This window comes from Salvia miltiorrhiza, chromosome 4 (assembly GCF_028751815.1).
Source record: "Salvia miltiorrhiza cultivar Shanhuang (shh) chromosome 4, IMPLAD_Smil_shh, whole genome shotgun sequence".
NCBI lineage: Eukaryota > Viridiplantae > Streptophyta > Magnoliopsida > Lamiales > Lamiaceae > Salvia > Salvia miltiorrhiza.
The window spans coordinates 24855412-24927500 of record NC_080390.1 but is presented as its reverse complement, the minus strand read 5'-3'; the positions used below and the strand labels follow the sequence as shown (position 1 = coordinate 24927500).

The following is a 72089-nucleotide window of genomic DNA, read 5'->3' as shown; positions in this document are numbered from 1 at the left end:
TATTATATGGATACAAATTACAATCTTCAAAATTGAATAAGTAAACAAACTAACACTAACTAAATAACTAATTCATTACAAGTTTACAATAAATTACGAAAGAGAGTTGTCTAACAGGGGGGGGGGGAAATAAAAAAATTAAGGGCTTGAGCTCAATTTTAATATAAATATTAAAATTGAGTGGCCTACGTATCTTCATTGAATAATGAAGAATCAAAGCCCACGTAGTTCTTTTACCTTAACTTACCTAATCGTAGTCCTCACCGGGCTCGGATCGTTCGGACTCGGTGAATTCATCGTTTGGGCTCTCGTCGGCTTGATCCCATTCATTCTCTTGTTGTCGCAACTCGGCTTTGGACCAATCATCAAGCAACATGGTGGCCTCCATGTTTCGAGGATCCATGGTGCTTCTTCTTTCGTCCAAGACAAGTCCACCAACGCTAAATGCTTGCTCGACGGAGACCGTGGAGGCCGGGACCGCGAATAACTCCTTGGCCATGGTGGCGAGTATGGGATATTCCCTCTCGTGCGTGGACCATTCTAGCATTTCATTGTTTCTTAATCTTGACTCATAGATCTCTCTAAAGGTACCATAATAAATTTCTAATAGACGATAAAACACCACCAATTTTCATTGAAGGATCTAAAATCTTAGCAATTAAAAAAACATCGGGAATTTCAAGAAAATATTTAAGCCACTTAATGATCATTTGATATGATACATCCTTCAAATCATTTTTTTTATAACAATCATTTAAAGCAATACCAATAAACATGCAATGTTCTAAAACTTTAATACTAGTACAATAATAAACACCGGATAAATCCATGGTAGCATTTTGAAAAACCTTTAAAAGTTGAAATAAACTACCACATTGTTTCCAATAAGAGGGCAATAAAAGCAAGTTAGCCTCGGTAGTTGCTCTATAAAAATCACATAAATGCTCAACATGTTCCATGGTAGATGCAAGCATGCCAAATGTTGAATTCCAACGTGTAGAAATATCTTTAACAAAATTTGTATATCGAATTTTTTTGTGACGACAATATTTTTGCCATTTTTTGCCAATAGCGGCTTTTCTATGCAACATATTAACGGCTTGTCTAATGGGATCAACAACATTATTAATAAGAGTATAAGCATCTTGTACACATCTATTTAAAATATGACAAATACAACGAGCATGAAAATACCTACCTTCAAAAGAGGGTGCGCACGCGGCAACTAACTCGGGAATGGAGGCGATGTTGGCGGATGCATTATCAAATCCAACCGAAAATATCTTGTTTAAAATGCGATACTCATTTAACACGGAAACAATCAATTGAGCAATATTAGTAGCATTATGTGTTTCATTGAAATCTCTAAATGCAATTAAACGTTTTTGAATTAACCAACATTCGTCAACCCAATGACAAGTAATACTCATGTAAGAATATCTTTGGAAAGAATCACTCCATATGTCGGAACATATAGAAAAATTTTGATTTAAATTCTTAAAATATTTTCGTAAATCACGTTTTCTTTCTTCGGCTTGTCGCCTAATATTTTTGCACATAGAAGTTCGACCAATTGAATAAGCAAGAGAATAGCTAAAGAATTATAGAGCAAGAGCAATTTAACAAGAGCAATAGCACATAAAGAATGGAGGAGAATTAGAAGTAGAAGAGAGGAGAGTGTAGAATTGTTAATACAATGGAGTGATTTTGAAGGTGGAAGAAGGGGGGTATTTGTAGATAAAATTGGGTGGGGAAAAATGTGAATTAGATAAAATTGTGTGGGGAAAAGTATAATTATAATGTTGAAAATTTGAAAAAATAAAATAAAAAATAAAACCAAACATTTGAATTTTGAATTAAAGAGTGAAATTGAATGGGATTGGGCCGGTCAAAGGCAAGGCTAGGCGCCTAGGCCTGCCTGCCGCTACCCCCCTTGCTGCCTTGCCCCCCTGCCGCATGCGGCCCCCCCCACAAGCCAGCACCAGCAGCTCGCCTCGGTCCCAGCGCCGGGCCTGACGGTTTCGGGCCAGACCGGCGGTTCAGGGTTGGCAACCCTATGAACCTTAACCGGCCCGGATAACTGGCGGTTCGGCCCTGCCGGAACCGTTGACCGGCGGGCCGGTTCAGGGTCGAACCGCCGATTCCGTTCGGCCCTTGGCAGCACTAGTCCACGGAGCACGCATTAAGTAATCAGTTCCGAACTGATTCTTCAACTGATACTTCAGTTGGTAACGTCAGTCTTCAGTCTTCAGTCCTTCATTCTTCAGTCTTCAGTCTTCAGAACCGCAAACTAAACTAGAAACGAACTCTAACACTTGAGTTCAAAACTGTTCTAGTCTATTACAAATTGAACCTAAGGATTTTGATATCATCAAAACAAAACATGATATTCCATGGGGTTCCCAACAACATGTTGCTAGAATTTATAAGATCATATAGTAAATTCTTAATGATCCCTATAGAAAAATGTGCATTTTCTAATTGAACTTTTAAAGATCCCACAACAATAAAAATATACTTTTTCGGCGGGAGATTCCCATTGGAATGGATAGAACTCTTACTAGGGTTCACGATTCCAACGAGCTATACATTTGTAATAAGAAAAACTATTGATTTTTTTTTTTTTGAAAAAAATAACATTCTGAAACCCTATTATAATGTAAAAGGTTGAAATTGAAATATTAACAAATATTGACTTTTAAATTGGGACAAGGGCAATACCACGGAGGATGGTTCTCGTTAGATATCCATCAAAAGAGTCAACAGAACTAAAGTCTAATTTTATAAAAGATTTTATTTTACATTAAAAATATGACTCTCTCCATCCACGAAAGGTGTGATATTTTTGTCATTTTCATTCGTCCACAATAAGTATGATTCTTTCATTTTAGGATATATACTCTTATATTTTACCCCAACTCACACATAATATTTACAAAAAAATCATCTCACAAGCCATTTTTTTATATAAATTACACAAGTAAATAAAGAAATTTAAAGACCGAACCTTATTGGACTCGAACCCAAGACCTGAGGTTTTGAGCATTAACCACAGACTGTCAGATCAGCACACGCGCTCACAAGCCATTTGTTAATTATACCTAACAAATCAACTCTGTGAGACCATTTCTCCACTTTATACATATCTCTCAAACACTATATTAATCTAACAATTGCAAGACGATATACGGCTTGTTGTTGGAAGAAGGAGATCAGTCTTTGGACTTCTAATTTAAACTAAAACTTTCGTAACGTAATACCTTTGCTGGATTTGGGGATGTCTTCCACACACGTCAACAACACTACTCTCGTTGCTACCAACCAAACCACCGCTATTGCTGCTAACACCTCTACCACGACGTATGCCACTATCGGGTCTACAACTTCTGCCACTACTGGATCCACGATGTTTGCCACTATTGGCTCAACCACCTAGACCTTCTTTAGGTCAACATTTGGTTCCACTTCGAGTGGTTCCATTGAGTCCATGCTTGGACCAATCGTTGGAGCCTTTGCGTCCAGCACGATGGGCTCCGACCACATATTGATCTCGATACTAACGCAGCCCTCGAGGGCGACTACCATTGTTGACAAGCCACCTATGTTTTGTGGCACCAACTTCAAAAGTTGGAGTCAAAAGATGTTCTTTTACCTCACTACGTTGGGGTATGCGACATATTTGATGGAGGATGAACCGCCTACGGCCCTACGTTGGCGAAAGCTGAAATGAACTTTCTAGTTCGTATTGCCTATGATGTTTGGCACAAATCTATTTTCACAATTACACGATAAAATAAACTATAACATTATCTTATTAGAAATCTTTTTAAGAAGGCACATGAAAATTTATGCAAGCAAACCACATTAGTGTGGATGTTTACACATACAAACTCCACTCTTCTAAAGATGAGATTTACAAGCAATAAAAGCTTACTTTCAGTATAAATCCTTCAATAATACGGTGATATGCAAATTCTTAAAATTAGGCCTTTTATTAATGGTTTAAAAGGGGGGGGGGGGGGAAATGAACCAAGAAGATGATTAATTAATTATGTGCGAGCGAAGACATTAAAGACAAAGAACTTTTCTTTTACGGTAAGAGAAGAACCTTTATACTCCCTCAATCTCGTATATGTTGGCTGATTGGAATTTACACAAATATAAAGAAAAACTATTGAAAATAAAAATAGATAAGTAAACTCCCTAATATGTCCATATTTTTATCTAACGATGAGTTAAAGTTGGAGTACATTAAACAATTAAATAGGGATATAATAGTGAATGAGTAAAAAAAAAATATTATGAAAATAAGTTCATATAAATGAAACATACAAAAAAGAAAAATAAGCCTATATATACGAAACAAATGGACTATATAAACAGAACCTTCGTACAAAGAAGAAGAAAAACGTTAATTACACATCCCCGAAAAAAGCATTAACAAAGAAAACATCATTTAATGAAGAGTTTAATAGAAAACAACAGCAACAACAAAAAAAATACTTGAGACCGCAAACTTGCAAAATGCAACCAGTGGAAATTGAACCCACCAAAAAACACTAGATCATTTAATTTCCATGATTAAATATCCTTATTATAATAATATTTTTCGTTTCATTCTTTTAATAAAAATATAAATTAAATAAAATTAATTTAAATAATAAAAATTATTAAAAATTTCGAGATATCTCAAAATTTCAATCTAATTTATTAAATAATGGACTCTCTTACTATTTTTTTTTTTTACTATGAAAGCTAAACATCTTTGACAGAATATGATCTTTACCAACTTCATTACTACAACTTATTACGCCATCCGTTCCAATTCAATGGGTCATGTTTTCTTATTTTGACGTTTCAATCAATAGCCCACTTCCAATAATGAAAAATCAAACACCCCCACACAATTCATTATTTACACAAAATATCATTATGGCCCTCACAAAATTATCTCTTCTTCAATCAAAAATAATATTTTCATTTCTCTCTCCTATTCTTTTCACAAATTTATCTTAATAATAAGCTACTTTATCTCTCCTATTTTATTATAAACTACTCCCTCCGTCCACCAATCAACTTCCCATTTGCCTCTAAAATTTTGTCCACCAATTAACTTCCCACTCTGCTTTTTGGACTTATATACCCTCCCTTACTTTTTAAAGTACTACACTTTATCAATTGGACCCACCACACTCTATCATTACTTGTCTAATTAATCCAATTTTGATTTTAATTAAATAGAGTAGGATATTTCAAAATTTTCAGTTTATTTTTTATTTTCTGAATTTTCAGTTTATTTATTTTCTGAAAATTTTATTTTCAGTTTATTTATTTATTTTCTGAATTTTTCGGTTTATTTATTTATTTATTTATTTTCAAATTTTCAGTTTATTTATTTATTTTCTGAATTTTCATTTTATTTATTTATTTATTTACAGAATTTCCAGTTTGTTTATTTATTTATTTTCGAATGTTCAGTTTATTTATTTATTTATTTTCTGAATTTCCAGATTATTCATTTATTTACTTTCTGAATTTCAAGTTTATTTATTTATTTATTTTCGAATTTTTAGTTTATTTATTTTCTAGTTTATTTATTTCCAGTTTATTTATTTATTTATTTTCCAAATTTTCAGTTTATTTATTTATTTACATTCGAATTTTCCAGTTTATTTATTTATTTACTTTCTGCATTTCCAGTTTATTTTATTTATTAATTTTTAAATTTTCAGTTTTTTTATTTCCAGTTTATTTATTTATTTTCTGAAAATTTTGTTTTCAGTTTATTTATTTATTTTCTGAATTTTTGGTTTATTTATTTATTTATTTATTTATTTTCGAATTTTTCAGTTTAATTATTTATTTTCTGTATTTCAGTTTATTTATTTATTTATTTTCTGAATTTCCAGTTTATTTATTTATTTATTTTCGAATTTTCAGTTTATTTATTTCCAGTTTATTTATTTATTTATTTTCTGAATTTCCAGTTTATTTATTTATTTATTTTCAAATTTTCAGTTTATTTATTTATTTATTTTCTGAATTTTCAGTTTATTTTTTATTTAATTACTTTCGAATTTTCCAGTTTATTTATTTATTTTCTGAATTTTCAGTTTATTTATTTATTTACTTTCTGAATTTCAAGTTTATTTATTTATTTATTTTCCGAATTTTCAGTTTATTTATTTATTTATTTTCGAATTTTCAGTTTATTTATTTTCTGAATTTTCAGTTTATTTAATTATCTATTTATATTCGAATTTTCAGTTTATTTATTTTCCAGTTTATTTATTTATTTTCTGAATTTTCAGATTATTTATTTATTTATTTTCTGAATTTCCAGTTTATTTATTTATTTATTTTTGAATTTTCAGTTTATTTATTTTCCAGTTTATTTATTTCCAGTTTATTTATTTATTTATTTTCTGAATTTCCAGTTTATTTATTTATTTATTTTCAAATTTTCAGTTTATTTATTTATTTATTTTCTGAATTTTCAGTTTATTTATTTTCCAGTTTATTTATTTATTTTCTGAATTTTTAGTTTATTTTTTATTTTGTTACTTTCGAATTTTCCAGTTTATTCATTTATTTTCTGAATTTTCAGTTTATTTATTTATTTATTTTCTGAATTTTCAGTTTATTTATTTATTTTCGAATTTTCAGTTTATTTATTTTCTGAATTCTCAGTTTATTTATTTACCTATTTATATTCGAATTTTCAGTTTATTTATTTTCCAGTTTATTTATTTATTTTCTGAATTTTCAGTTAATTTATTTATTTATTTTCTGAATTTTTAGTTTGTTTATTTATTTTCTGAATTTTTAGTTTATTTAATTAAAGTGTAAAAAAAAGAATAAATAAATAGCTTATAAAAAAAATACTTTAAGTCAAGGCATTAAAATAATGTGAAATAGTTAGTGAAAGATTAGTAAAAGTAATCACAATACATTAACACTACCCTTTTAGTCTTTTACACCACCTTTATACCACCTTTTTCAGCTTTCTTAGTTTCCGTGCCGACCACCAAATGGGAAGTTGATTGGTGGACGGAAGGAGTATTTGTTTCTTAATATTCGTGCAGGCCTTGTGGCCTATTGAATTGAGACGGAGGAGTATATATATAAAGATAACTAATATAAATATACAAATTACATAAATTATCCTTTTAGACTGAGTGCATGGGTGAGACAGGTCGGATCAGGGCTGAGGAACGGGTCTAGGTGCAGGTCGTTGGTCTGGATCGAATAATTCAAAATAATTATTGTTGTGATCAAATATAATAATAGACATGAAGAAAAATACTCCTTACATCCACGATAAGTGTGGTGTGGATGGGAGGGCACGATTTTTAAAAAAATAGTTGAAGGTGTGTATAAAGTAAATAAATGATCCCACCAATATTGAATTGTTAGTTAATTAATAAATAGTGTGTGACATGTGTTTTTTGTAAATATTTTGTATGAATGGGATAAAAGTATATGTCCTACAATAGGTACATTGTCGTCTCGTCCACGCCGCGTGCCCCCTTGCTCTACCCAAGCTCCACTCGCGCCCTCCACTGCCCAACGCCCACGCCCTAAACTTCACGTCGGTGCCTAGATCGGGTCGAGTCAGATCCGTATCACCTATACACTCGATTTCACGTGAGATCAAGTCTACAAATTATACCTGCGCCTAGATATTTTTGAGGATTGATCGAAAATTTTCGGGGACTATGTTTGATATGTGGTCGCCCGCTCCGCACATTCCCAAAACAGTCCCTCACATATATCATACAAGTGTCACTCAACGGTTCAAACTGCCATCCGATTCCTATACAAGATTGATTTTTATTTGATCATCCCCTCTAAATATACTTGTCTCGTGTGTGGCCAACCACTATTTCTCTTTTAATTTTAGCTAGATTAAATTCATTACTAAATTTTGTAACGAATTTATTTTTAGTTAAGATTAGTAAACTTAAATAATTAATACTCCCTCCGTTTCATTATAAATATCTCATTATTTTTGGACACGGAAATTTGAAAATATATAAAAAGTAGATATTGCCAAATTGAAATAAAATATTTATAATGGGATATTCCGTTATGAAAAGTGGGATATTTGTAATGAGACGTATTTTATAGTAATTACTTTCCACCGATTAGAGCCGTCCAACCTGATTTTTTTTTTTTTTTTTGTCTATATACATAAAGTATTCTCATTGGCACACCTCTCATGGCAATCAATTATTGGTTTTTGTTTGTAACTTTTAGCAATTTTCACCTTGTACATAGTAGTCAATTATTGATTTTCGCTTGTAACGTTTTGCAATTTAATTTCACCATGTACCTCCCATCTGGCCATCTCTTATCATTTAGGTTTTTTCACTTGTTCAATCACATCGTATCCTCTCGAGTATTGTTTTTTTTTTTTTCTCAGCCCCACAAATATCTTCATTCTCTGCAGCTTTTCCTCTAATTCACTGCTACCAACATCTTTGGATTGAATTAGATCAATATCATTATGAAACAAATTACCAATGTCATTTCATTCGTCGACTAAGGGTAGGTACAACAAAAACTTGATGGTGAACTTTTCTCAGTTTGCTCATCTTTTGCACATGATATAATCTATCAAGTGTTCAATCACTCGAATGGTATTCGGTTATGATACGTTTTACCATCTAAAATGTGTTTTATAAAACTTTTAGGATCAATGATTTTCCTATTAAAAGAAATGTTGAGTATTATGTGTAAAATGATTAACACAATATGAGAATCTATATATTCCATTCGTCCACAATAATTATGGTCTTTTTGTTATTTTCGTTCGTCCACAATAAATGTGGCCTTTTCATTTTAGGACGTATATCTTTATACTTTTACCTCATTCACACACTATATTTACAAAAAGCTATCTCACACACTATTTATTAATTAACTAATAATTTAATTTTGGCGGGACCATTTCTCTACTTTATACACATCTCCCATATTTTCTTAAAATCCGTGTCCTCGCATCCACATATATCACACTTATCGTGGACGGAAAGAATACAATATAAAAGATGAGTTTTTTACCTCCAAATTTACTCTCTCCAATCACTTTTTTCTTCTAAAATTTCTTTGTTCTTTTTGTTTTTTCCGTTTTAATTCTTTTTCAGAAAATCATTAACTTCAACTCATGAAAAAATATTTAATATGAATATAAAATTAAAAATTATGAAAAGATCTTTAACTATATGTAAAAACTATAAAAATAAATTTCAAATGAATAAGTTATTATTGTTTAAAGTGTCAAAATTAATTTTTGTTCGCTCTCATTTATCTCTAATGTTGAACATTATACTATTTTTCTATTTTATTTTCCTTTGTTAGTGAAAAAATAAGTAGGTGCTATTTTTTTTCTTTCAAAAAAGTTTACATGGATGTTTAATTATAATTATATTAAATTTAAATATTTTTAAATTATAGTAATTTTTAATGCAATTAAGGAGAAGGAAATTTGTATTAATTTTAATATGAATTTGAAAACAAAATTAGTTATATATCTTAAAATTAGAATTTAAAGTGTTATATAGATTTATTTAATTATGTACATGAATTATATATTTATTTATTATTTATTTATATATGCATATTTGTTGTTCTATTTTCCTTTCTAGATTTTAGTTAGTTTTGGATTGTTTTAATATGAACTTTTAATAATAATACAATTTGAATTTTTAAGAACTCAAAATCGTTACATTAAATCACGGCTATTAATTTTTTATATTGATGGTTAGTGTTATTTGCTCAAAATGTGATAGACTTAAATTATTTGCTTTAATTACAATCTATAAAATTTATTTATTACTTTATTTATTTATTTATTTATTTATTATTATTATTATTATTATTATTATTATTATTATTATTATTATTATTATTAAACTGAATATTATACTAATTAAGTTGATAGTATTGTTATTATACACTATTTTAAATTAAATACTATTTAAAATTAACATAATTTTTTTTGTTACCAATTAATATAACTCTTTTTTTTTTTACTTGGGGGAGTTGGGGAGGGGGAGCAGTGGGGTTTGAACCCGGGACCTCACTGTTCACACACAGGAGGTCGCACCGCTTGGTGTCCCCTTGGGGACAATTAATATAACTCATAAATAATGATATTTTCACAAAATTTAAAAATTTTAAAATAAATAAATATATCGTGGCCCGTGTATCTCACGGGAGGGCGTATTCATTGCAATAAAATGATAAATACCATCAAAGAGTTTTTTTTTTTTTTTTTTTTTTTTTGAGGAATGGAAGAGTGTTTTTTTGGGGAAAATATGCACTCATATAGCCATATTGAGCAATTTAACGGGGCTTGGCCCTTAGTTTGCTTTTATGTGCTCCAAAAGGTTTTATTATTTTTTCTTCTTTCCTTCTTTTTATAAAATTCCAATTTAATAATAGTTATATTGAGCAATGAAACTATTTTCGGCCACCCATATGAAAAACACAAATTATGGTCATTTTTTACAATTTTGGTCCAAAATACTCTTGCTCGCGCCCCTCCTCTCCCTCACTCACTGCCCCGCCTTCTCTCCCTCGCCCACTCTTGCTCACGCCGCGTTGCAATGTGGCCTCGAGAAAGTCAGCGGACACGCCCTTTCTCTTGGCACAAATGGACATAATTGTGCCAAGTGTACCTAATGAATGACACAATTGATACGAATTTTATCATTTGTAATAACTTTACCATCATTCAATCTTCAATCACATTTGACACGAATTTACCCATTTGTACCAATTGTACCATTATAACCCTCGCTCACATCCCCGCTGCGATGTCTCCCCGACAGTAGCCGCGCCTTCTCTCCCTCGCTCGCTCGTGCCCACGCCGCGTTGCCCCGTGGCCACGGGAGTGCCATCGGTCGCGCCTCTCTGCACGGTCGTGCCCTTCTCTCGCGTCCTTTCTCTTGGCACAAATGGACATAATTGTGTCAATTGTATCTAATGAATGACACAATTGGCACAAATTTTCCCATTTGTACCAACTATACGTTTATACCATCATTCAATCTTCAGTCACATTTGGCACAAATGGCCATAAGTGTCAAGTGTACCTAATGAACGGCACAATTGATACGAATTCATTCATTTGTACCAACTGTACAATCATAACCCGCGTGCCCCAACCCGAACCCGAAGTCCAATCCGCGCGCAAACTCGAATCCGGTCCGTCCTAATTAAGGGCAAAACGGTCCTAAAATGTAAAAAATGACCAAAATTCATGTTTTTTAGATAGGAAGCCAAATATTGAGTTTCATTGCTTAATATGGCTATCTCACAAGTTGACTCTTTTTTGGAAACATCCAAATGATAATAACTTTATCTATAAATAGAGATGTCTCGAGTTCAAATTAATGTCACCGCACACTCTTGAAAAAAAGAAAAGAAAAAAAGAGATGACAAGTTTGAGCGCATATAAGAAAATCAATTCAAGTCGAACCTAAATGTAGTTGCACTGCACACCTCGAAGAGCAGCTGCAGATGAATGTCGTCACACAAAAAATTATGATTACCTAACTATATATGTTACCGTTAATTCAATTGGTACAAGGTGGAGACAACGAAAGTCACTTTAGAATCGGTTGCAAATACGATCACTTCATAAACATGTCTAATTATATTCATAGATTTGACAAGTTCGAATCTTGAGGTGTAAAGAAAAAAGTGAACATCAGTTAAAACAGAAATAAGACCCTTATTTCGGTTAAAAGAAAAGCATATCAAGAATTTGAAATTGGTTGGAAACTCTGAAATGCATGCTATTTTTCTCTAAGTGATGGTTGTTGTAAATTGACAGAAGAAAATACTCTTAGTAAGCAAAATCTTAGAAATGTATTTTTATCATGTTTAACTTCCACTTTCTTATCCCCGCAATTAAATTTCCCTTGTTATATTGACATTGTTCATTAATGTTATGTATTTTATTCGGAAATCAAATCATATTTTTAAATTATACTATACTACATAATAATTTAAGGATCAAAATGAGCATATTGATTGAATTATTAACTTTGTACATTATTATTTTATATCTTTTGTTCGAAGATTAAAATCATGTTTCAAAAATATATATAACAATTTAAGAATTTAAATGAACTAAATAATCAATTTATAATGAAGCATTGATTTAAATATAATCATTAATATATTAAAAAAATAAACAATGCTACATAACACAAAACCATAATTATTAATTTAATGTCTTCATAATTAACGCATATAAGTGACATGAATTGAGCAAATAAAAAAACTACCGTCAAAATAAATAAAAGAAGATTCAATGATATCAATTTGATTAAAAAAAAGATATCAATTTGATAACAACCTAAAATAAAGAGATACGGTTACAAAATAAATAGAAATTTACATAATTATTCTTAAACATGATTAATTGTATAATTAAAAAAAATGAACACATAAAAGGCGGATGTGATATGAACCGCTAGATCAAAGCAAATAAAAGGTTAGGATTAATTCTTTATTCTCAAAATATTTGTGATTCTCTATGGATCTTCTCCCTATATATATATATATATATATATATATATATATATATATATATATATAATTAGTGCACTTATTAGAGCATCTCCAATGCATTGGGTCTTAGAGGGGGTCTTAGATAGTGGTCCCCACCTAAGACCCACCCCTCTCCAATGCATTGAGTCTTAGAGGTTTACTTACGAGTACTTACCGTATTATTGTTCCAAATGTAAGATTACGGGGCATTCTCCCGATAAGTGTCGTAAAACTAATCCGCCAGTGGAGGCTACTATGAAGCAGGCTGGAAAACAACAAGCAATGGCGAAACAATGGCAGGAGGTTTCTGAGCCAGGGATTTCTTGGGGTGAATCGATTCCGGTGGGGCTACAATCTGAACAGGTGCGGGCTTCACCAGCACATGGAAATAACTTGATACGACAAGAGGTTGTCGAGGAACAGCATGCGGTGCAGCAGAAGGTCTCATCATGCGCTGCAACCCTTATTGAGAATAGGTTTGCTGCTTTACAGTCGAATGTTATGGAGCAGGTTGTGACGTCCCATGAGGAGGTGAACGAGAGGGATGACCGTTTTTTGTCAGGGCCTGATTCGTTGGAAGTTGTGCTTGTCCCGGTAACTTCGGAGCATCAACTGGATGGCAACGATGAGGATGTGGATGAGGAAATAGAGATGGAGACGCCGAATGGAGTCGTGAATCTTGCGAAGAATGTGGCAGCTGCTGCAGAGGAGGGCAATAGCTTGCGAAATGAAACTTTGCCGCTTAAGGATGCAGTGGCGGAGCAGCAGTCGGAGGTTGGGACAGATGGTTTTGTGAGTGAGCAGGTTCATTATTCGATTCAAAAGGAGGTTGTTGGAGATAAGCAGTCCAATCCTACTCCGGAGGATATTGCTAGTCGTATAAATCGGTTAGAGGACCAGGTTAATCAAGAGATGTTATTGCCCTCGGAGCCGAAGCGCGGACGTGGCCGTCCAAAAGGCTCGGGAAAAGGAAGGGAGCTTGTACATGCAGTTCCGACTAATAGCGTTAAAAACCGCCTAAGAAATGCGGAGGGTATTGGATTTCAGCAGAACAACTTCGTGGTTGATCATAGTAGCAGCAACGCGATGCGTACTATGAACAATATTCCGAACATCCGTTGGTCGGATGTAATAGACATGGAAAATGATCGCAACAAGGATGATTATCATTCCAATATTCCGAACATCCGTTGGTCGGATGTAATAGACATGGAAAATGATCGCAACAAGGATGATTATCATTCCAATATGGATTTTACTTTTTGATTGTTGGTTTTTGCGGTAACGTTTAGACTTTTCTGCGCGTTGTTGTTTTTGTTTTTCGGACTCTTTTAGAGTCTTCGTTCCTTGCTTGCGTCTTGTGCATTCAAGGGTTTTTATTTCTTCTTTTTATATTAAACTTCCAATTCAGCAGCTTAGAGTAGGTCTTAAATCCTCATTTCCACAAAATTCACATTTTTGCACTTTTATTTTTAAATTCCAAATTTCATTAAAATTAAAATTCAACATTACAATAATTAAAATAAAATTACAGACATAATTAAAATACAATAAAAAAAAATAAAAATTATGATAAAAAAATTAGAATGTTAAAATTTTAAAAAATAAAAAATCAAATCAAACTCAAAAAACAATAATAAAAAAAATTCTACCTGATTCTAGTTGGTAGCAATCGTGGAGAAGGGGAGAAGGATTACTCTCGCTGGGCAATCGCGGAAGCAGGTGGCGGCGGAAACAAAATCCCCACCGCCTCTCTTTGTCTTCTTCTTCTTCTTCTCTTTTGCAACTCTCTCTCTTTTTTTCATTTTTTTTTTAAATTTCAGAGCTTGATATACACGCTCCGCACAAAATTGTTGTTCTCCTCTTCGCACCGGTTTCGACCCGTGCCGCGTCTCTAGCGCCGCCGGTGCGTCGGCATGCCGTCTCGATCCAGTGCGAACGAGACGCGCTGGAGATACTCTTAAGATATAAAATAAGAATCATTTTCACCAATTAGATCATCAAGAACTATGGTTAATTCATCATCCTGCTGGATGAATTCATGGTCCTGAGTTTGAATCCAAAAGGTAGCAAAAATTTATTTTTCGCAATTCATACCTTTATACGGTGAATTCATACGTGTTCTACATAAAATTCATACATTTTCCCTAGTTCTTATTTCTTATTTTAAGAGGTGCTCTCACGGTAGCCCTTCCCTATATGAATTTTATGTTGAATACGTATGAATTGGCTGCATAAAGGTATGAATTGCGAAAAATAAATTTTTCGCTACCTTTGGGATTCAAACTCAGGACCTGAATTAATCCAACATGGTGATGAATCAACCTTAGATCTTGATGATCTATGAGTTGAAAATGGTTCCTATTTTATACAAAAAAATGTGTTTTTATTCTAGCCCTCCTATATATATATATATATATATATATATATATATATATATATATATATATATAGATGTTAACGGTGTGAATTAGTCAAATAATAAAGTAAAAATAAATAATTCCTCCGTCCCGCCGAGCTGAGGCGTTTCTTTTGGACACGAAAATTAAGAAGTTGTAGATTAGTGTTTTAAGTGTATAGTAATAAAGTGGTAAAGTATGAGAGAAAATGTAATAAAGTGATAAAGTAGGAGAAAGAAGGTAATAAGGGATGCAATTAGTTTTGTAAATTAGTGCTTTAAATTGCCTAATTTTTGCCAAAAAATGAAATGACTCAAGCTCGACGTGCCAATCCCAAAAAGAATACAACTCAAGCTCGTATTTAGTTTGAAGGATAATATATTTATTCACTCCTTATAAGGTGGTATAAAATTATACCACCCTCTCTTAGGTATAAAATTATCCATTTTTCAAATAATAAGGGGTTGATCGAAAAATTATACAATCTACCCGAATTTTTTATACATCAAAATAAATAAAATATAAAATGATAAATATAACTTATCCCTCCCTTAATACCTCAAAACAAAAATACCCTTAATGTCCATTTAAACCACTTTCTATACATACGCACGCAAGATGAATTGCTCTCATGGATGAATTGCTCTCTCGCTGACTGTGGACATATTTATTTTGTGTATGCTTACAATGTGAAAACATCCAAATAAATTACACAAAGTGTATGACAAGTGTATGACATCAAGACAATTAAAATACTCGAGCTCATAATTGACTTTTCAACCAATTAGAACATACTTGGTATAGATGATGAAATGAAATGAGAAAATAATGAAATAAAAATAAAAATAGATAAGAATATAATAATAAATTTTTGTTGATTCAATGAAATAAAAATAAAAATAGATAAGAATATAATAATAAATTTTAGTTGATTCCTATACTCGGTATTTATTAAAAAAAAAATATAGAATGAATCGTTATTCATTTATGTAAACTTATTATTTTATATTATTCTACTTTCTCTCAAACTAATTTTATAGAGAAGAAATTAGAGAAAATGAAAATTTGAGAGAGCGAAAAATTTAGAAAGGGAAATTTATCTTTTCAAATTTTTGTATTTTTTAAGAATAGAATATAATATTTTCTTCTAAAAGTTTTTCTTTTATTTTCAAAAGTTTAAGATTTGTCTCTCTAAATTTATTTTTCGAAAATTTTCACTCTAATTTTTTCTCTCTAAAATTTACACTCTATAAATTTTCTTACTCAATAATTTTCTCTCTCCAAAAATATCCATATCAATAAATTTTATCCCTCTAAAATTTTCTCTCTAAATTTTGTTATCACTTTGAAAGTTCTTTTCTTTGAATTTTCTCTGTATAATTTTTTGTCTCTAACATTTCTCTCTGAAGAATTTTCAAAATGAATAGATAACAAAATATTCTCCCTTTAAATGTCTCATTTCATTTCCCTCATTTCATACAAAAGAAAATTTCACCATTTTTTATTTTTCATTTTCACTTCAATGAGTGATAATATTATCACACCAAAAATGGAGGAATAAATACTATCACTCTTTGGAGTGAAAAGAATGAATAAGAAATGATGAAATTCTCCGTTGTAGAAAATGAAAGAAAAGAAAAGAGAGAATTCTTATTATCTCTCATTTTCCATGATAAATTTATCAACCAAAGATAACACAATTTCTCCCAAATTTTCTCTCTCAAATTTATCTGTATAAAATGTACAATTTAAAATTTCATCTCTATAAATTTTCTATCTTTAGAAATTTCTCTCTCTAAAAACTTATCTATCTAATGTTTACACTTTAAAATCTCATCTCTATAGATTTTTTATATCTAAAAGTTTCTACCTTTCTAAAATTTTATCTCACGCTAAAATTTGCTCTCTCTAACATTTTCTCTTTCAATAATTTTCTCTTTCTACAATTTTCTTTCTATAATGTTTTTTCTCTATATTTTTGTCTCTCTAGAATTTTCTCTATATAAAATTATTCGGCTATATAATAAAATATACCCGAATAATTTGATCAAATAATATAATAATAGTATGAATATATGAGGATTATGAACGAATAATACTATGGGACGTGGATGAAATGACTATTCCTATTGGGAAGCGAATGATGATTCTCCATGATTATTCCTAATTGTAAGATATACTACCAAACAAATAAATGAAATGAGTATAGGAATCATCGTATCATTACTTCATCCATTCCATCATATGATCAAGTACCTTCTTAATGTTGTTCCTTCAAAAAAAAAATGTGTCATTTTGAGTTTGAAAATTTGAAATGTTAACTATATATACATTTATAATAGAGTAAATTAATTTTTATCCAACCTTTCATAGCTTTGTAAAATTTATTCCAATTTTTATAAGATACTTCCTATGTCATGTAAAAATAGTTTTAGTAGGAAATCAAATTGATTTTAATAGTTGTAGTTGAGAGTATTGTGGTTAAAATAAATCCACTAAAGTGGTAATGTTACAATGGATAAACGGAATTGTCCTAGTAAATTATGGGAATTAGGTTAAATTAAATGTATGAGTCATAAGTGATAGAATAAATAAATAAATTGATATACCGAGTGTAATATGTATTGATTTGTTAGTATGTAGGTTTGAAAAATTGTAGAAGGCTAGGGGTTTGATATAAATTAGTAATTAATATAAAGGAAAACTTTTCCCCCCATATTTTAGAACACAAAATTTAACTCTTTTTTATGATAAAGTGTAGTATGTTGGTAAGAAGCTTCTTCTCTAACTAATTGATTAGGGGTTCGAGTTACCTATAAGATTAGAGTGTGAGTGTATTTTTTCTTTTTTAAAAAGAAAAAAAGGAACACAAAATTAGACACAGTGAAGACATTGTTGATGGAATAGAAGATCTCAACTTTGAAATTGATGATTTGTAGTCTGAAGTTCATGTTTTACAGATCAAGCTTCAGGATGCAGATCTGTATATATCGTGAGTTTATTAATAAATTTGATTTTTCTTTTTGAGGGGCTAATTTGATAAAATAATTAGGAGAGCATCACAGCCATGAATTAATATATCACATGATAAGTGGTCAGAACTTTATATGCAGTATGTAGCGAGCCGTTACTGGGCGGGATCCATATATTCGCCACGTATAATGTACCTCACTAGATATTTGACGACAACATGTGCATTTCTCATTTGTTGTATGCTTTTTAGCTAGGCAACAATTGTCCTACTTTTGTTTTATGCAGAGTAAAATACTTATTAAAACTAGTGCGCAACCAGTCGAAATTCGACGGAAAATTATTTTAATTTATTATATAAATTATTTTTAAATTTATTTAATTTAAAATAATATAATTGAAATTATATTAATTTGAATCATATTCCTTAATTAAATGTTAATATTTTATTAGAATAATAAATATTCTTTTTATGTAGATTTTTATTTAATAATATTTTGAAAAATGTATCGATATTGAAAATTTTATTTCATTTGAGCATCATCTCGTCTGAACCTTGTAAGTGTTGGAATTTAAGAAATATATAAAGGAAAATTTGGCTAAATTTGGAGGATAGAGAATAAGTGTGTAGTGTGTGAGAGGACGTGTGTGTGTGTAAGTGATATGAGTGTGAATAAAACAAATTAAAGTGGGAGGATTTGTGAATGTGTGTGGACGTATGTTTTGTAAAAGAAAGTTTTAGCAATAGTAACCACTTTTTTTTTTTTCCATCACTAACAATACAAATGCACACATATATATAGTGGCATAGGTCGGTGATATAACTCACCATTTTTGACTTTTTAAAGCTAATTTTCTCTTCTAGATTTCTCTACAATTTTCCTAATTTCACACATGCATGCAGCTTTCTTTTACTTAGATTTCCACTGTCTCGATTTTTCTAGATAATTCCTATAATTTATTTCAAATCAAGTTTAATTCTAACACTCCCCCTTAAACTTGATTTGTCATCCCGAGTAAAATTCTAAACTTCGCAAAATCCTCGAACTTGAGCGGCTTGGTAAAAATATCGGCAACTTGATCTTGTGATTTCACATACTCCACTTGGACCTCCTTCTTTGCGATGCATTCTCTGATGTAGTGGAAGCGGGTGTCAATATGCTTACTTCGATTATGAAACACCGGATTCTTTGAGAGCGCGATTGCTGACTTATTATCCACGCAAATCGTTGTTGGCTCCTTTTGTGGCCACCCAAGCTCTTCCAGTAAACTTCGTAGCCAAACTGCATGACAAACACTGGATGTGGCAGCCACATATTCAGCTTCACATGTTGATAGCGTGACTATGGGTTGCTTCTTTGACATCCAGGTGAAAGCAGTGTCTCCCATGAAAAATACGAAACCGCTTGTACTCTTGCGATCGTCATTGTCTCCGGCCCAGTCGCTATCACTATACCCAACAAGCTTATAATCATCAGTACTTGAATAGAACAGGCCATAGTTGAGCGTACCTTTGAGATATCGTAGTATATATTCTCTTCGCCGCCTTAAAATGCGTAGTGGTTGGATTCTCCATATAGCGACTTACGAGTCCTGTCGCATAAAGAATGTCTGGCCTTGTGCAAGTTAAGTACCGTAAACTTCCAACCAAGCTCTTGAACAATGTCGGATCCACCTTTTCTCCTCCATCATTCTTGGATAATTTTATCCCGCATTCCACTGGCGTGTTGATTGCTTTGCAGTTCTCCATCTTGAACTTCTTGAGAATTTCCTTGGCATATCCTTCTTGTGTGATGAAGATCCCATCTTCGAGTTGCTTGACTTCCACGCCGAGGTAGTACGCCATCAACCCAATGTCGGTCATCTCAAACTCCTTTGACATGGCCTTCTTGAACTCCTCAATCATCTTTGGATTATTTCCTGTGAAGATCAAATCATCTACATACAAGCACACAATTAATATATCATCTCCATTGACTTTTACGTAGAGGGCATGCTCGTGAGGGCATTTGGTGAAGCCATTCTCCTCCAAGTACTTATCGATCCTGCTATTCCATGCCCTTGGTGCTTGCTTTAGTCCGTATAGGGCCTTCTTCAACTTCAAGACTTTATCTTCTTGCCCTTTTACCTCGTAGCCCATTGGCTGCTTGATATAGACTTCTTTGTCTATATACCCATTCAAGAAGGCTGATTTGACATCCATTTGATAAATCTTCCATCTATTTTGGGCTGCAAGAGAGAGTATTAGTCTGATAGTTTATAATCGAGCGACGGGAGCAAATACCTCATCATAATCAATTCCAGCTCTTTGGCTATATCCTTTTGCGACGAGCCTCGCTTTATATCTTTCCACTTCACCCTTGGAATTCTTCTTAACTTTATACACCCACTTGACTCCAATAGCCTTGTGCCCTTTTGGTAGTGTCACGAGCTCCCATGTATCATTCTTCTTTATGGCTTTGATCTCTTCATCCATCGCGACTCGCCAATTTTCACTATCTGCTGCTTCTTCAAAGCTAACAGGTTCACAGTCAGCAAATAGGCAAAATAAGGTAAGATCTTCTAACCTTTCAGTTTCCTCATATATCTCGCCCAAACTCCTTGCTCGTGGTGTAGCTCTTTCATTTAAGAAAGATGGTGGCGAGTCTTCAGTGACTGGCACTGGTGAAGCTGGTGGAGTCACTGGCTCTTGTTGGACTTCTCCAACTTGCTCTTCTGCTCTTTGTTCTTCTAACTGTGGGGTGTAGGTGAAGTCACCGTTGGAGCTGAAATCCCAGACTCCTTCTTCGTCGAACTCCACGTCTCGACTTATCACTGTTTTCTTGGTATTTGGATTATATAACTTATAGCCTTTAGAGTTAGAGTCGTACCCAATAAAGATGAATGCTTCACTTTTATCATCGAGCTTCTTCCTTCTCTCATCTGGTACATGCACGTAGGCTTTACTTCCAAATACCTTTAGGTGGGAAATTCCTGGCTTTCTCCCGCTCCAGGCTTCTTGTGGAGTCATTCCCCACACGCTCCTTGTCGGTGATCGGTTGGACAGGTACACCGCGCACGCCACTGCTTCAGCCCAAAACTCTTTAGGCAGATTCTTCGTCTTTAGCATGCTCCTCGCCATCTCCATGATTGTCCTATTTTTTCTTTCCGCCACTCCATTCTGTTGAGGGGATCTCGGAACTGTCAAGGGCCGCCGAATTCCATTTGCTTCGCAAAATTCTAGAAACTCCCTTGACGTGAATTCTCCGCCTCGATCGGACCTCATGGCCTTGATTTGTCGTCCGCTCTCCTTCTCGACGGCAGCTTTGAATTTCTTGAATGCATCAAATACTTCTAATTTCTGCTTCAAGAAATATACCCACGTTTTTCTAGAAAAATCATCAATGAAGAGCAGAAAATAATTATTTTTACCGAGGGAGCTTGGATTTATCGGGCCACACACGTCAGCATGAATCAACTCCAGTGGCTTTTGAGCTCTTGAGCTTGACTCCTTTGGAAACGGTTTTCTGAACTGCTTCCCGAGTAGACAACCTTCGCAGAGTTGATCGGGATGCTTGATGGATGGTAAACCTCTCACCATCTCCTTCTTTGACAGCAACTCCAAACCGCCAAAATTTAAGTGCCCAAACCGAAGATGCCACAACCAAGACTTATCTTGGTAACACGCTTTCAGGCATTTTGCCATGTCATTTCGAATATTCAATAAGAACATTCTATTTTTAGACATTGGCACATTGGCAATAAGATTATTTTTGCCATCTCTTATTGAAAGGTTATAATCTCTCATGTGAATATCATAACCTTTCTCTAAGAGTTGTCCCAAACTCAAGATATTATTTTTCATATTGGGCACGTAATAAACGTTGGAAATAAATTCATGATTTCCATTCTTCAAGCGAATTAAAATTTTCCCTTTTCCTTTAACTGGGATTTTAGATTCATCACCAAATGAGACGTTGCCACTTACTGATTCATCGAGCTCCACGAACATGTTTCTCTTCCCGCACATGTGATTGCTAGCACCAGTGTCGAGGTACCACGTGCCATCTTGTCTTCCAGCTTCTCCTTTATATGCCAGAAGCACACTACCAATATCTTGATTTGTACTTTCGGCGTAATTGGCCTTCTCTTCAATCCTTACTTTTTCACTTCTGCACTCGGAAGCATAGTGCCCAAATTTATGGCAATTATAACACTTTATCGAAGATTTATCGTACCTCGATTGCGGGTTGCTCCTCCCCCGACCATTTGTAAACTCCTTTCTTTCACTACTGTTGACGAAGCCTCCTCGTCCTCGTCCACGTCCACGACCTCTTCCTCGATCTTGACCTTGACCACGTCCTCTCCCGAATTGTCCATGGCCATTGCTCGAGCCTTCTTCTTTTTCTTTCGGGCTTACTTGCAACTTTAAAAGTTGCTCTGAAATTTCTTGCTTCTTCTTTTGCTTCTCTTCATATGCTTGCAACGACCCCAACAAGAGATCGATTGTCATCTCCTCCAAATTTTTAGTTTCTTCGATCGTCACCACAATGTGCTCAAACTTTGGGGTTAGTGAGCGCAATATTTTCTCCATAATTCTAACATCCTCCAATTTTTCACCATTTCTTTTCATTTGATTAGACACCGCCAAGACTCTTGAAAAATAATCCGAAATCGATTCGGACTCTTTCATATGTAAAGACTCAAACTCTCCTCTTAAAGTTTGAAGTCGTACCTTTTTTACTTGCTCCGCTCCTTTGCACGCGTTCTGGAGCTTCTCCCATGCTTCTTTGGCGGTACTTGCATTCGAGATTTTCTCGAAATCATCGTCCCCTAGCGCTTGATAAATGAGACAGAGAGCCTTCTTGTCTCTCTTTCTCGCGTCTCGCAATCTATCCTTTTGTTGTTGGGATAGTGCGGCCTCGTCCTGCGGCTCCTCGTAGCCGTTCTCCACGATCTCCCAAACGTCGTGGGCTCCCAATAGCGCCTTCATCTTGATGCTCCAATTGTCGAAGTTGCTCTTGTTGAGCATGGGGACTTGAAACGATTGTAAATTCGCCATACCACAAGTAGAATCTTGTGGCTCTGATACCACTTTGTTGGAATTTAAGAAATATATAAAGGAAAATTTGGCTAAATTTGGAGGATAGAGAATAAGTGTGTAGTGTGTGAGAGGACGTGTGTGTGTGTAAGTGATATGAGTGTGAATAAAACAAATTAAAGTGGGAGGATTTGTGAATGTGTGTGGACGTATGTTTTGTAAAAGAAAGTTTTAGCAATAGTAACCACTTTTTTTTTTCCATCACTAACAATACAAATGCACACATATATATAGTGGCATAGGTCGGTGATATAGCTCACCATTTTTGACTTTTTAAAGCTAATTTTCTCTTCTAGATTTCTCTACAATTTTCCTAATTTCACACATGCATGCAGCTTTCTTTTACTTAGATTTCCACTGTCTCGATTTTTCTAGATAATTCCTATAATTTATTTCAAATCAAGTTTAATTCTAACAGTAAGATCATATCATAATCTAAATTTCGGAAGACGACAACTAACGTTTGAACATCAGACTTTTGAGTATCATCTCGTCTAGACCTTAAAATACAAAAAATAAACTTTTATGCGTCAAGTTTTTTTAACATCACTATCTGGAGCTTTAAAAATCAAAGTTGACTTGTGAGATTGTATGATTTGGAGCTTCTAACATTATAACTAACTTGTAAACATCATTTTGTATGGAACTTGAAAAAATCTTGACAAACTTTTATGCATTATTAGTTCTAAATATTATAACTGGGTTCCAAGAATCATCTCGTTTGGAGTTTAAAAAAATAAATTTAACTTGTGAGTATCATCTCATTTGAACTTTGAATGACCACAATTAAGTTACAAGAATTATCTTGTGTGTAGCTTTAAAGATCATTATCATCTTTAGCTTGTAAGATCATAACTAACTTCTAAACATACTCTTGTATGCAGTTTGAAAAATCTTGACAATTTTTTGTGCATTATTTCATTTGGAGCTTGAAATATCATAATTGAGTTTCGAGCATCATTTCGTTTGAAATTTAAAAGAATAAAATGGACTCGTGAACATTAATTATCTTCAAATCTTGAGTTTCGAGCATCATTCCGTCTGAAAATTGAAAGAATAAAATTGACTCGTGAACATTATCTCGTTTGAAGTTTGAAAGACCATAACTAAGTTTTGAAAATCATCTCGTGTGTAGCTTAAGAAAGTTGACACGAGATTCAAATTGTATTAATTTATTTAGTAATTTAATTGATAGATTTTCATAAAAAATCTATGTTGAATCCAAATTTTATTTTTAAAATTTTATACAAAATATATTATTTTATAATCAAATTAAATTGAAGAAATAATTTACTTAATCAAACCAATTTATTTTTTCAAATTAAATTAATTTGACCATGTATTTAATTAAATAAATTTGGTCAAATTAAATTGACAAAACAATTCAAATTGTATTAGTCTCATTCCGCCAATTAAATGTAGATTTTTAATTTGGAGAGCAAGAGCTTATTCTTGTATAAGTTTTATTTTGGTGAAATCTAATAAAAATACTCAATGTGAAATGAGGTGATTTATATGAATTCTTCACTCGATTGAGATTATTATAAATTTGATACATGATTAAAGATTTCTAATATATTTTAACATCATATCCTATATTGTTCTTTATCTAAATTCTTCATTTATGCATTACTAATTTCATAATTTATATATTATTATTATTATTATTATTATTATTATTATTATTATTATTATTATTATTATTATTATTATTATTATTATTATTATTATTATTATTATTATTACAGTATTGGACGAACAGAAACAAATAAAGTTTGTAGAAATGAAAAATATATTTTTCTTCCCTATATAAATAAAATGTATGGATTTATTTCATAAAAAATAAAAATAAAATTTTAATTATTTTGATATACATAAAATAAGATTTTGTTTTAAAGTAATCAGTTTATAGAATTTGTGCCTTATTATGCAAACATGTAAATCAATGACCGGACCCGTTTATAATTTACATATACGTGCATGTCTCAATTCAAAATTAATTTTATTGAAAATTAAGAATATAAATATTATATATATATATATATATAATATTGCAACATATACATATAATATGTACGCTATTGAGAAATATAAAATCAATAACAAATATATATCTAATCACTAACATTCAATTAAAATAATTTATCGTATATAGATTATAATTTTTTTCTTATCAGACATGTAAGTCTAATTTTTATCTAGAAAAAATAAATAATAAAATTTATTAATTTAGATTATATGTAATGTTAATATTATTATATATATATATACATTTATTATAGATTATATTTATTATGATTAATGAATCTTTATATAGAATGTAATAGTTAATTAATTAATAAATGATGAAGATTATATATGGTAAATTTTGAAATGGGGAGATTTTAGATATGCCACATAGGTTAAGGCTTAATCCTATTATATAATAGATGTAGCAAATTTGCAAGATTGAGAATCAAATTATTATTGCTAAGATATTCGCACAGTTCACAAACATATACTCTCCCTCCGTTCCACTTTAATAGGCTGATTTTCCTTTTTGAATAAAAATGTTGTACTTAATTGGTGTGGACCATACCACTTTACTACCACTTTCCTACTAAAAAGTAAGTTTTCTTAATCTCTGTGCCCAAAAGAAGTGAATCTATTCAAATGAAATGGAGGGAGTATATCATATTTCTAGTATTTTGATATAGAGCTTTTATTAATACGTGGATAACTTTTTTTTTTCTTGGTTTTCAAATGAACTTGTAATAGAAAGAGAGATTATTTTATTTTTTATTTTTTATTCTCATGTGTAAGACAAGATTTGTTTGGAGTCAATTCAGATGGCCACCTCAAATAGAGAGATCTCCACAAAAAATAAGGCGTTAATATTTAATTTGTAGGATAATCTTAATTTGTTCTCAAGTGAATATCTATACTATATTAAAAGAGGAGTTTCCAATTTGAAATCAATTTCAAATTGATTTTAATGGCGATTTTGTAAATAATGGAGAAATTAAAGTCATAATTTTTGCAAAACTCAAATCTATCTATAACCAAAAAATTCCATTAATTTCAAAAAAAAGTGTTGCATAAAAAATGGAGATGATGGGTTGACCATATTTTCATTCTACTTTTTATTATTTGCTTTTTTGTTGTAATTTCTTTTAAATTATTTTTCGGTTTCTTTTCATTTTGAGAATTTTTGTTTTTTCTACAAATTATGTATTTTGATTAATTAAATGTATTCAATATATATATCAAATTAAAGATCATGACAAAAAAATTAATTTGATAATATATATATATATATAATAAGTTTAAAATATGAATTTTATTCAAATTAAAAGTTTCGAAGTTATTTTCTTTTCTCTCTCCTTTCTCTTAGTATTTTATACTACAAGTTTTTTTGAAAAGGAAGTTAGCTCTTTCAAAAAAAACTTGTCTTTATTATTTGTGTTAAAATATTTTGTGAAATCATGGAAACATAATTTTGTGTAAATGATACAAATTTTATTATGAAATACGGGAAGTATATAAATTATCTCTTTATTTATTTTTTAAAATTCTATGAGGCATTTATAATTTTTTTTTTGTGTTGTAATTTATTTTTTTTGTAGATAGATACAAATTATGGAATATTAACTTTATAAGTTCAATACAGTATTTTTAGATTCTCACTGAAAATGTAGTTTCCAACCATATATAGATATGCGTTTACACAATTTTCATAAAATATTTGAATCCCCCAACTATATGTCTTACAAGATTTTTCATAAAAAAATTAAAATAATAAATAAGTGCACTTTTATTTCAAATTTGCCAACTTTCATAGTATACTTTTTAGTTTAGATATTTCTCAATCTGCATTTTTTCAATTCAAAGTTCTTTTCTCATCCTTAGATAAAAATGAACATAAACAAATTATATTAATATGTTGAGTTTTTGTTGAAATGGCGAAAATTTAAGAATTGTTTTGTTTTGGCATATTTTTCATCCTTTACAATAATTTAATTAGGGAGCTTAAAATTTGCCTTATAACTTCATTAGTTAATACCAAAAAATTTCAATATTAAATATTGACATATGTTAATATGATTAGGCAATATAAGGTCCGACTCGAATTTCCTTTTCCTTTTACCAATTTTATTGAAATTTGATAATAAAAAAAGGGACACCTGAAAATTTTCATGACCAAAAAATCAAAAGAGAGACAACATAATTAAATAAAAAATCGACAATGAGTAAGATATCTTTATTTAATTTTTTATATAATTCAAAAGTCGTGCAACAAATTTGAAATTGCATTGTAACACTATTGATATTCAATATATTTTGTGGTGAATTATTATCTATGTTCCTTAAGCGTGTATTACATATGAATGAGATGACACGGATTTAAGAAATGGTTGGTAGATAATGTGTTGACTGTAAATGAATGGTTGTGGTTAAAAAGAGAAAAAATGAGGTCATGTCTCAAAATGAAAGTGATACACTCTTATGAGATAGACGAAAATAGAATATGTGATACATTCTTAGGGGACAGAGAGAACATATATATTTTTGTATCACCATTACAAATTCTATATGTAAATTTTGTATTTTATTTGTATGTAAATTTTATATTTCAAAATACGTAATTTTTCATAAAAGACCATATATTAGTACTTTTACATAATTTATTTTTTTAAGTTATAAATTTATTATGTCCGTGCATCGCACGGGAGTGCGTACTAGTTCAATGTAAGTAGCAAAATTGAACTTTCATTTACTCGACTGAGAAAAGAAACTGCAATGATTGCATGCCGTCGTCTTTCCATATCTTGTCAATTCGACTTACGAATTTTTCTCAATCAAAATGATTTTTTTTTTTTTTTGAGGACAAAAATGAAGAATTTTTACGTGTATAATACTTTATATTTACATAAACTTGTTTAAAATCTTATCTAAAGAAGTAGACGTGGTGGGTAATGATATGAAAACAATATATAGATAAAAAGCATGCGGTTTCGTAGCGCGGCAAAAATAGTGGGTGCAGAAAGCATAAGGTGCTTTATCTGTTTAGTTACGTGTGTGAGTGTAAGTGCAACGTGCATGAGCATGAGTCATTAACTATTTAACAAACTTTTATTTTCATGCCCCATATATTAATTTCTTCGGTCTCGTTTTTCCTCGTCCAAGTAATTAGTAAACATGTGTCAATCAAATATTTGGCATCTCATTAGCTGCATCTTGATCAATATTAATGTATATTATTGTTGAACCACTAATAATTCGCTATTTTCTTGTTCAATATTAATATTATTATTGGGAACCACTAATTTAGGTTTCGGTATTTCTTTCATAAATTTTAGTTTTATAGGAATAATACATATATCCGCCACGTATAATATATCTCACTAGATATTTGGTAAGTACTTACAACTAACACGTGAATTTCTCATTTGTTGTATGCTTTTGAGCTAGGCAACTATTATCCTACTTTTGTTTTATGCAGAATAAAATATTAATTAAAATATATCAAAGTTGCAAGATTGAGAATCAAATTAGGATATCCACAGCTAAGATATTCGTACAATTCACACACATATGTTACTAGTGCGTAACTCATCGAATTTTGAAGAATAATTATTTTAGTTATATTTATAATTATAATAAATAAAATAATATTTATATCAAAATAATGAATTGCTATGTAAATAACGATTTTACTATTTATTCTCTTCACAAAAATATATAGCAATATATATTAAATATCCACACATATTTAGATATATAAATATAATTTATCACAATATATAATTGATTATCCGTCTCAATAAAGACTCAAATATTAAAGAATAAACATTCATATACAAAATTAAGAGATTATAAATTAAAAAAATATATATGTAAACACGTTGATAAAATGTTCGTACCTGTCAAGAATTAATGTATATTACTCATACCCAGATAATTTGAAGAACAAAACACTTAAAATTAGAGAAAATTCCGCGAAGATATGTTTATAAATGTTCTTACCCGTCTAACATGTATATACTTGTACTCGTCCCAATTTCGATTAGTTGCACAAACTCATTTAATTTTATAAATATATAAGTTGTTACAAATTTATATATTTATTACTGTTTATAATTATATACTCATATTAATCTCAAATTCAATTAAAATATATTTTTGTACTCATTTATGTCTCAATCTCTTATAGTTATATCCGCTATTTAAATAATATACTCCCTTTGTCCCTCAAATAACTTCATATTTTTCTTTTTTGGGTCGTCCACCAAATAACTTTTTATTCATTTTGAAACACTAGTCCACCACTAATAATACCCCATTTATTCTTATTTTTCATCTTTTCACCACTTTCAATATTAATTATAAGATTATCGTTATCAACAACCCATCTTAACCTAACTTTTTAATAAAAAATTATTTTCTACTATATTTTACAATAACTTACTTCAACCTAAAATATATTTTATTATACTATTATTTATTGTTAATATGAGAGAGAATGAACTGTTTAAGGTTGGCCTGTACACTATGCACATGACCGGTTATTCATTATATTTTATTTTATCTTTTTATTTTTACAATTTTTTTGTATTATAACAACTGATTGTGGATAATTGTAGTCTAACAATTTTTCACCACTTTCAATACACTCAACAATTTTGTCTTAAAATACGTACATTTCCTCTTAGGATGTTATATGGGGGGAGAGAGAGAGAGAGTATTAATAATTTCAACAGCTACTACCACAAGATTGGAAATGTACTACAATATTATACGAAGTATTAAAATAATATCGACTAAATAATATTATTATATATTAATACATTGCATATAATATGTATTAATAACATGAAATTATGTAAAATATTTTTATATCCATGCATGTTCAATCTCAACAATAATATTTAGTATTTAAATAATATCTTCTAAACATTTACTACCACCAAAATCGAAAAGGTATTACAATGTTATATTAATACGAAATAGTTTATTTAATTTGATGTTTATATTAAATAATATCTTAATAATTCTAAACATTTACTATCACCAAAATCGAAAAGAGGTACCACCAAAAATTACTATTTTGAAAACATTATTTATTTGTCAAACTTAATAAATAGTATAAATCAAAATACATGTGATATTCTAAATTATTTATGATTTACAATTAGAATAAAAGGGAGTTCAACTACCCAACCCGTCAAGATTATATAAATACACATACCCGTCTAAACCACTTAAAAGTGATTTTACTATTAATTCTAATCTCAAACATGTGTATTATACTCACTATTGAACCTATTTGAATTTATAAAACTATATTGTTATTGATTGTCTGCCACAGTAACAAATCGATATTAAAGTAAATATTAATATAAATAAACTAAATAACAATATTAAGATTTAAAAAGTAAAAAAAAAATTATTCAGTCCTATCGATCAATGTTTGAATCAATTTACAATTTATAAACTCATAACAATCTCAAATATAACAAATAAAATAATTTTACAACTCGTTCTCATCTCGAACTCGTATAATAATACTCCTTATTACCCAAGATCATTTGGATTCGCTTTTCTAATTTAGATTCAAAGTTAAGATTGTGAATATCATGTCATTGAAACATAAAAATTGTAATATATGTGTAAAGAAAATTATAATATTAAAAACCATATACTTTTGAATAGTTATATTGATTTTATTTCACCAAGTATTAGAATTCAATGAATTAAATAATTACATGTATATATAATATATTTAAATACAATAAAAATTATATTGTGTAAAATATGAGAGAGATGAAAGAAAAATATTTTATTTTAAAACTTCTAGCTTGTATGAATTTCTTAGTTTAAATCTATTATGTACATATTATATATCAAATTAAAGTTTTTGCCACGAATCTTCAGTGTGATATGTATATTGAATATTTTTCTATTAATTAAAAAATATTTTTTAAGAAAAATGAAAGATAAAAATGAAAATAAAAAGAAAAAGAAAAAAGAAATAAAGAAAGTATGATAATTATAAAAGAAGTTTCTATGTTTAATTAGTTTGAGATTTCCATACTGAAGAGATTTCCATGTTTAAATTTAGGCTAAAGGCTCTAGAATTGCATAAATTTAAAATTAAGCTCCGTCATGAAGTCACGTCGGACCTAGGATTAAAGAGAAGTCAAGAATCCCAAACCGTATTATATAATGATGATGATGATGATGATGATTTCTAGTATTTTGATTTCGAGCTTTTTATTAATAAAGTGGACAATTTATTTTTCCGTTTTTTCCTTTTATTGGTATTCAAATGAATTTGTAATAGGAAGGGGGATTATTTTATTTTTTATTATGATGTGTAAGACAAGATCTGTTTGGAGTCAATTCAGATGGCCACCTCAGATAGATAGATCTCCACAAAAATTAAGGTGCCAATATTTAATTTTTAGGATAATTTTAATTTGTTCTCAAGTGAATATTCAATTTAATTAGCAAAATTATACTTTCATTTACTCGTATGAGAAAAGAAACTGCAGGCAGCCTAACTAATAGAGCTTATCAAATAACGTACAGTTACATCTTAAATGTCGTATCTTTAAAACATGAGACAACCTAATTACTTTAGAAATTGTTGCTTTTCATTCAGGCTTTATTATACTTTATTACTCAATATTTTAATTTATTTTCAAATTTCAATTGATCAATAACATTCTTCAACTAATTATGACCAAAAAATAAGAAAGAATAATAAATAAAAGAAGCAAAATTGAATTTAATGTTACAACTGATTGTTGAGTTGGTTGGTTGGTCAATCAAGATATCAATCCCTCGTGACCTTCACTTCAAATCTTTTTTTGACACATGTCATTGTCAAATTAGTACCATGAATTCTTATTGATAAATATTTTAAGTTGGGTTGAGTTATTAATAAATTATAAAAATTGTGTAATTGCATGCAAGTTGTGGAGGATAAAGAAATGTTTTTTTTTAATTAAAAAATTGAATTAAAGTGATTTGTTGATCATTAGATCAAATTTTTTAGGGGTGTTATTCTTGAGAGTTAGTCTAGATATATAGATAAAATAGATTTATAGGTTTCTTTACTTAGACGGATTGAAACTCTGTGATATTTTAAGGTACTAGATAATTTGAACTAATTTTACTTGATTCATATTATATTGAAATTATATAATTACAAATGATGAGGACAAAAATATGCATTCTTTGAAGACCAGGAAACATAAAAAGAAGAAAGAAGTAAAAGCTCCGAGAAATACGTGGTACCTAGACAGTGGTTGTCCGAAGCACATGACAGGCTATAAAGAAGATCTAACTCAATATGTTGAGAAAACTGGATCAAAAGTTGCATTCGGAGACAACTCTTTAGGAGAAACTAAAGGCTATGGTGAGCTCAACATGGGTAATGCCAGTATCAGTAATGTTAGCTATGTTTCTGGACTAAAACATAATTTGTTGTCTGTGAGTCAATTTTGTACAGCGGATTCACAGTGAAGATCAAGAATGATGAGTTCATTGTGAAGAACAACAAGAAGAAGGTGGTGCTGAGAGGAATCGGGCAAGGAAATCTCTACGTCGTATCATGGAAAGATAGCCCACCTGAGACATGCCTCATCAGCAAGAGCATCTCAGAGCTCAACTGGCTATGGCACAGAAGACTCGACCACCTCAACTTCAAAACCATCAACAAGCTTGCCAAGCATCAACTGGTAGAAGGATTACCTTCTATTGTGTTCCAGAAGACGCAAGAATGTGAAGCATGCCAACAAGGAAAGCAAACAAGAGCCTCATTCAAGTCAAAATTAGGACACTCCTCAGAAAGGATTCTCCAACTGCTTCACATGGATCTATTTGGTCCAGTGTCTCCCAGAAGCTATAACGGTAGAAAACACACCTTAGTAGATGTAGATGATTGTTCACGTTACACTTGAGTTATTTTTCTATATAAAAAAAGTGAGACATTGAAGGAACTACCAAAGCTGATGAAGAGATTAAGTGTTGAAAAAGATTTGAACATCATCAGTATCAGATCATACAGAGGGACTGAATTCCTCAATTCAGTGATTCGAAACTATTGCGAGGAACGAGGGATCAATCATCAAACCTCTGCAGCAAGAACTCCAGAGCAAAATGGAGTAGCTAAAAGAAGAAATAGATTTTTGAAAGAAGCAGCAAGGACGATGCTAGCTGAATCAAAACTTCCACTGAAGTTTTGGGCTGAAGCCATCAACAATGTCTGCTACACTCAGAACCGCTCATTCCTCACTCAAAGACATGGAAAAACTCCATATGAGCTATGGAAGAACAAGAAGCCAACAATTTCTTATTTTCATACTTTCGGTTCTAGGTATTTCATCCATAACAACGATAAAAGAAAGTTAAACACTTTTGATAGCAAGGCTGATCCAGGAATTTTCCTTGGGTATTCTGGTACTGAAGAATCCAGCAAAGTGTATCGAGTGCTTAACTCTCAAGCTTTAGTTGTGGAAGAAACACCTCATGTTATTTTTGACGAGTCTATTGATGATTTCAGGAAACAGAAAACTGAAGAGGATGTTAAGAATAAAGGAGTTTCCAGTACTAAAAACAAAAGCACCGAACCTACAGAGGTGTTAGTATGGGGACCAGGAAAAGATGAAGATACTGAAGAGCTTCAGTATCAGAAGATCAGTCAAGTAACTGAAGGTCCTACTGAAGTTGCTACATAAGGCATCAGTCAAGGGGGAACTCCATCCACTGGAGAACCCAAAGAAGCTGTAACTGAAGAATGCGTGGAACCAAATTCACCACCAGTTCAACACTCACTTGCTCGAGGAGCAACCGAAGCTATCCCAGAACAACAGTTAACTAAAGGACCGCGCCCCATCCTTATTGAAGAACCTCCACCTTCACCTCAAGAAATCAAGAAGTACAGAAGATGGTTTGAGCTACATTGAAAAGATAACATCATTGGAGAACCATCAGACGGTGTGAAGACTCGAAGATCAATGTGGAACCTCGCCTTTGACATCAACCAGAATTGCATCAACGAAGATGGAAATTTTAGTTGTTTTTTATCGAGTACTGAACCCAAAGATGTAGAAGAAGTACTGAAATCCACTCACTGGGTTATAGCTATGCAAGAAGAGCTAAATGAATTCAACAGGAACTCAGTTTGAGAGTTAGTAGATCGACCGGATGATACAAAGGTTATTGGACTGAAATGAATTTTCAAGAATAAGAAGGACGAGAAAGGAAATATTGTCAGAAACAAAGCAAGACTAGTGGCTAAAGGATACAGTCAAGAAGAAGGTATTGATTACGATGAAACCTCCGCCCCTGTTGCAAGACTAGAAGTAGTCACACTTTTCTTAGCTTATGCAGCACTGATGAAGTTTACGTGAAACAACCTCCAGGATTTGAGGTTGCTGGACCAGATAAGGTGTACAAACTGAAGAAGTCGCTCTATGGACTGAAGCAAGCACCATGAACGTGGTATGATACTCTCTCCGAGTATCTAATTGAGCAAGGATTCAAGAAAGGATCAGTGGACTGAACTTTGTTCACACTGAAAGAAGGAGAAGAGCTCCTACTTGTTCAGATATATGTTGATGATATCATCTTTGGATTCAAATCCGAACGAATGTGCAAGAAGTTTGCTGAAATTATGACGAATACATTACGCCAAAAATGCACATACATAACGCCTCATAGATAACGGATTTTTGAAATATCCGTTATGTATGAGCGCTCTTTTTGCATAGATAACGGATATTTCAAAAATCCGTTATGAGAAAATGGTTACCTATGATTATTTATAACGTTTTTTAGTCTACCGTAATCTATGAGTGTTATGTATGCTCATTTTTAATAACGCGTATTTATTACTGTTATGCTTTGTGTTATGTATGAACACACTTTAATAACAGTAAATATTACCGTTATTAGTTTATGTTATGTATTAGATTTTAATATCACTACAAGATTCAAAACCCTAAGTTCCTAATGATCTCTCTCTCTCTCTCGTTCGCCTAGTCCGGCTCGCTGCCTACCCCGGTCTGGCGCGCCTCCGGCAGCCTCCTCCGGTCTGACGCGCCCCCGATCTGACTCTCTGTCTGCCCCGCCCCTTAATCCGCCTCTGCCTCCTATCAAATCCTCAGCTCGTGCCCCTTAATTCACGACCTACAGCGCGGCGAAGCCGACGACGTTCCAAGCGTCGAAAGGATTGACGATTGAGGAGCTGATGGCTCTCCCGACCGGTCAGCACGAGCGGTCGGCGGAGAAGCTCGATCGGAGCAAGGGATTCAGATCCTACGGTAGCGGGATGAGGGATGAGCAGCCGCGGCGGTAGGAGAGCTTCAATCGGGAGTCGAATCGTGAAATTGCGCCGTCCAGGGCTGACGAGACTGATAATTGGGTGGCTGGTCGAGCTTGCTCGTTCTACCTTAATGTTTGAGAGGTAATTTTGAATTTTTTTTACTTATTTTTTGTTATCTTTTACTCGCCTTTTATTTTCTGAAAACTAATTTGATTTAGAGGTTCCCATAAGACAACAATCGAGGGACTATGAAAACTTCAAGATTTAAGCTTGTCATCTCTTGATATTAAAGGTGATAAAAATGCTACATTTACTTCTTCTCTTTTCCAGACTTATGTATTCTATTCGATATTGAAATCTGTGTTGGGCTTGTGCAGTTGCTGCTTCTAAAGCTCTAGTGGGAATTTATCTAGAAATATATCGAGTAAGTCATAGTAATAAAAAGAATAGCTTCTAGCTATTTAGCTCTGTCCTTTTCAAGTTCAATGTTGTTTATAGATTTATAGCTCTGTTTAAATTCTTCATGAGGATGCTGCATTAGCTGTTGCAGATTTGGCATTGCAAATCCTAGGATCAATTCGACATGAACTAGGTGGTGGGGCCGGCTTCCTGGTTACTGGACTTCTTTCTTCTGCTTCTTCTACTTCTTGGCAAGACTTGAAGGTAATGGTTTGCTTTTATTTTCTCTTTTGTCTATCATGGTGTCTCTCATATAATTACAAATGTATCCGCTGACATGTTAATGCTAGTATCTTATATGCTGCTTATGATCTTAGGATCACATGCGTCGAGCTGGAGATGTTTGTTTCTCTCAAGTTTACCGTGATCGTGATGGTGAGAAATTATCTCTTCTAAAACTGCTAGCTTTGCAGACATAGTTTCAATGAACATGGGTTGAATGTTGCCAGCTAAAATTCATAACTTATGTGGTTGTGCTGGTGATGTGTACATATATATTAGTATAATGTATTCAGGCATGCGTGGAGTTGTCGACTATGCAAACTATGATGATATGAATTATGTGTGGGTCTAATAACCTCTCTGTTTGCTTGCTCATTTTGACATTTTTTAAATCTTCTTCCCCCTTTATCTTTGTGGCCCATCTTTATGATCTGTTTGCTGGATTTCTTGCGTAGATAAGGAAGCTTGATGATTCTCTCTTCCGCAACCAACGGGAACTGGCAGAATATATTGAAACATCTAAAATTCACAAGAAAAGTTGTACTAGATGGCCAGCTAGTTCCATATTTAATATGTTTAGTATTTTTGTAAGGCATAATAGTATTAGATAGAGCAATTGTTGAATTTTGACTATATTCAAATGGTGTATGAATTCTTTTTTATGATAATAATTTATGAATTTTGATTATTTTATTTTAGAATCATTTCTATTTATTGAAATAGAAAATAAGGAAAATTGTGAAAATTAAAAAATATGTTGAAATCTAAGAAAGCATACATAACGGTAAATAATTACTCCCTCCGTCCGCAATATCGTTTCCACATTGTGGACGGCACGGGTTTTAAGAAAAGTGGTGGATAGTAGTGGAAATGTAGTTAGTGGAGTTTGGGTCCCACAATTGTTGTGAGTGGAAGATTGTGGACCCTACTTCTATAAATGGAAATGGAAACGATATCGCGGACGGACCGAAATGGCAAATGTGGAAACGATATCGCGGACGGAGGGAGTATTATGTATAAGTGTAAAGATAACGTATAAAAATTGACTTTTATAATAGTCAGAACCGTTATTTAAAACAAGATACATAACATAAATAATTGTGTTATGTATTTGGATCATACTGTTATGTAAAATACTATAGATAACGGATTTTCTCCGTTATGTATGAGCACCACATACATAACACCACTATACTTAACGCCAGTTTTACCACATAGATAACGGATATTATCCGTTATGTATGAGCGAATTTGGCGTAGTGATAAATTTCAGATGTCGATGATGGGAGAAATGAATTTCTTTCTGGGATTACAACTAAAGCAAACTAAGGAAGGGATACTGATCAATCAGTCAAAGTATGCTAAGCAACTGATCAACAAGTTTGGCGTTCAACACATGAAGTCAGTGAAGATCCCAATGAATACCAACTGGAAGGTGGATCCAGGAACTGAAGGGAAATCAGTATCATCAACGAAGTACAGAGAAATGATCATAGGCTCTTTGCTATATCTAACTGCAAGCAGACCCGACATAGCTTTTGCAGTTGGAGTATGTGCGAGATATCAGTCAGACCCTAAGGAAGCTCACATGGACGCAACAAAGCAACTTTTAAGATATCTCAAAGGCACACCCAATGTAGGTCTACGGTATCCAGCCGACGACAACTTCAAACTTTCTAGATACTCGGATTTAGATTTTGCAGGATGCAAGATTGATCAGAAATCAACCTCAGGGACTTGTCAATTCCTAGGCAACAAGCTAATCTCATGGTTTTCAAAGAAGCAGACTTTAGTCGCCACCTCTACAACTAAAGCTGAATATGTTGCTGCTCACAAATTCTATGGCTAGTCCAACAACTGAAGGATTACGGGATTGAAGAAAGAGAAGTTCCAATCTACTGTAATAGCTCCAGTGCTATTGCAATCTCGCAAAATCCAGCACATCACACCAGATGCAAGCATATCACTATACGTCATCACTTCATTCGTGACCATGTGAAGAAGAAAGATGTTTCAGTTGAGAAGATTCATACAAGCATTCAAAGAGCAGATTTGCTGACCAAGGCTCTTCCAAAAGATAGATTCAATGATCTATGCGGAAGGATCGGATTACTGAATCCTGAAGATTGATGCTGGTCAAAGAAAGCAAGTTTACCGAAGAAGAGGATTTCAACTGAAGTCCTATCAATTGAAGTTCAGTCAATTGAAGCCTCTTAACTGATGACATGGCTACTAAGGAAGATGAGTCTTTGATCAAGGGGGAACTGAACACTTCAGTTCAACTAAAAATATGGTTTCGAATGACTACAATGATCAATCGACCAGTAAGTAATTTCATTTTACGCATTAAATATGGTCTCTATCAGTTAAATCATTTATAGGCCTTCACATCTTTAAAATCATATCTTTAACTGATAAGTGGCATCAAATGTTTTTAACTGATTGTTGTGAAACTGCAACTGTAATATCCTTGTTGGACAAGTCATTTAAGTTGCATTTAAAAATGTCTTTAATTTGTCACGCCTTTTTCAAAATCAGTTTCAGTATTTCCTTTTCAAGTAACTAATCAAAGTACACTTTATTGCATAAATCCCTTATTTTAAGGAACACCTCTGACGGGCATTTAATGCAGATTTTAAAAATCATTAATTACACCTTGGCGAATGGATTTCAACTGTCAGTGTCTTTTCAAAGCCCTAAAGTAACTGTTCATCTCCCACATATCAGCCTATAAGATTCATTTTCGTGTCCACACTTAGACATTTTCTTCACTTTCTCCTGCATCTAACCCTAAAGTTCCTGAACAATGGCATTTTCTTTCAAAATGACTTTCTCCACACAATGACATTTTCTTTCAAAATCAAAGAAACAATGGCATCAGTTGATTGTAGCGCGAAACAAGTGCATTATGAGCAATCGTTGGATATACCTGTCTTCCAACAAAAGGTAGGGTAGGACATAGATGCGATTCTAGCAAGACACGAGTGGCTAACCTTTGTCACTGCAGAAACACCGTTCTTTTTGAAGACCCCAATCAACCAGTTCTACGAAAAGCTCAAGTTTAATGATGTTGTTGATCTGGTCACGGATATAAATGTTTTCACCTCCTCCAACTTCAAGGAACAAGAAGAGGCGCACATCAACGTTTCTGAGAATGTTCGCAAACTGTTCAACCTGTCGAACAGTGGTCAGTTGCCCTCCATTATCACTGACTCGGAGGCCAACAAAATATTGAAGACCGTGATGCTTCAGAAGGGCACTCCCACTGAAGGGACACTCAAGCTTGCACTTTACAAGCCTGGCCACAATCTCTTGGCCAGGCTCATTCAAAAGTGCTGGTTCGGCACTACTGGTTCACCAGACCAGGCTTCGCAGCTTCAGAAGAATGTCATGGCTGCACTGCTGAAGCCAGGCCCATATAACTGGGAAAGAGCATATTTGGAGTTGCTCTACAATGAACCCACCAACTCAAAGTCGGCATCGATGCTCCGATAAGGGAACAGGGTGGCATAAATAATTCTTGAGGGCACCAGTCATATTCAAGTTTACTGGCCAAAACAGCTACCAGTAACTGATCACTTTCGCCTGTTCAAAACGGCGAAGGGATGCTCTAAAACCTCCAAGAAAACAAAGGTAAAGGTAATTTATGAACCACAATCAGTCAAGACTGAAGACCCTGTGTCTCCGACTGATGTCTCCAAGTCCTCTTCCACCCAACTGAAATTCCCTCCGATATTCCTCGCCGCCCTCGCACCATACCTAAAAAGTCCAAACCCAAATCCAAACCTTTACCCAAATCTGGTAGGATATCAGTAAAGATACCTGCCAAAGGCAAGACCATTTAACCCTCCTCTCCTCTAGTGCCAACCCTTTCCGGCACTGAAGTACAACAAAGAGCTGTTGAAGCTCTTAGATTAGAAGCCTCTAGGGAAGCTAGTTTATATCTTGATCAACTCCTTCTGGCTTTAACCAAACCTTTGAAGCCTACCACAATCTTCATCGCCTTCTTGCCTTCACCTTGATTAAAATAGCTACTTGCTCTCAGATCAACGAACTCAATATCGTTGAATCTGATGACACATTTGCCTTTGAAGAGGCACAACTGTACAACATTTTCGACATCTCCAAATTTTGGAATGTCATACATGGTTTTGACCAGTTCGCCTTCGACTATCTTGAGTCACAAGGGTTCACAAGGGGTATGCTTAAAACTAACACTAATGCAAGGACCTCCACCATAAAAGCGACTGAAGCTCTGCAATCTACTGAGGCTGCTTCTCAAGAAACTGATGTTTCTGTAGCTCAAGCTCATCAAGATCCACAAACGATTGAACTCTTCAGTCGAGACACTGCAGAAGAGCCTCAATTGATGGAAGTTGATCATGCAGGAGCCGCAACTGAAACCTCTGAACCATTTGTAGAGGTTTCACGCTTTGAAAACAAAGAATGAGCTCCTGAATTGGAGAAGATGACAATCACTGACCCAACATCTCCAGATGGTCAAGTTGTTGATTAGGGCTGGGAATCGGGTCGGGTTCGGGTACCCTACCCGAAAAAATTGGGTACCCGAACCCGAAAATACCCTAAACCCACTACCCGAACCCGACCCCGAATTTGAAATCGGGTACCCGAATACCCGACTCGGGCCCGAGTCGGGTATTCGGGTACCCTAAATTACCCGGTCAAAATGAGCTCTTCCAAGTCAACTGTGTAAATCGGGTATTTCGGGTAATAGGGTACCTGAATTACCCGATTTTGATATTAGGGTACCCTAATACCCGAATATTACCCGGTCAAAATGAGCTCTTCTTGGTGTTGGTCTTCTCTCTCTAGCATACCATCCATGGGAGAGCATTCAAGACCAAATCCCAATGATTTGATTCGCTTTCTAGGAATTGCAAACGTCTGCAGGGCATGCAAATCCTTCCTCTCCAAATGCTACCCAGAGAAGCAACCTTTTTTTTTAAGAAGGCAGCAAACAAACCCAGACCCAAGCCAATTGAAGATACCAAGGTACGTATTTCTTATAATATGATATGCCCGGGCGAACGGCTGCTGCACGAAGAAGCTCACCTGTCGTCGGAGCTCGGAGGCTGCTGCACGGGCGAACGACTGCTGCACAGAGAAGCTCACCTGTCGTCGGAGCTCGAAGGCTGCTGCACGGGCGAACGGCTGCTGCACGGGCTGCTGCGGCGGCGAACGGCTGCTGCACGGGCGAGGGTCGCGGACTGGGGAGGCCGGAGGCGGAACGGCTGCTGCACTAGCGAGGGGCGAGGGGCGACGGCGAGTGGGGCGGCCGGCCGGGGCTGGACGTGAGAGCCGAGACTTAGGGCTGGAAGTTCACAGTTCAGTTTGGGAATTGGGATTTGGGAGGGATGAATTGAAAACAGGGGGGCGGGGCCGCGGGAGGGATTTAGGGCTGGGAGTTTTTACTTTTTAGTTTTAGATTTCATATGTAATTTAATTAAATAATTTAAATAGTTTAAAATTTATTAATTAAAAAAATCGGGTAATTCGGGTATACCCGATACCCGATCGGGTATACCCGATACCCGATTATTTCAACCCCTAACTACCCGATCCCGTACCCGATCCCGAAAAAATCGGGTATCGGGTACCCTATACCCGATTTTTTCGGGTCGGGTATCGGGTACCCGATTACCCGAACCCGAAATTCCCAGCCCTATTGTTGATATTACTGACGAACCAGCGCAGTCACCACCACCTCAAGACACAGAAGTTGCAGATGCTTTGAAAGTGGCTGTGGGCACTACTGAAATTGCTGTTGTGGGATTTATCCCTGAAGTTTCCTATGATGATGTACAGGTTATCCCAGCAGACCAAGTAACTGATCAAGGAACTTCTGAAGCCGCTAAAACTGTCACTGCTTCCACTGAAGAAGTTCCACCCCCACAAACAATTGCTCCTCTAGTAAATCCGCCACAATCGACTGAAACCAGCTCTATACCTCCACCCTTGGAGCCATCAAAGAATGTTGTGACTGAAATGGCTTCTGATACTACTACTGAGAAGCCAACTGGAGCTCCAACTAAACCTCCAGGCCAACCAATGGAATCAACTAAAGCTGCTCCCTCCTCCTCTACTCCTGGAGCATCTTCTTCGATTGGAAAATCCAGGGCACTGCATATCCCTCCAGTACTGCCTGTGGAACACATTGAAATCATAAGGCCGCTACTTTGAGTTTATGATTCTGATGAAGAAACGAATGCGCGCCTAACTGCATGGAAGCACAACGCTCCCCATGGAGTCTCATTCGAATTGCCTGAGAACATCGAAGAACAAAACAAGGTGCTGCGAGTGTTGGTCTCTAACCAACAAACTGAAATTGAGACTCTGAAGCATGAGCTGGAGTGCAGAGACATTTACGCGTACAAGTATGTGAAGAAGCTGAAAAAGGTCGAAGCACAGCTCACTGATGATATGATTGAACATTCAGTTTAATTGGCCACCTTGAATGCCAAATTCAACAGCCTCTCTACCACTTACTTTGCGCATGCGGCTCAAGTACTTCCTCTCACTATTTTTGTCCCTAAGATCCAGAACGACATCGAAGTTCTCAAGGGAGAAATGAAGATTGCTGAACTCCAAGCCAAGGAAAGGCTCATGGATGCTCAAATCAAGCTCGACTCTCTTCGGACTGAGTTCATGAAGGAGTTCAGAACTGAAGTAGGTACGAAGATGCTTATTGCAGAAGAACTTCGACCAGTCAACATAAGGATTGGCCAACTGGAGTCCGAACTTCGTGCAGTTTGTGAATCCTCCAACACAGCCCTAATCCAGAAAAAGTTCAATGATCTTCTGGATTTACAAAATTGTATTGGCATGCTCCCCGGTGATGAAGCCAAAAAGGGGAAAAATTACTGGGGTCCTAGACTTTCAGTTGAATCAACCGAAGCAGCCAAAGATAAACCAGCCGCTCCGTCTCAATCTAGAGAGTACAGAAAAAGACCAAGACCAGATGATGAGCATGAGCATGAGCATGAGCCCAAAGCCAAGAAGTCACTAAAGCTTATTGAGCCTGCACCTCCTCCTCCCACCATCAAGTTGAAAAAAAGACAACTGATGAAGCGCTACATCGAAGAAGGTCTTTTGGTATCCCAACTGGAGAAATTCGATCGTGTTGATAAATGGGTACATGAAGACATGAATGCTTAGTAGGAGAGAATAAAAGAAATCTACACCAAATGGGTTGTTTTTGGCCAACTCAATCAGGATCCAGATTTTCAGAGAAAAGCATGGAGATATTTGCTCTCCAACTGAACTGAAAAGGGAATGGTGAAGAGTTTGCTAGATGCGAAAGATAAAGCTAAGATGTCAATCATCCGCTACCCCCTGAAAAACTTTGTAAGTCCTCTCAAGAACAATAACCACATCAACCGCGAAACCATCAAGAGGGAAGTTGAAGGGCTTTGCAAGATTTGGGGAGTTACAGAAAGAAACCATCCGAGAGAGTACGACGACATCAAGAGGACCGTTTTTTGTTTGTATCAGCAAAAGCCTTAACCTGTTTCTTTCAGTTGTAATCCTCTACTGCTTTGTCTTTATACTGCTCTGTACCAAAAACTGATATCTCATCAGTTCTTATGAAATGAAAATGTCGTTCCTCTTGATCTCAACCTGAAGACAATATCTTTTTGTCCAGGCTCTGATTATTTGTTTATGTCTTTCAGTTATGCTTTCTTCCTGCTCTTTAATTGTTCTGTTTTTCTTTCAGTCAGCAAGACTTTAGGTTATATTGTTAAGGGGAAATAGTATTCACCTTGTTTAACATCTTGCTTTTCTGTTTTCTGTCGTTTATTGTCTTAGGAATGATTGTATGGTTTTGGCATCATAAAAAAGGGGGGAATTATTTGAAAATTAATGAAATATCCTAGCCCTAGTTTTGATGATACCAAAACTCTTAGAATTTCTTTTAATAGACTAGAACTTTTCGAACTCAAGTGTTAGAGTTCAAGTTTTCTAGTTTAACTGTTGTCCTGAAGGCTGAAGACCGGCGAACTGAAGACTGAACAGTACTCAACTGAAGATAGCAAGTGAAAAGACCAAATCAAATACTGATGTGTTGACTGGACAAGGATCTCACTAAAGAATCAGTTATGACTGATTAACTAATGCTGGCCACGTAGAATTAGAGGACTGATACTCAAGTCAAGTATCAGTTGACATTCTTCCTCGGACTAAATGTTTAAGTTAAAAGGAAGCCACGTATAGCCGCATTAAATGTAGAGATTTTGAAGATCGTCCTTTTCTGCAGAGCATTCCTTTTTTGTGCTAACTTTTTAGAGGCGCCTTACTTCTATACTTGAGACGCCGTTCTTCACCAAATTAGAAACCTCGAAGATTGAAGCCTCAAAAAAATTCAAATCTCTCTCACAACGGACGAATTCTTGAAGATCATTATGCCAACGGATCTATTCAAGACTTCGCCTATAAATAGAGCTCGGGGAACATCACAATTTTTATTGATTCAAACGCACAAGCTGAACTTCTGCCAAAACCGCAACTCAACCTTTCACTGCCTTCAAAGTTTGAATCGAAGAAGAGAATACTCAAAGCCAAATTAGTTTACTGATTACTTACATTCTCTTAGTTTCTTAGGCAAATCCTTTGTTTTATTCAAAACCTAAGTTCCCGATTACAGAGAGCCTGTTCTCTGTAATCTAGTTGGTAATTCGAACCCCTTTTCAACTGAGCAAAAATAGAGTTTGAGACAATGGTCTGAACTCAAGAGTTCTTAGCCCACGCACGCAAGACGAAGTGTAGTCATTGCAATTGCGAGTTAAGAAGGAGACGAGAAGTCTAATCCAGAGTATTGGCACTAAAACCTTGTTTTAGTTGAAGGTTTGCTGTGCACCCGTAAGCACAAGCCCAGAGTGATTGTCAGTGTGTTTAACTGACCGTGGACATAGGAACTTGTTCCGAACCACGTAAAAATCCCTTGTTGTTTATCGCTTTCAGTTTTACTATTCTTATCTGTGCACAAACTCTTTACTGAACTGAAAACTGATTAATCGCAAAGTGAAACTTTAATTTGGCAACGTGTTAATCATAAAGGCTATTTCTTAAGTTTACTTTCCGCTGCTAGTGTTATTAGTCTAACTGATAAATCTTCGGATAATCAGTAAGATTCATAACACTCATCTGTTTACAAAATCTAGACTGAAGCCTTACGTGGATATCAGTTAAAGCTCGATGCTTAACTGAAATCTAAATACTGAAGTTATTTCAATACCAGTCTACAACCTCTTTACAACTGAAGTTTTCTTTAACTGCTGACTTCAGTCAACCTTTTTTAGTATTACTCAATACTCCTTCAGTTATTTACAAAAGAATTTTGAAAAATAACTTACAAGTGTATTCTTCCCTTCCCCCCATACACCTGTTCAGTGACCCTTCGGGACCCAACAATGAGATCAACACAAAATAAATTCTTACCTACAAACATGGTTCACTCACTCCGATCTATGCATTTTAATGTTCAAAGAGATCTCCTTGTAGGTTTGAACCTTCCTCGCAGCCACACGAGATGACTTTTAAGACCCTTGTAATTCTCACAGCTCCGACCAAAATAGCTTCCTAAAGAACAATTGGTAGATATGGTATTGTCCATCTCCGACAGATCATCTGCCTGTTTTGGTCTTTTGGCATATATAGATTTAAACAACAAAATAATAGGGTAATAAAAAATGGTAGTTAGCCTTAAATTAAAGCAGCTTATTCAAATATAACTACCCCACACAACACCATAATTTTTTAGCACATTGCAGTTACAAAAAGAGCTAGAATTATGGTAATCGGATAGCATGATGTGTGGGTAGGAACCCAACTCGCTAAAGTTTCATTTGGAACACTTCACCTATTCTCATCCTAGGTTTCTTTTCAATTGTATAATGACCACCACTCACTATAAATGTAAGAAACAAAAACAAAAATGCCAATAAATCTTCAAAAAAAAAAAAATCTAAAAAAAGTTCAAAACTTAATAATAATTCGGCCAGAAAAATATCAAGAGCGAAAAAAACTTATCTTTTTCAACTCCCGACTTCCTGAGTGTAAACCCATAATAACAATCAGAGCATGAAATCTTCATATTGTACATAATTCAACAATATAAGCATTAAAATAATTGGAATTGCTCATAGTTCTAGCTAACTCACTAGATTCCCTTTAGAATTTTAGTAAAAGCATCACATAGAAGATCTAAAAATAAAAACCCCAGTGTGCGTGTGTTGGTTTAGTGGTAGGAGGTTAATGCCCAAAACCTCAGGTCCTGAGTTCGAGTCATTCGTTGCGCGATTATTAAATTTCTTTATTTAGTTATGAAATTTATATATATATATATAAAAAACCACAAGTATGAATTGTCTTAATCCAATGCATCACAATATACTTATGCAACAGTAAAGTTGACGCGAATGTCAATAATAAGGATTTGATTGAATACAGAGAGTGAAATAAACATTTTGTCTAAAGAATGGCTTGATCTATGGCACTAACAGAGGCAAATATCCCACACGAGGAGCCAATATATATCTGTAACCCAATATATATATATATATATATATAGGGGTGGGCTAGAATAAAAACACTCTTAAGTGTATAAAATATAAACGTTTCTTAATGTATGAATTTTATGTAGAACATGTATGAATTTATCCAACAGAGTTACGAATTGCGAAAAATAAATTTTTGTTACGTTTGAGATTCGAACTCAGGACCACGAATTCATCCAACAGGGTTACGAATCAACCGTAGATCTTGATGATCTAAGGGCTGAAAATCATTTATATTTTATACATTTAAGAGTGTTTTTATTCTAGCCCTCCCCTATATATATATATATATATATATATATATATATATATATATATATATATATATATATATATATATATATAGGGTGCGGTTATTCAATAAACCACCCTTATTTTAAGAATTACGAACCAGCAAAAATGCATGAATTTTATGTATAACTCGCATGAATAAACTGTATAAAGGTATGAATATCGAAAAAATAATTTTTTGCTACCTTTGGGATTCGAACTCATGACCATGAATATATCCAACAAGGTAATGAATCAACCGTAGATCTTGATGATCTAAGGGCTGAAAATGGTTCTTAATTTATATTTTAATAAGCGTTCTTATTTTAGCCTTCCCCTATATATATATATATATGAAAGAGTTTAATGGATAACACTAAATTTTCAAATAACAGAGAACAAATCTCAGCCGTTGATCTTATCTAATCTAACGGTCAACATTTATTTACGTCATGTTCAACGATTTTTTATGTTGAACACATAGGTGGTCGAACCCCATAACCCCCCAAAGATTCAGTATATTTTGATGAACGTTCAACGAAATGACTGATATGTTCAATATAATTTGATGAATATGGGCGTGTTCGTGTTCTTCATGAACGCGACCCTATATATATATATAGGGTGTGGTTCTAGAGAGAACTACATTATTTGTGAGAACGTGGGAACCATCAAATCTAATGCATTCACTGTAAAAATTAATGCATTCGCTGTTAAAATTAATGCGCTAAAAAAAATAAAAAAAATTGCTCCATTCAGGATTCGAACCCAGGATCTGCATTCATCCGACAAGATGATACATCCACCGTAGATCTTGATAATCGAATGGCTGAAAATGGTTCTCCGTTCTTTTTTTATTTATGGTTCTTTCTTGAACCTCTCCCTATATATATATATATATATATATATATGGTTCAATTCTAGTGAGAAGCTGTAAATGAGATTAATGAACTTTTCAATATAACTTACGAACCCACAAATCTATTTAATTTGTTAAAAAAGATGCTACAGCCAAGAATTGAACCTCAGATCAACCGCGACTTCATAAGAATTTACAGTAAAGTTCATCAAAATGTACTAACTTGTAAATTCCTTCTCACTTCTCAACACATTTGAGCTTCTCAATTGAACTTTAGCCTCTATATATATATATATATATATATATATATTATATTTGTAAATGAGTAAAACAAATACGATGAATGTATAATCTCAAAAAAGTAAATGAAAAAGAAATCGGTGTCCCTTCGGCAGTCTCATCAAAGTCGCAGTAGCTAAAGAGAGAGTCGGGTGTTTTGGAACGCGATTTTCGTTGTCGAAGAGCAGAAGAGAATACCAAAACCCCCAACACGAAACAGTATCCGTTCTTCGCCATTTTCGTTTTATCATCGGAGGATGGTGACGTCAGCAATGACGACGCCGCTTAATGTCTCGATTGCTTCTCCCCGTGAAAAATTGACAACCTCTCGGTCGTTTGCGCTGAGGTCATTTTTTGAACACTGTCGTTGTTTTGTTTTTTGTTTTTTTTTTATCTAGCATATTGAGTGAACTGTTTTTCCCCCTTTTTGAGCTGATATCTTTTTTGTTGTTGTTCTTGAGCAGAAAATTCAGTTTGAGACCTGTAATTTTAGCTCTTTCAAGCTCATATGGTGATTCTTCATCCATCGGTATGTGCTTCGCAGTTCTAGTGTTTTGTGATAAAAATATTAAAATCTGCTTTTAGTTGTGGTGTTGAAATATAACTGTGATTTCTTATCTTTTTGTGGTTTGGCGAAATAATTCACCTTCTCCTTTTCCTTCCATTTATTGGGGGATGAGGGGAGTGAGTGTGAGGATTGGCGATGATTAAGAATGACACTTGACTACGGTTTTAACGTGATATCTCCAGGGTTTTCGAGTAGCCTCTAAAGATTGAACAAGATGATGTGTATTCTAATCCGAGGTTAGTTTTTCTGTCTTTGAGACATTGTACATATTTCTAAAGATGTAAATTCGAGAAACAGTCTGTTTTTTTATGGAATTTGAGGTGTGCTGATGAGTGAGGATAATTCTGAAATCTGCTCACCGAGATATATCTGAATTTTGGTCAAAAGTTCCATGGTTCATACTCTTACTAATAAGAAGAATCATGATTGAAGATATCAATGGCTACAGTCTATGCTCCTTGTACTTGCATAACACGTAGAAAAGACGATGATAGAACAACAAAATTATTGTTGTACCTGAAAATGACTAACATGTAGCTTACTTACATCATCTTGGCTTTCATGGGTGTTTGAATAAGAAGAGGTTTATGCTTATGAACACAAAATCACAAAGTAGCTTAGTTTATGCAACCAGTTTTGTGTGAATTTATTTGTGTGGAGACCTGAAAGACAAAAGATAGACTGCTTCAGATTGTAAATTGCTCATAATTATGTTTATGATGATATTTATTGCAAGGTTAAAAGCTTTATGCTTGTGTCCATACTAGCTTCGTTGTGGTAGAACCTTATTTTGTATATTTTTTCTCATGGATATATACAAATTCTGATGCCTGAAGAAAATTCTGCTTTGATGAATTTATGATGGTTATGATAGTTGTCAGTGGAAAATTGGCTGGATATAAATTTCTTGAAACCGATTGGACATCAGTTTTTAGTAATAAGGCTTACTAGATGAAACTTTTCTCATGATATTTATGACCCATCAATTCTCATTTCAATCCTATTTGTCTGATATTATATTGACTTTCTATTTCATCTTTCACTTGGAAATATTCTTTATTTCTTTACAGTTGTTTATTTTAGTTACATGTTCACCTAGATATTTCCTCTATCAGTAATCCTGTTATAGAAGCCAAAAAGGGAAATCCGCCAATTATGCCAGCAGTGATTACTCCAGGAGGACCTCTGGATCTCAGTATTATTCAGAAGCCGCATAATCTTCATTGGGCAGCCAATCAATTCGCAGGTAGCTCAGAGAGTGATATCTCAACTAGTGACTTTGGCAACGATTGATGAAGAATCGGACATTTTGGTTTGTACATATATCCTTTAGATCTCTTACAGAATATATCTCAAGCATAAGACCGTTGAGGCTTATCTGAATGAGCTGATGATGTGTATCGCATTTTTCTTTTCTTATTAGATATATCTGAACTGCCCAGGTGGGAGTACCTACTCTGTCTTGGCAATATATGACTGCATGTCCTGGTAAGATAACTAATTAGATTGCAACTGGTTTTCATACTTCCTCTCATGTTCAATGAATGTTGGAGTCGATGCCTATCTCACCATGCATTTGCCGTTGCTTTAAACTTTTGTAATGATAATTTTTGCATTTAACTATTTGTTCAGATAAAGCCCAAGGTTGGAACGGTATGTTTTGGAGTAGCTGCAAGCCAAGGTGCTCTTTTTCTTGCTGGTGGAGAAAAAGGAATGCGATATTCCATGCCAAATGCCCGTATTATGATACATCAACCCCAAAGTGGGTGCGGGGTATGAGCTGACCTATTTATGGGTATTTATTTTGGAGGAAGATTTTAGGAATAAATCATCAGATGTGAGATTTAAACTAGGAATGTGGAGAGTGAATCATGATGACTGATGAGGACTGGATCACATAATATTTTCATCCCAAAGTATATCAGCATTCACAAACACAAATTACGGCCCCAAAAGTTTATTTTTGCATAAGAATCCATAAAATGAAGCTGTAATCTTGTTACTGACTTGTCAAAGTTTTATATTTAATCCTCTAGTTTGGGCTACTCATATCACCAAGTTAATCCTTTTCAATAGATTCTAATTCATGTTGACTTTAGGTTGATCTGGTGCTCACTTTATTAGGACATTCTGTCCAGTAACATGCCCTTCTCTAGACCAACCCTGACCATCGTTTCTACTATTTTGCAGCCCTTCTAGAATAGCCATTAGTGGATGTTCTATGAATCATGAGAAAATTTTGAACTCAATAACATCAGTATGATGGAAATTTTATAATTTCATATTGAGCTGGTGTTCATTCCTGTTAAATTTCTTCTGGATATTTTTATTTATTTATTGTTATTTTGAGATGACCTGCTAGTTCTGGTTCTAGGGTCATGTGGAAGATGTAAGACGCCAAGTAAATGAAGCTGTTCAATCTCGTCATGTAAGTATACTTCTGGCCCTTTCAAACATTTGAAACTTATTTTTAGATTATTAGTATAATTTTGCTGGTTCTTGTGAAAAAAGCTGTTTCTGCATGCTTTTTCTGATATATCATATTGCTTTAGTAGATCTTGGTATGTTAGATGTTGGAAACTTTCCCTCAAGTGCCTAAAATATAAATATGTCTGATGATACCTCCGACATGCTTCTATGTCATTAATTTTCTTGAGAACCTTATCAAATTCCATGACTTATACCAGGATGTATTTTCCCTGGCAAGCTTCAAAATAGAGCTTGGACGATAGTATGTCTCGTGGCGTTCTGGTCTTAAAGTTAAAATTAGTAGTTATATCTCAAGAGTTTTTGAAATATTTACCTGAATTTTATATGAATGTACCGACAATGTGCATCACTACCTTCTGATTTAGCATTGATTATAGCAGTCTAACTTTATCCTAATGACTATTGGATGTAGAAAATCGACAAAATGTATGCTGCGTTTACTGGCAAATCTCTTGAGAAAGTGCAATAGTACACAGAGAGAAGACCGATTCTTATCTGTGTCTGAGGTGATGTTTTGCTGGCTTCTGTGTATGAATCATGATATGAAAATCAATACTCTGTTTTCTTGAAATTTTTGAATGTTAGTTAAAGTTAGGGTTGAGACGTAGCAACCATAAGGTGATTCTGTCCAATATACAGAGTGGGTGGTTGTTGTGGATGAGCAATTATAATTAGTATAGAGAAATCGAGCAAAAAAAAAAAGTAGCAGTAAAAAAGAGCTCTATTTATTGAATATTGATGCAAAATGAGACTATATTTCTTAGCCATTTCACAAACTTGATTGTATTATCAGTTTATTTTACACTGTAGTAGCCTAACCGCTCTTACTCGTTTGCAGGCCATGGAGTTTGGTCTTATTGATGGGGTTTTGGAAACAGAGTACTGAACTTCTGAGCGTTCGAGGCTGCTAAACGAGTGCGACTATGTTCTGCATTTTTGTATTTGTGCAGCAATGGTACAATTGGCGGGGACACACTTAGATCATGTCAGGTTTTACATCAATTGAATCGTAAAACAACGATCAGAAATGTGACTGAATCTGTGGCATTCTTGCCGTGGATTACTTAGCATCCTCGACATTTCCCTCATTCGATAATGTAATACAAGATATAATTTTTTGTTCATTCACTTTATTGAATAACTCATGCAGCTGATTTGCTTTGCAGTTGCGGTTAGATTAGGCTTCTTACTAAGCAGTTAGATCAAGAATGATTGCAACATGCCAACATCTATTTGGAAAAGTAATGTATGAGAGAGAGAGAGATGAGATTTAATTGGGTAACAATAACACTGTAATTGATCGAGTAGCATTTATAGATATCTCACAATACCAACATAGCATACACAATTAAGAGCTTTGCTGCAAATGCATATGATGTAACAAGTATCTTATTCTTGTAAATGGCTCAGGAGAAAGTATCACTTGAGATACGCCAGTTCATGTACCTGAGAAGCGAGAAAGGGGGAAATTAAACCAAAAATAGTAATTCTTACAGATAAAACTTAGTTTGCTGTTGATGTAAGTAAATTATGTTCAACGATATCATATATATAAGACAATTTGTTGTTCTACTTTGACCGTCTTCTGAAACGAGATTTGCTGAAGCATTTTACTAGCACTGGTTATTTTCAAAATGTCTCATTTTTGAAGTGTATATGCAGAGTAGATAACATCAGAAAATGTCTCATTTTTGAAGTGTACTTTCAAAATTATGGCCTCAGTTTCAATTGTCCCTCTTCAAATGAACTTGGAGAGTTCGACTGTTGAAATTTTTATATTCAGTTTTATACTGGCATATAGAACAAAAATCATCAGAAGCTGATTCATCTGTCATACTGGAGATTGAAGCGAATATACATACCGTAGTTCTGACGCACCATAGTGTACCTACGAATGGCTTTTATGAAGGCACCAAATTTCATGGACTTAAGGGGTCCCATGTGCCTGCAATAATAAAAAAAATACATGAAAGTTTAAGCTGCCTTTTTTTTTTTTGCTGCAATAGGAGACATAATGCTACTGATAGGAGCAATACTTGCTCTTTGTCCATCAATGTGTTGTTATCATAGGTTCTTCCAATATACAATAGTATATAAATTAGGATGGTATATGTGAATCTGTTCAGTTTTGGATTGATGCAACTCAAGTATGATAAGTTCTTCAATACAGGAGAATGCATTGCTCAAGTGGATTTGCCCCTTGTAATGATTCCCAAAAAAGTGATAAAATTAACTGAGTGGATTTTCAAGAAGTGGAATGAAAACACTCACACAATCTCAGTATAACGAAGTCTCCATGCCGGGAAACCCAGGTGGCATCTCACAGGTCCATAAATCAACATCAAGTCGGGTTCGGGTGCCGCATATCCTGATCTCACCAAAATTACAACACCATCATAAACCAGGGGGAAATATATCGATTTCTCTGTATTTACACTGGTATAGAAAAGCAATTAAATAACAAACAAACAACATCGAAAGAAAACACACCTATTGCTGCAAGAGCATCTGCCATATCAGACTCCGTCAACTCTGGTTTCTCACCATCGGCATTCAAATAATGTTTCTTCAGAAGAAAATTTGCTGCTCTTGCAACTGCATGTTTCCCATCAGTAAAAGAAATAACTTCCAAGTTCATGTGTTTCTGCTCAACAAGTGCATCCCTGTTAGTTCCCTGCACAAAGAACATTCACTTTTGTATTAGAGGCCATCATTCATAATAGGGGCGATGAACTATAGTTTGTTGATAGAAATCTGATTGGTCCATATCCAATCAATTATAAACAGACATGAACTATAATTTATTGATAAAGACATCTTAGTTGATGGCCCAATAAACAACTGCTGAATAGAGTTCAGGGACCTAGAATTTAGAAAATGTAGATGAAGATCAGTACATTCGACTTTAATTCACTTCTCAACCATAGAGAGAGAGCATCTTTGGATCTCTTTAGCACTCCTACAGCACAAAGAAACAGTCAATCACCATTATGCGTTAAAAGATGTAAAAACAAATATTTAACATGGGGTCACCAATTCACCATCAGGATAAGTATCTTTTAGCCCCCGTACCTTCTGGATCATAGAGGCATACATTTCTCAAACCCATAGCCGCCAGCCACCGCAGTAGCTCAAGAACATTGCGAGTGTCAAGAGCTTCTTCACTGTCCAGAACAACAGCCATGTACTTAACTTTACTGATGTCAAGATCTTTATACTGCTTCAGGAAACCACTGGAGATAAGGTAGCTCTCAAGCGAGTTCATCAAATCCACGGCAAAGTACCATGCGCTCACAATCAGATGCATGATAAGCCAGAGTAAGTAAAGGCCAAGGCCAAGGCTGCCACTCTGCAATATGTTCAGACAAAATATCACCTAAAGTTTCGAGAATATTCAGCCAGGAGCAATATCACATATAGATACTAAAGACTAAAAGTGCAAAGCAAGAGTTTCCCAGCATCACATGATGGCTGTTTGCTTACTTCCACAACCTAACACCCACTCCACCCCACACCGCCCACCCACACACACGCACACGACACAAAAGGGTAACGGAGATAAGCAAAAGGTGCCCTGCCCTCCAATGAACTTCGTTTACAATTTTTGTCTATCATAGTCAAACATACAGAAAATTAGCATTTAAACCTCGAACATGTGGGGAAAAACCCCAAAGACATTCTCTAACATAATCTCACACCTATACTCTATGACATGTGAATTATCAGTTGAAGTTCACATTACAATAACAGAAAAATATAGTACTATATCTTCAACAATCAATTAAGAGAAATCTGCACTCACTTACCGACCATATCCTTTTGTACCCCTTCTGCATCCGATCCCCTAATTCCAAAGCTCTGCAAACACCCACAACCAAAAGATAATCTACACGAAATTCCTTGAATAACAAAACTTCCAAAACACAACTGATGGAACCCTAATACCACAAGCAGAACCATGTCAAACAACGATCACTATTACAATTTACAATAATCAAAACAAACTCAATTGGAGAAATTCAAGAGCTGTTAACTTTGATTCGATCGTGCGAAGGAAAGTGGCCAGATGAAAGAAATCCATCTCCAGCATCTCGGAGCTGCGAGCATAAAATGAGGACAACAGAACGCTAGTTACTAATGCAAGATATTGCCAAAATTAGAGAGAAAAAATTGCGAAAATTGAATCACGGAAAGTGAAAAGGCAATAAAAAGTAAGAAGAGAGAGTTGGGGAGGTTAGTTGTGGAAAAACTGGAAGAAAACAATGGGAATGGAGTTACACGTAAATTGTGCCTGCTTCAGCAACACTTGCTCTGCATGACTTGCTTTGCAGGTGTGAGACTGTGAGTATGAGTGTGAGAGAAAAAGAGTAGAGAGAGAGAGACTTCTTTTACCCGTTGAGAATGTTTGTTCCTTACTACGCACGTGTTTTGCTGCGATGAAATTTATTACCGATTTCGAGCCAGAATTACTGTGACACCCAAATCTAAGTAGAATTTAAATGTATATTTATGCGGAAAAATTATGAATATAAATAAATATTTAACGAGAAAATTATGAAATAAATTTTTATTTAAAATACTTTACTCAAAATAATATTTTTAAGTAAACTAATTTCAAAATATTTGAGCCGCCATTCGACCTTCCACGCGCCTCCAATTTAGAAACTTGAAAATATTAAATATGCGATGAGCATACAAGGTATATTCAGTGTGGGATCATGCAATCATTGTCCACGTGGATATATTCAGTGTGGGATCATGCAATCATTGTCCACGTTCATAAAATGGTCAACACATATGATCATAACATTATTCGCACGGTGGCATGCCAAAGATCTTTACCATCCTGGACCAATAATGTTGGCCCCTGACGACTGGTTGCAACCATAACTTTAAAATATATATCGCATTGTGGCATACTAAGGACCTTTACCGTCCTGGACCCATTCAACGGGCCCCTAGCGATATATAATTTAACTCACATATGATAAACACATAATATTAAAATAGACAACAATTAACCACATCATGTATTTAAATAAATCACACATAATATTAAAATGGACAACAATTAACCACAGTATGTATTTAAATAAATTTCACACCTGACACTTGAGTTTGAAGGCTAACTTGAGAAATTCAATCAAAGTTACGTCCTAGTCGCGCCGCACCTAATTAAATCAATTCAAATAATAACATATAAGGGCCTAAATGTACTTGAAAAATAATTAATTAATGAATTTAAACTTAAGCCCATAATAAATTAAAGCTTTAGCCCACAGTTGAGCCCAAATTCCTTATCTCCCCCTTGAATCCCTTCTCTCTCAACCTCTCGCCCTCCTCCTCTCCCTCTCTGATTCCGCCGCCGCCGCCACCTCCGGCGAATCAGCCACCAGCCACAACGTCTCTCTCTCAACCTCTACCTCAATTTTTAGAAAAGAACACTGTTTCCCCAAATTAAATCAGATCCCTAAAAGAACATCACCCTCGTTTTCACCTGCCGCCTTCTTCCCCAGTCCGGCACCGGCCCCTCCATCTCCTCCCTCGTTTTCACGGCCGGACAGCGCGAGGAGCGGCGCCGTTCACAGCTCCCCTGCCACCGCCGCCGCCTCCTGCTCCCTATTCGCCGGCGCCGGCAGCGTCGTCCAGTTACCTCCCTCGCTTCACCGGTTATCCAGCATCCCTTCACCCAATTCTCCCTCATCACCACTCTACTTCCATATTTTCAATTTCAGTTTAATTATTTTAGTTTGGATAAATATATACTATATATCAAATCTGATATTTGGATTTTCGTTATGCTAATTTCTGTGGAAAACTTGTTGGTTTGTTTCTGCATAAAGAGAAGGTAAAAGGAAATAATTATGTATAAGACACATGAAGTTTCTACAGAATAAGAGTTTTTACCATTTTGAAGATGTGCAGTGAAAGACGAAGATATAATTCTTGCTTGATAAATGATGAATCTGAGTTTTGAAAATTAGAGAAGCAGGATAGGAAAGTGATGATGAATCTGATATATATATATATATATATATATATATATATATATATATATATATAACAATGTATGGCGGAGATGAGCATGGCGGTTGTGGTTGAATAATTGGGATTTGTTGCAGATTTTTATTTTAGAATGCAACTGATGATAAATAATGAAATCCAAGAAAATAATTTGGATTACTAAATGAATAAAAAGACTCACGGTTAAATGAAATAAATGGCTGAAATATGGGTGATGAGAAGGAACACATATCCATCATCTCATATTTAAAATCAATTAAAATTAATATTCACAATTTACATGAAAATCATGAGCTTTTTATTTAGCTCTAGCCCAATGACAACAATAAATAAATAAATAAATAAATAAATAAAGCCCAAAATAGGCTGCAAATAGTATTATTTAGGCCCAAATTTATATTAAAAGAATATTTAAGAATATAAAATTCTATTTCTATAGGTATAACCTATAGTTCAAAGTCATACATCTAACTAGGGGCGCAACTAAATTTATTACAAAATCGATCAATTCATAACTTGAAAATTTAAAAATTCCTAAATAAATATTGCAAAGAAATTAAATGGTTTTGGGCTATGACAATAACGGGCCGGGCCCTAATTTTATTACTGATCGTAGCCCTGTACGTTTTTATGGCCGTCGAAAGGTTTGGATTCGGGTATCGAAACTTTTGATTATCCCAATCCGAAATTCACCCAATTTTAATAATCGAGTTCGAACTGAATTAGGACTCGATTATTAAATAATCGACTCGGGTATTCGAATAATCAAATAACCGGAAAAAAATAAGTGCAGCCACTCAATTTTGAACTGTGGTCAATAACAGAGCCTCAGCTATGATTTTTGTACACAATAAAGCATTACTTTACATAACATTGAAATTTAAAAAAATAAATTAGCAATACAAGTATACAACAGTGAAGTCAGTCTGCCAGCTAACCTAAATTAATGATGCCGGATATTGTAGGAGTTAATTAGTTTAGATTCTAGAATTATAAACGAGAATTTAAAACTATATATATATATATATATATTCGATTATTTGGTTAACACGATTCAATTATTGGATTAATCGATACCCAAATTTTTTACAAATTCACTAATTAAATATCGATCCACAAAGTCAAAAAATTGGTTATCGGATAATCAAACTTAATTCAGTTCGATTCGATTATTAAAATTATATATATATATATATATATATATATATAATTTTAATTCATAAAATAACTTCATAATTAAACTATTTTTGAGCTGATTTTAATTAAATTAAAGCAATTTAATCAATAATAAATTAAGTATAATTTGAATTTGTATTACGTGTATACTGCATGAGATTGAGAAGTGGTATAGAAAATTACACAAATCTTTATAATTTCTGTATAATTTCGTTGGGTCCTAATTGTATTATACGTAACCTTTTTCATCATAAGAGAATCGGTGTCAATCAAACACCCCTTTAAGTATAAAATACAAAGTATTATAAGTGAATTAATTTCGAAAAATGGTGTCATATTAATTGTCTTGATGGTCCCATTGTAGGAATATCAAACTTAATTAATATTCGATTTGCCCAAAGACCGTTTCTTGGATTATCTTAATTCACCATACATCGATTAAGATTAAACCTAACATGCTCCTATTAAAAAAAATGTTGCACCTTGGAGTTAGAAATACTTGAAGAATTCCTAAGAATTCATCAATTCGTCGCTGAACAGGTCAGCCAACTTCAATCCTTCGTTTGAAGCCTCAAACGTCTTTCAATCGTATTTTGTCCAGAAATACGACTTCTTCCTTTTTGAAAGAGCTTTCCGTGGCCGCCTGTTTCGTCCATATCCTAGTTCTGTAGAGGAAGTTATGGCCGTTCTTCGGAAACTGCCAGAACTTGATTTCCTGCGAAAAACTGACTCTAGCTCAGTTCTGTAGAGGAAGTTATGGCCGTTCTTCGGAAACTGCCAGATCTTATCCCGCTCAGTTCCCAACCTTGGATGGACAACGAACTATGAGAACTCCCAGAGACCCAACCTTGGATGGACAACGAACTATGAGAACTCCTAGAGACAGTAGCCGCCCACTCAGTATTGTCGCCCCACTCTGCTTTCTCAAAACCCTAATTTTTGTGTATGTTATTCTGAAAGCAGATAGCTGTATTTATAGACAAAATACAGACCAAGGGCCCTTAAACTGCTATGGGCGTCCCCTACTGTTTCCTGGGCTCATGAGACTTTGGGCCAGTCCAGGGATCAGATACAAAGAATAAAGATGGGCCTCTAGGCCAGTCCAGGGATCAGATACAACGAATAAAGATGGGCCTCTAATGAATTAATTCTTATGATCAGCCCATATCATAATTAATTCATAAGTATTAATTCATTCCACTAGAGAATCAATACCGACTTACCTCTTTATTGACGGTGATGAGTTGGGGCTTGTATTTAGACTTATTAAATCTCCGTATTTAAAATATCCGACATCCATTAATTAATTAAAGCTTTGACAGCTTAAATTAATTAATCTCTTTGTAATCCTTAAGCAGTACCGCTCAAACATTATTATTGCGCCTGAACTTAATCAACCTGCAAGGTTTAACGCAATAATCCTTATTGAGCTCCTTGAGGGGATGTCATTATCCTATACCGGATACGGGTACTAATACATATAACCAAATATCATATATTGACCGCTATCACCCAAGATACACAGTACTCAAGTTAATATATAACTTTCACCCATAGTAAATCAAAGTGATACACGAATCAACATATATATATATATATATATATATATATATGAAATCTTATTAGTATTAAGATTCTATTAAGTCACCGAGATCTTGATTCTTCACTTATGTCAAATAGAAGAATACATCTCACTGTGATCCTATCAATACGTTATGACGTACCAGTATAGACAAATAGTCAAGACAAACTATTTCCATCTAAACTGCAGCCTAGACCAACGACTCGTCCTAGAGTCATCTCGGCTGTGATCTATTTATATCTCTTAAGTTTATTCCAATTATATGACCTTCTGTGATCCGTTAATCACCATATAATCAACTTATATAGCGATAAAGGACATACATATACAATCATGAACACAATCAGATAGGAGATAAAATAGTGGACACATGAATCATTGTATACAAACATAAAACGTTCTTGCTTTCAGTATACAAATCCAACACCCATTGCGCTAGAACCCATGACCACAAAGTCAAGAGAGTCTTTTTGCTTAGATTAACATGCTGATGAATGATGAACAAGTTATGAAAAATGATGAGTTTACACAAATACATAATTGTAGATTTGTAGGGGTTGACAAGGCTAAAAATAGTTTGTATTTTATACTTTTAAAACAATTCTTTGACCGCATCCTATACCATCACTTTCTAGCCTTGTCCACAATTTCCTCAAGAAAGAGAGAGGCAAACAAAACCTATACCATCAACTCCCCAATTCCAGAAATTTCTTTGGGATTATCAACCCAATTTACCAACACCATTGCCCTATATTGCATAAAACAAGCACCACAATTTATTTCTGGACAACACAACAAGAATTGCATATCATGATGCATGCTCACAAGTCATCAACTCCACACAAGCTTCACATACTACGACAAAGACAACCACGGATGGGCATCCATTACCATTAGTTCCAACAATTATTAAATTTTTAAGAAAAATATTAAATTTTGTGTAGTCCTTTGAATTTCGACCAAAAATCACTTTACGTTATAATATAGCAATTTCTAAATTTAGTCGCTCGTAAACTCATGACTTGAGTTTAGCAGGTCGTAATCTTTTTTTTTTAATTTGTTATAAAAGGTATCAGAATACAATCAATTATGCAACTCGCACGCAGGCGGGACTTCAACAATGGGAAAATATCACCGCACGCATGCGAGAAACGTTCTGTGTGTGGAACCTCAGCCCCAAACAATACAATACAATACAATACTGTACGCATGCGGGAATACAACACCACCTAAAATGAGAAAACATCATCGGACGCAGGTGGAATTGAACCCAAAATCTCTCATAAAGGAGAGTTTTTAAGTGTCTCAGCTTTGCCACTAGCACAATGTCTCATTGGCAGCCGCTCGTAATTGTTGATAACGGAGGAATACGAAATAAATCAAAAAATTTATATCACACCAAACCTCTTCTAAAATGTTTGTATCATATTCATTCTAAATCTGTTCGAAACCATTTAAATAAATGTAAATTGTTACAATAGTTCATTTTTCATCTAAATAAAAATCAAATATAAAAAAATAGATATTAATAATAAATAGAATAAATAAAAGAATATTAAAAAATGTGGCACAGTAATAACGTAACAGATAAGGAAAACTCCGATCTATTTGATTTATACGCGGAAGACTGAAATTGAACGGAACAAACATTAAAGAACGGATAAAGGTGGATTGCCTCAAAACCCCTGAGTCTAAACCACGAAATGATCTAGGCGAATAATTCCCTAAACCCCAACGTGCATTTGACGCAAGAACTCGGAGACGCTGAATGACACACGACGAGGGATGAAGAAACTCGTCGATTCGTCGATAGGTGAATCCTTGTTTATCAAGAAGAATTCGAAACTTGAGAGAAAATTAAACTCACTGTTATATTTTATCAAAATTGTCTAACTTTTTTCAAACACATAACAACCCTATTTATAGGGAACGGGAAACCCTATGTAACAAGGAAATAAACAGAAATTAAAGAAATAACGGAACTTGTTCAACAAGTCAAAAGAAACCCCAGCGAGGACTCCTCTGAAAAACGCATTGGAAACGAGTCTGCTCTGGCAAGGCCAGAGGAATCAAGTCTTCTCTGGCGGGTTTCTCTGCTCGGGCAGACTCCACTTGAGTTCTCTGCTCGGGCAGACTCCACTTGAGTTCTCTGCTCGGGCAGACTCAACGTGAGTTCTCTGCTCGGGCAGATTCCACTTGAGTTCTCTGCTCGGGCAGACTCCACTTGAGTTCTCTGCTCGGGCAGACTCAACGTGAGTTCTCTGCCCAGTCGCTTCTTCCCGGGGGTAACGATTCCGCTGCTCTGGCAAGGCCAGAGGGATCGAGTCTTCTCTGGGCGGCATGATTTCGCTGTTCTGGCAAAGCCAGAGGAATCGAGACTTCTCTGGTGGTTCAACTCGGTAAGCAATAAGGTTTACCACCTTTGAACTCTGATCCGTCGGTCCTTCTCCAATTGGCCTTTTCAGCTCCTGCCTCCAGATTTTCTCCACCAATGTCATTAAATTGGCCTTGAACGTCCTGGCCCTAGCTCTCGTCACTGGACCAACGGGCACGTGCACCGGATCTTCACTCTGTGCAGCCTCTGAAATTCGGCTTTGCTCCGCATCCTGACCTCTACTCTGAACTGCATCATTCCCCCTCTCTTGAAAAGGATTTGTCCTCAAATCCACAGCGTCGCCTACATCAAAGGGACTTAAGTCAGTAACATTGAATGTAGCGCTCACATTATACTCACCGGGTAAATCGAGTTTGTAGGCATTATCATTGATCCGTTCCAATACTTGGAATGGACCATCGCCCCTAGGGAGTAACTTGGAGCGCCTCTGCTCTGGAAATCTTTCCTTGCGCATGTGTAGCCAAACCCAATCACCGGGCTCAAACACTACTTTGCGACGACCCCGATTAGCTTGCTCAGCATACTGCCGCGTGCGGCGCTCAATGTTGGCTCTGGCACGTTCATGGATCTTCTTCACAAAGTCAGCTCTGTTCTGGCCATCCATGTTAACCTGCTCAATCTCGGGTAACGGAGTCAAATCCAAAGGTGTCAAAGGGTTAAATCCATACGCGATTTCAAATGGAGAAAACTTAGTGGCAGAATGAACAGCACGGTTATAAGCGAATTCCACATGAGGAAGACACTCTTCCCACGACTTAATGTTCTTTTGAATAATAGCTCGAAGTAAAGTAGATAAAGTTCTATTCACTACCTCTGTTTGACCATCAGTTTGTGGATGACAAGTAGTAGAAAACAAAAGTTTGGTACCCAACTTACACCACAAAGTCTTCCAAAAATAACTCAAGAACTTAGAATCGCGATCAGAAACAATAGTCCTAGGCATACCATGCAATCTAACAATCTCTTTAAAGAATAGATCAGCCACATGAGATGCATCATCGGATTTATGACAAGGAATAAAATGTGCCATCTTAGAAAATCGATCAACAACCACAAAGATGGAATCTCGGCCACGCTTAGTCCTAGGCAAACCTAACACAAAATCCATAGAAATATCAATCCAAGGTGCGTTAGGAATAGGCAATGGTGTATACAAACCATGAGGACTCACCCTAGACTTAGCTTGTTTACATGTAACACATCGACCACAAATTCTCTCAACATCACGTTTCATATGAGGCCAAAAGAAATGTTCATGCAGAACAGCCAAAGTCTTAGCAATGCCAAAGTGTCCCATCAAACCCCCACCATGAGACTCAAGCAATAACAACTCTCGTAAAGAACATTGAGGCACACATAACTTAGTCTTCCTAAAAAGAAAATCATCATGCCTAAAATACTCCCCACTAGCAGCTCTCGCACATGCTATATAAATCTCACCAAAATCAGCATCACTCGCATACAAACTCTTGATGCGCTCAAAGCCAAGTAACTTAGCATCTAAGGTAGAAATCAAGGCATACCTTCGAGAAAGTGCATCAGCCACAACATTCTCCTTACCTTGCTTGTATTTGATGACGTAGGGAAACGTCTCAATGAACTCCATCCACCTCGCATGTCGCTTGTTCAACTTGTGTTGGCCTTTCAAGTGTTTCAACGACTCATGGTCCGTGTGAATGACAAACTCGTTGGGCCACAAGTAGTGCTGCCATGTTTGCAAAGCTCTCACCAATGCGTACAATTCCTTATCATACGTTGGATAACTCAACGTTGCCCCATTTAACTTCTCGCTGAAATACGCAATGGGTCGTCTCTCTTGCATCAACACTGCACCAATACCAACACCAGAAGCATCACATTCAATCTCAAAAGATTTGGAGAAATTTGGAAGAGATAATACCGGGGCGTGGGTCAATTTGTATTTTAACTGCTGAAATGCATCCTCTTGCGCCTTGCCCCATTTAAACTCCACATTCTTCTTGATGACTTCCGTCAAAGGTGCGGCAATACTGCTGAAGTGAGGCACGAATCGCCTATAGAAGCCAGCAAGGCCATGAAAGCTTCGAACTGCTGCAATGTTCCTCGGTGTTGGCCACTCTTGGATTGCTCGGATCTTCTCCTCATCAACCTGTACACCTTGTGTACTAACAACAAAACCAAGGAACACAAGCTTGTCCGTAGCAAAAATGCACTTCTTAAGGTGAGCAAACAACTTCTCCTTTCGAAGTACGTCCATAACAGACCGCAAATGATCAATATGTTCATCAAAATGCTGGCTATAAATGAGGATATCATCAAAGTAAACAACCACAAATCTGCCAATGAAAGCACGCAAAACATGATTCATAAGACGCATGAAAGTACTAGGCGCATTAGTCAAACCAAAAGGCATAACTAACCACTCATACAAACCAAGTTTTGTCTTAAAAGCAGTTTTCCATTCATCACCTTCCTTAATCCTAATCTGATGATATCCACTACGCAAATCGATCTTAGAAAAGACACAAGAACCATGTAACTCATCGAGCATATCATCTAAACGAGGAATGGGATGGCGATATTTTACCGTGATGTTATTGATAGCTCGGCAATCACAGCACATCATCCACGACGAGTCTTTCTTTGGTACAAGGAGAACTGGTACCGCACAAGGGCTGAGACTTTCCCTCACATGTCCTTTGGCCAACAACTCGCCAATTTGTCTCTCCAACTCCTTCGTCTCCTCCGGGTTGGTGCGGTAGGCTGGTCTGTTCGGCAAAGTAGCACCGGGCACAAAGTCAATCTGATGCTCAATCCCTCGGAGTGGTGGTAAGCCGGTAGGTGTATCGTCGGGGAAAACATCATCAAATTCCTGTAACACATCACGAATAGAAGGGGGTAGAGAAGAGAGATCGTTAGTCATAAGCAAAGTCTCCTGATATCGCAATAGCAAGATCGGCTTCTCCTCCTGAACACACCACTTCAAATCACTAGCCGTAGCAAGAAAGGACTTATGGTTCAGCCCCTGCTCCTTCTTCTCCACAGGCTGCTCCGTGGACTTCAGATTGTCCGCCTCCCTTTGCAATTGCACTTGATCCTCATAAACTTGGGTAGGAGTAAGAGGAACAAGCGACACCTTCTTCTGCTTGTAGGTAAATGAGTATTTGTTGGTGTAACCATCATGAATTGCACGGCGATCAAATTGCCACGGGCGCCCCAACAGGATGTGGCTCGCTTGCATAGGGATCACATCACACACCACCGTATCCTCATACGTCCCAATGCGAAAAGGGACCTTCACTTGCTTGGTTACTCTGATAATGCCAGTCTCATTTAGCCACTGCAAACGATACGGCTTGGGGTGCTTCTCCGTGGTCAGCCCCAATCTGTCCACCATGGCTCTACTAGCCACATTCGTGCAACTCCCACCATCAATGATCACACTACATACCTTGTCTTGAACAAGACATCTCGTGTGAAAAAGGTTCTCCCTCTGCTCGCGCTCCGAGGGTGGGGTTTGTACACTCAAAGCACGCCGAGCAACAAAAAGTTGTCCATTGGGTGCGAAAATCTCCTCACACTCCTCCTCATCAGCGGCCTCATCTACATCCTCCAATTTCGGCATGTCAGGATCGGTGTCATCACCATCCGTCACCACTTCGCCGTCATCTCGCATGATCATGATTCTCCTGTTCGGACAGTCACTCATAATATGCCCGAAGCCTTGGCACTTGAAACACTTCTTATCTTGATTTCGACCATCGGCAACGGCTGGACTGCCCTGATTCGCTACACCGGATCCCTCTGGTCGGGACCGAACGAACTGCCTCTTCTCCTCTCTCGGCGGGGCATCCTTCTGCCAGGTGGTCCCTCTGGACGAAGAACCATTAGTAGCGGGTTGCGAAGACCTCCACTTGCCCGGACTCTGGCGCTGGTTGCTGCTGGTGTTGTTCCGCCGCTTGAGTTGAGTCTCGATCTTGATGGCCATGTGGACCATATCCTCCAACTCAACGTAGTGCTGCAACTCCACCTTATCACGAATATCCCAATGCAAACCAGCCAAGAATCGTGCCATGGTCGCCTCTCGCTCCTCCTCCACATTGGCTCTAATCATGGCAACCTCCATCTCCTTATAATACTCATCCACACTCCGACTGCCCTGCCTCAAGGTCTGCAACTTGTTGAAAAGCTCTCGATAGTAATGAGCTGGCACAAAACGTTTCCGCATCACAGCCTTCATCTCCTGCCAAGATTGAATAGATGGCTCATTGTTTCTTCTCCTACTCGTTACCAGTTGATCCCACTAAACAAGTGCATAATCTGAGAACTCAACCGCTGCCAACTTCACCTTCTTGAGCTCTGAATAGGAGTGGCAATCGAACATAAGCTCCACCTTTCTCTCCCAATCAAGATACAATTCGGGATCATTCTTCCCTTGGAAAGGAGGAATGTTCATCTTGATGTTGCCCAGATTGTTGTCCTGCCATGCTCGTCCATCGTCGTCCTCATCCTCAAATTCGGTATCATCAACATGCTCCTCATACTGATGGTGGAATCGGCCGCCTCCACCACCACGGCCTCCTCGCCCGCGTCTGCCTCCTCGTGTGAAAGTGGGCGCACGCGAATGAGACTGTTCCAGCAAGTCGATCTTGTCATACACGCCCTCGAGTTCGGAATGTAGCATCCTGCCAAACTCGGAGCGGAGAGCCTCCATCACTAGTTTGAACTGAGGATCCATAACAGGGCTATCACTCAAGTCTATAGCTTGCTTAGACATAACAACACGGACAGAAAACAAGAAACGTTAGTGAAACAACAAAAAGAAAGAAAGGACCTCACCACCTCACCAACACTCGTGTATTACTCAAGGTGAAATCACTCAGCTCTCGTGTATCCACACAATTCAAGGCTTTTACCCTCTACGAATCGCACCACTCTTGCCTTTTTCCGCTCAAATTCTCTGTCAAAGAATCAAATCCCTCAATCTACCACGGGAAATCACCAACCAACGGCACAACGAGATCAACAAGCGCACTCGAGGAGAGCACTCGATGTCACGCCTCACAAGACCCACAACAAAATACACAGATAAGATAGGACTCGACAAAGAAAAGATAGACGCCTAAACGCAGACTGGAACCCAAAAAATCAGTACTACGCAGAAAACAACACCACAATGAGCGATGGAAACCAACGAATTAAGGAAAACACAACGGGATAAGAGACAAAAAAAAAATCCGAGATGGGTAACACAAATTGAATACGGACTGCTTTCTTCTTTTTTTTTTGATGTTTTCAACAGATCGTTGTGAGTATGCTCTGTTTTTTTTTTTTTTTTTTGTAAAAATATGGATAGCGTAACCCTTACGAAACCTGGAAACTGATACCAGATGATATAACCTTGGCCGGAAGATGTTAAGATCTTGCCGAGAATTATGGAGTTTCACCGGAAAACACAGTAATAACGTAACAGATAAGGAAAACTCCGATCTATTTGATTTATACGCGGAAGACTGAAATTAAACGGAACAAACAGAAAAGAACGGATAAAGGTGGATTGCCTCAAAACCCCTGAGTCTAAACCACGAAATGATCTAGGCGAATAATTCCCTAAACCCCAACGTGCATTTGACGCAAGAACTCGGAGACGCTGAATGACACACGGCGAGGGATGAAGAAACTCGTCGATTCGTCGATAGGTGAATCCTTGTTTATCAAGAAGAATTCGAAACTTGAGAGAGAATTAAACTCACTGTTATATTTTTATCAAAATTGTCTAACTTTTTTCAAACACATAACAACCCTATTTATAGGGAACGGGAAACCCTACGTAACAAGGAAATAAACAGAAATTAAAGAAATAACGGAACTTGTTCAACAAGTCAAAAGAAACCCCAGCGAGGACTCCTCTGAAAAACGCATTGGAAACGAGTCTGCTCTGGCAAGGCCAGAGGAATCAAGTCTTCTCTGGCGGGTTTCTCTGCTCGGGCAGACTCCACTTGAGTTCTCTGCTCGGGCAGACTCCACTTGAGTTCTCTGCTCGGGCAGACTCAACGTGAGTTCTCTGCTCGGGCAGATTCCACTTGAGTTCTCTGCTCGGGCAGACTCCACTTGAGTTCTCTGCTCGGGCAGACTCAACGTGAGTTCTCTGCCCAGTCGCTTCTTCCCGGGGGTAACGATTCCGCTGCTCTGGCAAGGCCAGAGGGATCGAGTCTTCTCTGGGCGGCATGATTTCGCTGTTCTGGCAAAGCCAGAGGAATCGAGACTTCTCTGGTGGTTCAACTCGGTAAGCAATAAGGTTTACCACCTTTGAACTCTGATCCGTCGGTCCTTCTCCAATTGGCCTTTTCAGCTCCTGCCTCCAGATTTCCTCCACCAATGTCATTAAATTGGCCTTGAACGTCCTGGCCCTAGCTCTCGTCACTGGACCAACGGGCACGTGCACCGGATCTTCACTCTGTGCAGCCTCTGAAATTCGGCTTTGCTCCGCATCCTGACCTCTACTCTGAACTGCATCAAGTCCCTTCGTTTTTCCTCCATTGTTTAAGAGCTCGGCTTCAGTCGACTCTGTAAGATACGTACATCTCTGCTGTATCTATCTATATAAGATTTATCCTCTGCGACACCCGCCTACGGTAATTTTCGCTTTCGACGTGAAAACATTTTGTGCGCCGTTGATTCATCTGCGTTGGGATATCAATGGTTGCGATTGCTGATTCTGAATATAAGTGTCGATGGCTCACTATATTTAAAATAAAATCGCTGAGAAGTGATAGCGCTTCTGCTAAATGTGAAGTTGGTATATTTGCCGTTGACTATATATTTACAAATTGTTTACATGCAAAGTTTTATTAATATAAGTTGTAAATGTTGTAGATGAGTCGACCTTCTCATGAGTTATTTAGAATTTTGTTATAATTTGAAAATAGTTATTCAAAAATATGTGTTGTTAGTTTGTAAGTAAGCTCCTTAATATGTTTATGAGCTAAATATAAAGGGTTAATAGCCGAAAAATACGCGAACTTTCACTGAATTTGCAAATTGCATATGACCTTCAAAATTGGCCTCAGAATACATGACCTATTAATTTAATCGTGAATTGCACATGCGTTAACCATAACTTTAAGCCTAGTTGACGTGGCTGCAGGAAATTGCAGACGTGGACTAACCGTCGGGCAAGTAATACGACGTCGTTTCTTGGGTGAGTATAATTTTAAAAAGAAAAAAGAAAAAAAAGAGGAAAATCTCGGTCTTCTTCTCCGTCTTTACCAGACGTCGAGCACGACCGTCGCCTTTTCCAGATCCACCGTCATTTCCAAACGTCGAGCACCACCGCCACCGCCGAGCACAGCGCGGTCTTCTTCTCCGTCACAGGCCATCGCTCGCTTTCTTTCCGCGGCCTCATCGCCGTCCTCCATCCTCCATCGCTCGCCTTTTCTTCGCTCATATGAATGTCGCCTCACTGCCATCTTCCATCTCCGCCCTTTCCCTGAATCTCCATCCTCCATCTCCGACTCGCCGCTGCCAGCCACCACAACATCAGCGCCGCCCACAAACCCTAGATCCTCTTGCATAAGGGGAAATCCCTCAATCTGCAAATCTCTCGTCCCTACACCAATTTTCAAGGTCAAGCAAAACAATTGCTCACCCCCTCCATCCAAATTACAGAATACTAGGGTTCATCCCAAAATCGATTTTTGATTTGAGTGAATACCGAATCATCATTGAAGCTGACGACATGTGGCACAAGGCGCGGAGGTCGAAGAGGAATGTGCCTAAGAGGTTAGATTTGGGGTGGAGGGGCTACCGAATTTGGTGAATTTGGGATGGGAAGCTCTGCGGGAAAGTTCTTGTGCAGTTAACAATGGTGAATTTTGATGGAAAGCTGTGTGTGGTGTGGGAATGGGAAGGAGGTTGATATAATGGGCGGAATACAACGGCGACGGCGCGACGAGTGAGCTCCAGGCAGCGTTGGAAAACTGAGCAACGACCGTCGCAGCGACGGGTTCGCCGGAGGAGGGGACTGCTGGGTGTGGCGGAGGTTAGTGTGGGCAGCGTGCATAATTGGATATTATTTTAATTAAAATTGGAGAAGACGTTCAAAACGACGTCGTTTTGGACACGTGTCTTGACAGCGTGTATAAAATGCCACGCAATATGCCATGTAATGTCCACATAATCACCGGTCAAACTTAGCCCTGATTGGAAAACTCGTCGGGTGAAAATCACGATTAAATTAAAAGGTCATGTATTCTGAGGCCATTTTTAAAGATCATGTGCAATTTGCAAATTCGGTGAAAGTTCGTGTATTTTTCGGCTATTAACCCAAATATAAAACTATTTTAATACTTACTTGACTTTCAATTTTATACTTTCATTACAATGAATATATAAATTATCTAATTCATTATATTTTTACGAAATTCCTTGAATAACAAAACTACCAAAACACAACTGATGGAACCCTAATACCACAAGCAGAACCATGTCAAACAACGATCACTATTACAATTTACAATAATCAAAACAAACTCAATTGGAGAAATTCAAGATGTTGCATATGTGTCTTCACATCTATGCATCAATTATTTACACAGGAAACTTTAGGGACTTAATTGCTAATTCAGAAATACGGAGGGATTGAATGGCAATTACTTAAGTTTGCTTTTGTGAATAAGATCTCAGCCGTCCATGTTGGATCGATGGATCAGCTGGTTAAGAAAGCTGAAAAGTCTATAATTAGATGAGTTGGTGAGATGGAGATTCGGGAGAGAAAGAAGAATAGAGAGAGTAGTTACAGATTCAAAGTTGGTTGCTGTAACATATGTGATTCTTCTTTTGTATCTCGTTCTCTCTTATCAATAATACATACACTTTCACCCGTGGACGTGGACGTAGATCCTTTGTGGATCAAACCACGTTAATCGCCGTGTTATATTCTCCGTTTATTTTCTTTGTTCTTGTTTTCTTCGATTAATCGCTGGTTTGTTTGGTTTATTGCGTGAGCGCTGATCACTTGCTCAACAAGTGGCACCGTCTGTGGGAAGATGAAGATCGACGCAGTAGATTCAAGGATGTCGACTGCAAAGATTGCGACTGATTGAATCACAGCAAAGAAGATCAATCGAAGAGACCGATTGGGGAAATCCGATCGGAGAGGCACAGGGAAGGCGGAAGAATAGTGAGATTCGCAGGGAAGGCGGAAGAAGGTCGATCTAACAGATCAATTATGGCAATCTCACGAGGAGCGAATGCATATCGCTCTTCGTCGGTTTCGCTCGATGTTGAGAAATCAGCGCTGTTGCGAAATCGAAAATGACGATCAGGGCTGTTCGACAGCGATCGGGGAAGACTGGCAAGGCTAAGAAACCCTAAAGGGTTTTCAAGAAGGGCAAGAAAGGAAGGCAAGGAAACATGGGCTCAGATGATGAGGCTCAGAGGTGTTTCTACTGCGGGAAGCTGGGGCACTAGAAGAGGGACTGCATTGCTTGGAAGAAAAGCCAAGATGAGTCAAATGCCACTAAGAGGGTGGAGTCAGAAGAGAAAAGAGCCATGGGATTCCGCGGAGGCACTGAATGTGCTAGAAAGGGGTTTGCAGTGGGTTCTTGATTCTGGAGGTTCGTTCCAGTGAGTCTGATGGATGATTGTTACAAGAACTGAAGTTTCAAAGGTGGGTACTACAGGTTCTTGGTAACAACAAACTTGTTCTGAAAGGGACAAGGGAAAAAAAGGTGGCTTGATTATCTTGAGGAAGACAATCACATGGGAATGTGGTTTGACAAAGATAGATAGATTAGTCTGCACGTTTTGCAGCAAGGTTCTGATTCAGGGGTGAAGAAGAACGGACTACAAACCAGCTCTACTCTGCCCCATTTCTTTGCTC

The 72089-nt window shown here is 35.6% G+C and overlaps 2 protein-coding genes and 1 pseudogene across 6 annotated transcripts; 2 read left to right on the top strand and 1 right to left on the bottom strand.

The window, feature by feature from the left end:
* Positions 1-35254: 35254 nt before the first annotated feature.
* On the top strand, positions 35255-36293 carry LOC131023197 (uncharacterized). The gene is made up of 4 exons (XM_057952740.1): positions 35255-35327; positions 35707-35753; positions 35858-35992; positions 36106-36293. The coding sequence occupies exons 1-4, from the start codon at positions 35255-35257 to the stop codon at positions 36205-36207; spliced, it is 357 nt and encodes a 118-aa protein (XP_057808723.1). The 3' UTR covers positions 36208-36293.
* An 11971-nt stretch (positions 36294-48264) lies between these two features.
* LOC131023196 (ATP-dependent Clp protease proteolytic subunit 6, chloroplastic-like) lies at positions 48265-52174 on the top strand (annotated as a pseudogene).
* Positions 52175-52314: 140 nt separating this feature from the next.
* Positions 52315-57110, bottom strand: LOC131019534 (uncharacterized). 5 transcript variants are annotated; one of them, XM_057948095.1, is made up of 11 exons: positions 56958-57110; positions 56156-56221; positions 55329-55519; positions 55085-55147; positions 54857-54908; positions 54123-54399; positions 53948-54009; positions 53541-53724; positions 53322-53418; positions 52913-52995; positions 52315-52496 (listed from the first exon to the last, which is right to left on the bottom strand). In XM_057948095.1, the coding sequence occupies exons 4-11, from the start codon at positions 55138-55140 to the stop codon at positions 52489-52491; spliced, it is 819 nt and encodes a 272-aa protein (XP_057804078.1). In that variant the 5' UTR covers positions 55141-55147; positions 55329-55519; positions 56156-56221; positions 56958-57110; the 3' UTR covers positions 52315-52488. The 5 variants fall into 5 exon arrangements, with proteins under 5 accessions (XP_057804078.1, XP_057804079.1, XP_057804076.1 ...); XM_057948096.1 differs by having other exon boundaries at positions 55443-55519; XM_057948093.1 differs by lacking the exon at positions 55329-55519 and having other exon boundaries at positions 56958-57109.
* Between the last annotated feature and the right edge of the window lie 14979 nt (positions 57111-72089).

What these genes read in the sequence shown, in the direction of transcription:
- LOC131019534 (XM_057948095.1), bottom strand. Translation starts at nt 55,140, where the DNA reads ATGCTGGAGATGGATTTCTTTCATCTGGCCACTTTCCTTCGCACGATC. An exon ending in AGATGCTCTTGCAGCAATAG is followed by an intron (nt 53,419 to 53,540) that starts GTGTGTTTTCTT and finishes TGGTGAGATCAG; the next exon opens with GATATGCGGCACCCGAACCC. An exon ending in CTTCGTTATACTGAGATTGT is followed by an intron (nt 52,996 to 53,321) that starts GTGAGTGTTTTC and finishes TTATTATTGCAG; the next exon opens with GCACATGGGACCCCTTAAGT.
- LOC131023197 (XM_057952740.1), top strand. Translation starts at nt 35,255, where the DNA reads ATGGCTCTCCCGACCGGTCAGCACGAGCGGTCGGCGGAGAAGCTCGAT. An exon ending in CAAGGGATTCAGATCCTACG is followed by an intron (nt 35,328 to 35,706) that starts GTAGCGGGATGA and finishes GGGCTTGTGCAG; the next exon opens with TTGCTGCTTCTAAAGCTCTA. An exon ending in CTTCTTGGCAAGACTTGAAG is followed by an intron (nt 35,993 to 36,105) that starts GTAATGGTTTGC and finishes TTATGATCTTAG; the next exon opens with GATCACATGCGTCGAGCTGG.